This window comes from Pinus tabuliformis, chromosome Q (genome assembly GCF_031772625.1).
Source record: "Pinus tabuliformis cultivar Carrire ecotype Pingquan chromosome Q, CPIR1, whole genome shotgun sequence".
Taxonomy (NCBI): domain Eukaryota; kingdom Viridiplantae; phylum Streptophyta; class Pinopsida; order Pinales; family Pinaceae; genus Pinus; species Pinus tabuliformis.
In genome coordinates, this window is record NC_142296.1 from 597,920,406 (window position 1) to 597,992,494 (window position 72,089).

The following is a 72,089-nucleotide window of genomic DNA, read 5'->3' on the forward strand; positions in this document are numbered from 1 at the left end:
CCAATAGATGGGATCGCATGTGCATGCACAACAAGATCCATACTCTTGAATACCCATGAATGGGAAGCCTGAACGCTCGTGATGAGATGCGGGAGTTCTTCATAGTTCTAGATCTGACTTTGGATCCGTGCCTTCAGCGTAACCGCTTTGGGCTTCATCATCTTGGGAAAGTGTAATGGGGATCCCTTGTATCTCATTGTCCATGTTTGCATGTAGTCAACAACAGTATGCATGTTTGACAATATACATGCTCTCCTAACACATCGTTGCTGCCAACTGTTGAGATGGACAATTGCATTATGCACGGTACCAAATTTGGAATACAACACCCGCATGACTGTCTCAAGGGATGATACTTCATCCAGTATTGCCTTCTTCAATTCTGCTCAGGTGGATGTTGTGATCAATTCTCTTCCCTTCTTGGCCATTTGTAACTCCTTAGCCACTCACTCGTTCTTAGCTATCAAGAAGTGAATACTCGAGCTAGTGGCTTCAGCATATGCTCTGGTAGCATCGGCAAGGCTACCTGATGCTTACACATGTCAAACACGATCAATCGTTCTTCAAACTACGCAAGGTATGTGTTTTCATCCGGAGTAGGCACTATGCATGATTTCGTAATTGTATGCTATGACTCGTCAAATGCTATGTTGCGCATCTCTCCTTCTGAATTGTCTCCAAGGATCTCAGTATCTCCTTGGTCACTTAGGAATTGCTTTGCTTTCAGATCTGGTGAAGCTGGTGGGTTGAAATCTTGCTGGTAAGGCATGAGGTCAATGTCTTGCTCTAACTCTTGGTGCTCCATATCTATATCTATCTTCTCAAGTGCTTGTTCAATCTCTTGAGTGAAGTCCTTCTCCTTTGATTTCTCACCATGTCTGCTTTGTACCAGTTGTTCAGATGAGTCTACTACCTATATGGGTGTAGTTTCATCTATCTGTACATGTTGCGCCCCATGTTGTACCTATTCTTGCTGCACTTCCTTCTCTTGTATGCGCAACTCCTATTCCTTCCAGATTTTCTCCTTCAACTCATGTAACTCCTTCACTATTTCTTCCATCGTTTATTTTTCTCCCTACCTCTCTGTGGTCCTCTTGTCATGCTATTGCCTCTTTGCCTCTAATGCCAAAGCTTCTTTCTGCATAAGTGGGTCTTCTCTGAGCTTGCACCATTTTTCTGCCTCTGCGCTGTCGACAATCTTTCTCTTGCGTTTTTTATGCGCTGGTATGTTTACCTCTACTGTTGTTGTTGTTGGTGCTCTCCCAGATGCTACTTCACTAATCATTCCACTATGATGTCAACTGATTCATTGGGCCTGGAGAAGCTATGAAAATATCTCCATGGATCTTCCTCCGCCCAATGACATGCCCCATGGATCCAGGGAAACTGTACTCTCGCGCAGTGATCCTTCATAAAACAATGTGGGTCATACTAACTGAAGCTTCGGGTGTCGAAAGGATATTTATTGATCTCCTTTGTTTCAACATCCGCATGCTTGAGATTATGTATCTCGTATAACTTGATCCGCAATGGAAGAGTGGGCCAAGGTGCCTTCTTCATCTGGCGCAGCCTAGCTGACAATCCTACCGTGATGCCATATGACACTTCTTGCATGACTAGCTTGTCCATGGAAAGCTTCGGTAAAACATGCGGAGGCTTCTTTGCATTGTACATCTATATGAAGGTGGCAGATGGTGAGGCATACTAATCCGCTATGTTAACCAGTACCTCCATTGTTTCCTTCGACATGCAAGGTGGATCCTACTCAAATATCATCTCGTACACCGAGGTGATGAAATGATCTGAAAATTGTGTGATAACCCCTCTAAAAGTTGCATTCAGAAAACAATTTGCAATAAGTCTTGTCAAAGGTTTTGCTGATGTCCATGCCCAATTCATGCTCGGGAACTTCTGATGGGTACAGATTGCATCAAAGATGTAGGTGGACATGTAGATTTCTGCTTGCTGACCTTTGGGCAACTTCCAAGCTCCTATTACCTATTCCTTCGTACTTTGAGCCAACATGTTGGACTAGTTGCATGCTTTGCCTTCACTGGCTAGTTGGTGCAACACGATTACCCGACTATGCAGGAAGGTATCGATGCTCTCTTGGCCATACAAGAGACATGCAAAGATGATCATGTATTGATATGCCTTCCACAGTATCTTCGTATTGTAAATCTTGTTGGTGTCATCCTGAATTTGGCTGGCTCCTTCACCCAGTTCTTCAAGACATCACTGTAGTTTACATTGTTGTTGGGTATTCTGAAGGATGTCTCCATGGTGATCACTAGCTTCGATAAGTGGTACATCTGCTGATAATCCTTTGCCTTGAAGCTATCAATCTCTGTTCTGTTGACACTTATCAATGTCATCGTCTCGGGGTCAATGTGTGAGACGATCCAATGTATCATGTCCACGTATGGGAACTGAGGATACCTACATGCAATTTGGTATAAGCCGGACTTGTGAATGTTCACATAGACTTGGCAGTCTTCGAGATCTTCCCCAAATTTGCCTAAGAATGCATCATTGACCTCTTGCCATTTCAGCTTGATGTCTTTGTCTATGATCAACTTGGTGTCTTCATATATCGGCAAATGCATAGACACTCGCTCAACTACTGCTCTAGTTGCACTTCCATTGGCGTCCTTTGACCCTGCTCTCTTAGAGGCCATTGATCTTGAACTGTTGAGAGACGGATGAACACCTACTATATCTGGAGACATGGAAACATGCATGGAAAATAATTTGTCAGTTAAAAACAAAGCAAACTTGAGGGATCACATGCAACTTACCCGGGGAATTGTTGGTTAGGATTGCGCGATTTTCACTAGGAGGTCGGGATACTGACTACCAGAACTGCACAAAAGTCTATCTGGACAGTCAGGATGCTGGTTGATTGCTGGAATTACGTAATCCGAAATCTAGACTGGCCTGCTGAGTGCTGAGATTGCGCAATGCGCAATTTCAGCTAGCAAGTGATGCAGGCCTAGGGACTGTATTGCACAATTTTCTGGCCTAGTAGTCACTGCCTCTTAGAATTTCTCAAATTAATACTTTAGGGCAGTGATTAGATAGAATTGTGCATTTTCTGGGAGGAAAGTAGAGCCTTCCTTCTCAAAATTGCATAATGTTGTCCAAGTGAGGCAGAGTTCGAGCCAAGGTTTCCCAGACCCACCAAGATGCAACTGAAAGCAAATAAAAATATGAATACATGGCAATAATGAGTGTAAGAATGAGTTAATGATCATGCATGAAAACAGTGAATGAAATATTCATAAAATGGAACAACATGCATGTGTGTAAACGAGTCGCTGAAGTGACGAAAGTTCATGCAAAACAGTGTCTGTATGCGACAATAGTGAGAAGCTAACGAAAACTGAAATAGTGCTTGTACAAGCTAACATGCATGAAGAAGACAACAAGCATTCAAAAAAATCAAGCAGACAACACTCACACAAGCCAAAACACAAAAAGCGATATAAATGCTACAAAAGACAACTAAATTAGACTTACCTAGAAATAGCTGAGCTGGATGTGTCAAAGACTCCTGGATGTGTTGTGGGATGTTAGAGCTCCAAGATCGATGTGAAGAATGAGCTCTGAAGTGTCGAATAAATAAGTTTGAGGCTCATGACGTGCATGCCACAAATTTAGGAAAAAACGACATCTGGAGGAAAGTTTCTAAAATGATCTTTGCATGTAGCCTCCAGCTGCTAAAAATAGCTCCCTAAAATCTAGGGATTCTTTTGCATGTTTCTTTTTACTTTTAGGGAAAAAGAAACCCATGCATGCAAGTCAGGTTTTCTCGGTCTCGGAGGGAACTGGTCAACTTGAAGGCACATGCAATAACCTGCTTGATTGAGGGATATTTTTGCGTAATTTTTTGGAGGAAGCTGGTCTGGTTTTCGAGAGGGATTGCACAATTTCTGGCAGAAGCAACTGACTGCTACCTATTATTGCACAATTTCTTGGCTAAGCTGCACTGTTGGGCCAGATTCCACAACTTTCCAGAGGAAGGCTGCCTGGCAGGATTGCACAGTTTCTTAGCCTAGTAGACTGAAAGTCATATTTCTCGCAAATTATGGAGGGTAGGCTGGTTCCCCTCCAGAAGTATGCAATTTTCTGAGGGAGCTTCTCAGGCAATAGCTGGACCAAGTATGGAGTGGAAGCCTGTGAGGGGAGTGAAGCAAGCTATCATGCACAAGCTAACAAGTTGCTAAAAAACCAATGAAGCTCATGTACTTGATGGTGCAAGACATGCTTCTAGGATGGTTGGTAGGGAGTCTCTAAAACGAAGCTAAGGCAAAATTTTGGAGGGTGGTTGCAGCCACTACAACACAACGTTGGAACTTCAAGTTTTCTTCTCAATTGCCCAATTTCCCACAAGTCCCAGTCATTCAATTATCACTTATCGCCTCCACTCTATACCCCTTGGCTCCCATCCCCCGGGGTCTCCATAGAGATCCCCCACCTCTCTTGTAATCTAGCCTACTAGGAGTTAGATTTCTGACTATAGGGGAGATGGTTTTTTGCAGCCATTTCGTGACCGGGACAATCCCTCTTAGCTTGCTTCGCTTCACCCCCCGCCTCTTGGATTTTCAAGGTTGCGTCTTCCTTTGAAGACCATTCCTTAAAAGAATCATAGAGGTTTATTTTTCCTTCGTCCATGCAATGTCCATGAGGTCTAGAATTTTCCCCTCCCAAGCCCCATGGTCCTTTTTTCTACCACAGTAGTGTAAGTATCTCCCCTAAATCCAAACTATCCTAGTAGGGCCTATTTTCCAATTTCAGTTCCCTCCTTTCTCCCCCCACTATTTCTGGAGGCAACAGGGCCCTTGAAAGCTAACAGAGGCATCATAGCCTTTTCTCAGCTTAGGTCTGCAGCAATTCTTTGTGGAAATAGGCATTATCTTCCCCCCCAGGTTCTAACTACTCACCAACCCTTCACAGATTTCGAATTTTCCACCAGCCCTTCATGGAATACAGTCAATTCATACCCAGGCAATATCAATAGGAAATTATACATGAATTCAGCAAAATTTTTCATTTCTTTCCATAGTTACGAAACTAGACATTATCTTCATAAACCAGGACCAACAATTTCCTATTTCATTCAACACCTCTCTCCTTATTTGCTAAACTCTCCTCCAATTTCTTAGCATTGTTGCAAATCTACACGAGGGGAGCTTTGTTTCCATAATGGATGATGTAGACAAAGTCTAGATGCTGGTCGTCGCACCCTCTCCATCACTATGCTCGGCGATCACCTATTTCTCCCTTTGCTCGTTCTCCCTTTATCCTTTGCATGCATTCCCCCAACTGCCTTACCACCTTTCTTACTCAGTTACCAACCCACTTGCCTATTCTCATTACCGATGCATCCTCCACTTGCCACTTTTCCCTGTCCTCCTCCCCTTCCCTCATGTAAGGTCCTTGAATGAGGTGCCCACTTCCTCTCCATTCAATGCCTTCCATCATGACCATTTGATTTCCGGCTGCCTAACCATAACCCAACTTCCCTCTCTGTTCTCCCCATCTAGCTGTCCTGCCTGCTTTCCAGCTTCCCTTCCCATATTCCTTCTGGCGCCAATGGCCTTACACACCCCAATCGGGGGTCTCATCCACCTTAAGTTGAAATAGGAATCCTTTCGCAATTAGATGATGCACATATATATTTTTTTAATGTAATGTTATGTGATAACATCTCCCTCATGTACTAGGTTATAAGGCGCACAAATTAATAAACAAAATTAAACATCATTTGATAATTGACATCAAAACACTTACCTCAAGATACATCTCACAACACCACATTTTAAAAATATGATAAAAGTTAATTGAATTACAACTTTATTTTAAATTATTACTATCATTATTAATTACAAAAAAGATAAATATATAAGTTAAACAAATGTACACTTAAAAAAACAGCTAACAAGATTCATAATTTGGAGATTCACCCCAATTTACCATGGAAATTCTGAAAATGAAAACGTTTTTTTATTACAAATCATGACTTATCAATATCACATGCCCAAACAACCATTTCACACATAATTTTGATTTAATTTCATAACATTTTTAAAATTAAATTAAAAACAATAAAATGTATAACTAATTTTAAGTTAAGTCTGAACATGTTATTTTGACAACTAAAAATATACCATGGATATTTAGTATACATTAATTTCTACTATCCAACTATTACATATGGATTATTAAATTAAAATTTGATAAAACCTATTTCAAAATAAGCACACCCCTCTCTCTATATAATCATAAAAAAGTTAATAAATATTTAAAATTAATACAAATAATAAGTTAATTACATTTATTATTTTGTAATTTAGATTCTATTAGCAACATTTAAATATTTTATTGAAAGAAAAATGCATAATATGTATCTCACATTAACATAAATTTAAAGAAGCTTATCGGATAATATAGGTTCAAAACCAGAGGTGAGTTAACTATAAAGAAAACTGATGTTCATATTTATAAGTATGATATTTCATAATTTTATATTTAAAATTACTTAATAAATATCAAATGATACTACAATACATATGTATCTATATATATTGTCAAGAGCTTTAATAAAATTAAAAATAAGAATGTTTTCATATAAAAGATGTGAAATTTATATGATATGAATAATACTATTAAGAAGCAATGCAAATACATCTTACTCCATATACACCATTGGCTAAGAAGAATTATATATTTCAACGTGAGAATTTTTCCTCAAGTTTTCTACTAGAGATTTGGAGACATATCAGTCTACTAACTTTTGCTAGATCTGGAGTTAAGATGGATCTATGTTGACTCTACCAATTTGGTAGATCTCTAGTTAAGATAGGTCTATGTTGGTAACAATAATAATAATCAGATTTTAGGGTCATGGCCAAGCCACACATCAAAATTAGTATTTGTGATCCTCTTGTTTGTGGGACAAGAGACCTACCTCAACACACCTATTTACTTTCTAAAATCTTGGAATTGATAGTTCAAATGGTTGGTAACCTTGTTTATTCTTCCATCAATTTGAGTTCAATTCAAAAAAACATGTTTAACCCCTTTTAATAAGGTTCAAAGAATAAGTACCCCACCTAAATAACATGTTGAATATTCTTAAATAACAAATTATTGTTATATATTTTTAGTGTTACAGTGATAATCAAAATACATTAACAGTTTATTATGATTAAAAATAAATAAATATTATAATATTTATGAAATATAAAATAATTAATAATAAACCTGGAATATTTTTATATAAATATTGCGTATTATCTGTGCTATAAACCAAATATAAATATATTAAAGATTTGTGTTACACGGTCTGACTACCGGTCTGACTACCATAAACAGACACAATGTCATGGACAATTTTTATTTTTATTTTTTTTATGACCGGGAATATAGCAGCTTTGAACAATGCTTTTTCTTGGGACGCTAGATAGCAAGCTGGAAGAGCATGCAAGATCACAGCAAGAATCATGATTTTAGCTAACTTCTTTCTGGTCAACCTGGCTAGGTTTTATAAGGAGCATGAATCAAACAAGAATCATGATTTTAGGTAACTTCTTTCAGGTCAACCTGGCTAGGTTTTATAAGGTGATGCAGGAGCATCTGGTCGACAGGGCGAAGACCGAGAAGGGGCAGACAAAGTTTCTGAAGAAGATTGGGAAAGATGAATATTTCGACAAATGGACAGCAAGACTGTCAGAGTTCTTATTGTCTTTTTTATTTTGTTCTTCCAAGGTCAACTACAGCATTTGTTTCTAATAGCTTAAGTTTCTATGTAATCTGTTCTGTTTTTAAATTGTAGTAACAGGTCTTAAACTAGAGTTGTTAAGAATTAGATAAATGACAATAATCAATGTAAGCCGTAAACCCTTATGGAACAGGGGAAACAGATAAACAAACAAATAGTCAAGTCGCATAAACTGATAGTAACTGCCAAGCAACTGTAATGTAGTAACTACCAAGCAGTTATCTAACTGCTGGACTATTGTATAAAAAGACAGATGAAATAACCCAGACGGGTTCCGGAGCGAAGCATTGAAAAGAGAATAAGCAAAATACATTTTATTTCCTTCATAAATTGTTCAAGTGCACAATTAAATTCAAGATTGCAAGATTTATGTCCTCTAAGATAGAATACGCATGCATATACAGTCCTGTTCATTCCATTCGTTACAGACAAATGCAGTGACAGGGTTTCACGACCCTACGAATTCACATACATAAATATTTCTGTTCATTCCATACATTGCAGGCAAATACAGTAACCAAGTTTCATTACTCCAAAAGAAAGCACACATACATATATTTTTGTTCATTCCATACATTGCAGGTCGACACAGTAACAGAGTATCACAACTCCAAAAGTCTCATGACCAGCCGAGGCCGAGAGCGAGTATAAAGCGAAGAGAGTCAAGCAAAAAACGCAAGATACGACGGTCCACAATCAAACTGGTAAGCAACAGCACCGAGTTTCATATTTATTACATACCACTGTGTAAATATCTTGCCGGGTTATAAAATTCCCATGACCTGAAAGTACGGTGCAACGAGGACTCGTTGGTCCCAACCACCAAATAAACGAATACACAGAAACCCTCCTATCCACAGCTACAGAACGACCGAGCAACGAAGATACATTGGACCGAGCCATTAAACGAAAGTATTCATAGAAACCCTTCAAGCTACGACTATGGGTTGAAACATTACAAAGGCCAGACTCTATATCAAATACAGACCACCGAAGTAAGAAAATACAACAAAGACGAAGAACCACAGAAGAGATTAAGTTAAGAACAGGGCTACTCGGAGGATAGACAGTCGAAATCCCTGCAAAACCACGGGACTGGTCACCTGCACCACCACAGCAGAGCCATGTTAGGGTCATAATCAAATCCAAACCCACGCAACAGAAACAATACTAAGAAGCTGTAAAGGAGATAACAGAGAGTAAAACCCTTGTATGGCTGAAGGGGCAAAGCCATACCTGTAGTGAACCAACCCATAAGTTGCAGAAACAAAGGGACACCCTGACCGCAGAGGGGCTGCGAGGGTTAGCATCATTTCGAGCAGAGATTAAAGACATATAGCAAAGAACAAACCCTCACCTGGATATACAGTGCCGAATGTTGGACTAGAACCAGAGACGGAGCCGAACACCTGAGAAAACCACTGAGAGCAGAGCGACAGAGTAAAAATGACCAAATGGGCGTGAACCGGCAGTGAAAAGGTAAAAGCGTAAAGTTAGGGTTTGGTAAACTTCGAGACAGACAGGTGTCACTAGAGGAGGAAGAGTGAGTACCGTGGGTTGATTAACAATCACCTACCTCATAAATTGCAATCACACCATATCTTAAATCAAATAACAGTGCAGGTCCACATAGGACTGGGTTAGTGCGGGACACGTGGGCTGGGTCCCCATCAATTGGTATCAGAGCAGTTTTTTTTGTATATATATAGAGGAACATGGCAGAAGGGCAAGTGCCAAGACGAGGACGTGGAAGAGGTGCACGCAGAGGAGCAGATGAAGGATTGAGAGAACAGATTAGAATTTTGACAGCTCGCTTGGAAGCAGTGGAAGCGGGTAGACGAAGAGACCCGGAACTGGGAGATGATAGTGAGGACGAAGCGGTAGCTGCTACAGACGGTTCTGATGAAGAAGCTCCAGAATTGAGACTGCTGCGTTCAATTTTATTGGCCAGCAGCAAACCCAAAACAGAGATTTCAAATTACGATGGCAGTCTGTCTGCTGATATCCTATTGGATTGGATAAGCGAACTGGATAAGTATTTCGAAAATGAGGAAGTTAAGGAGGATAAGAGAGTCAAGTTCGCTGCTACTAAGTTGAAGGGACATGCCCTCTTGTGGTGGGATAATGTCCAAGCAGACAGAAAAAGACTGAACAAATTACCTATACGGAGTTGGTCAAGAATGGTAGCAAAATTGAAGGGCAGATTTCTGCCGAAAGATTACCAGGTTGAACTATGTCGGCGAGTACAGAATTTGAAACAGAGAGGTATGACTGTCAAAGAGTATACGGAAGAGTTCTACCGGGTAAATCTACGTGCTGGTTATACAGATGAAACTCCAAAAAAAACAGCGACATATGTCAATGGCTTGAGGATGGAAATTCTGGATGAAATTAGCATCCTTTCTCCCCGAAATATTGAAGAAGCCTTTCAGAGTGCTGTAAAGGCTGAGGAAAAGATTAACAGAAAACAAAATAGCAGAAGAGGGAGAGGAAATAGCAAAGGACGGGGACAATCCTACGGTAGAGGAAGGAGTGCTGCGAACAGCGAAGAAGGCGGCAGTTCAAAAACTTCAGGGACAACAGAAAAAGGGGATAGCACCAGAGGAGGTCGGTCATACCAAAGAGGACGAGGGAATGGCCGCGGAAGAGGGACTAATGTCCAGTGCTACAGGTGCCACAAATGGGGGCACAGAGCCTTTGAGTGTCCAGAAGTTGAACAGGCCGGTCAGAGGGGAACGCTGATGGCACAACCTGAAGAAGCTGAAGCACAACCCCGGGAGGTGGAAGACATGGCGGAGACGGGGGAAGCTTTGATTTTGAACAAAGTATTGTTAAAGCCAACCAAGGAAGTGGTTGAAACAACACAGCGGAAGGCACTGTTCCGGACAGTCTGTAAATCGCATGGAAAGTGCTGTAAGGTGATAATAGACAGCGGGAGTACAGATAACTTGGTTGCCACAGAGATGGTGGAAAAACTGGGGTTGAAGCGACTGAAGCACCCCACACCTTACAAGGTGTCGTGGCTGCAGAAAGGCCACCAGCTGTTGGTTGATGAACAATGTGAAGTAGAGTTTCGCATTGGCAAGTACCACGATACAGTGGTCTGCGATATTATGCCCATGGACGTGTGCCACATACTGCTCGGAAGACCATGGCAGTATGACAGGAAGGTGACACACGATGGGAAAACTAACTGTTATAAGTTCGTGAAGGATGGGGTCAAACACACACTTGTACCCATCAAAGAGGAAGATTCGGCAGAGTCAAGCGGAACAAAGGCGCTATTACTTGGAGGAAAACAGTTCATAAAGCAGATTGAAGAAGATGAGATTAATTTTGCAGTGGTGAGAAGGATGAAGCCAGTATTACTGAGCTTGGAGAAATCAGAATTGCCCAAAGAGGTACAAGAGCTGTTAGAAGAATTTCCAGATATTGCGGCTGATGAACTACCTGATAAGTTGCCTCCCAAGAGGAGCATCAGCCACCATATTGATTTTATACCAGGATCAAGTTTACCGAACAAGGCAGCGTACAGAATGAGTCCAAAGGACAATGAAGAAGTACGCAAACAAGTGCAGGAGCTGTTAGATAAGGGACTGATCAGAGAGAGTTTGAGCCCTTGTGCAGTACCTACAGTCCTTGCCCAAGAAGGGAGGAGAATGGCGAATGTGCACGGATTCGCGGGCTATAAACAAAATCACCATTCGATACAGGTTTCCCTTGCCTAGGATGGATGACATGATGGACTGTCTTAGTGGGGCAGCATATTTTACAAAAATAGATCTGAAAAGTGGGTATCATTAGATCAGAATCAGGGAAGGGGACGAATGGAAGACAACCTTCAAGACCAACGAAGGGCTGTACGAATGGCTGGTTATGCCATTTGGGTTGAGTAACGCTCCGAGTACTTTTATGAGACTCATGAACGAAATGTTAAAGGAATTTATTGGAAAATTCGTGATAGTCTATCTGGACGATATTCTAATTTTTAGCAGGACGAAAAGAGAGCACCTTCAACATATTCGAAGAGTATTCGAGAAGCTGCAGCAGAACAAACTGCTGATAAATTTGAAGAAATGCACTTTCTTGCAGAAGGAGTTGATTTATCTGGGATTTGTAGTGGCAGAGAATGAGCTAAAGATGGACCCGGAGAAGATTGAGGCGATCATGAGTTGGCCGTCACCTAAGAGTCTATTCGAGGTACGTAGCTTTCACGGTTTAGTGAGTTTTTACAGAAAGTTCATTAAGAATTTTAGTGAAATCTGCGCGCCCATGCTAGAAACCATCAAAAAGGCCAGCCAACCTTTTTGCTGGACTAAGGCAGCAGAAGACAGTTTCCAACTTCTGAAGCGGAAAATAACGGAGAGGCCAATCTTGAGACTGCCCGATTTTAGCAAACCTTTTCAGGTTCGGTGTGATGCCAGCGGGACAGCTATTGGCGCTGTACTCAGTCAAGAGGACAGACCAGTAGCATTCTTTAGTGAAAAGCTAAATGAAAGTCGGCAGAAGTATTCGTCATACGACAAAGAATTCTATGCAGTGGTTCAGGCCTTGAAGCATTGGAGGCACTATTTACTAGGTAATGAGTTCGTTTTGTTCTTTGATAATTCTGCGTTACAGTACATAACTCAGCAACATAAACTGAACCATAAACATGCCAAGTGGGTGGAGTACCTGCAAAGCTTCACTTTTGTGTTGAAACACATAAGTGGGCAACCCAACAAAGTGGCGGATGCTTTGAGCAGAAGAGCCTTGCTCTTACAGGAAAGTGGCATACAGGTGATGGGATTTGAGTATTTGAAGGATTTATACCAGATGGACGTGGATTTCAAAGAAGCCTTTGAGGCATGCCAAAATCCTGTCTTAAGGAATACAAGCCCATGGCTAGATTTTAATTTACAGGAAGGATTATTATTCTGAGGTGGACAGCTATGTATTCCGGATTGTTCAATGAGAGAAAATTTAGTGAAAGAGAAACATAGTGGCGGTTTAGCAGGACATTTTGGCGTTGATAAAACATTGGAACAGCTAAGACATTTTTATTACTGGCCGAAAATGAGTCGGGACGTACAGAGATATATAACCAGGTGTAAAATCTGCCAACTGGCGAAAGGACACAGCCAGAATACTAGATTATACACACCCTTACCAGTTCCAAGCAGACCGTGGGATTCAGTCAGCATTGACTTTGTCCTAGGACTGCCTAGAACGCAGCGAGGATATGATTCAGTGATGGTGGTGGTGGATCGGTTTTCAAAGATGGCTCATTTCATTCCGTGCCGGAAGACTAGCGACGCCACAAACGTGGCACATCTCTTCTTCACAGAAGTAGTTCGATTACATGGCTTACCAAAGACTATAGTTTCAGACAGGGATGTGAAGTTTACGGGGCATTTTTGGCGCACCCTGTGGAAAAAGCTGGGCACACAGTTAAATTTCAGTTCTGCATATCACCCGCAGACCGATGGGCAGACAGAGGTAGTGAACAGGAGTTTGGGCAACTTGTTACGAAGCTTAACAGGAGAAAACTCGCGCTTGTGGGATCGAGCTCTTGCCCAGGCAGAATTCGCTTATAACGATTCGCCTAACCGGAGCACCGGTCTTAGCCCATTCCAAATCTTGTATGGTATGCATCCGAGAGGAGTACATGAGTTACGGGATTTGGGACAGCTAGAGAGGAGAAGTGCAGACGGGGAAGATTTTGCTGAAGCGATGAGCGAACTGCATGAGAAAGTCAAACTGAGGTTACAGGACAGCACGCAGAAGTATAAGCAGCATGCAGACATAAGACGGCGTGAGGTACATTTTCAGATTGGAGACGAAGTCCTTGCACATTTGCGCCGGGAACGGTTTCCTAAGGGTACATATAACAAACTGAAGTTCAAAAAAATCGGCCCATGCAAAATTCTGCGCAAATTTTCAGCAAATGCATATGAAATTCAGCTGCCACCTGATATAGGTATATCACCCATATTCAACGTGGCAGACATGTTTTCATATCATGCCCAGACAGAAGATGGAAGAATGGTACAGCCACAACGGGACACCCAGTTCGAGGACAGTCTTTGGAAGAAACAGTTACTGTCGGTCAAGACCCATGAGATAGAAGGAATCATCAGCACACAGGTGGCCAAGAAGACACGCAGAAAGGAGTATCTGCGTTATCTCGTTAAGTGGAAGGACCGTCCAATGGAGGACAGTTCCTGGCTCGACGAGATACAGATTCGGAAGGCAGGCTACTCGGTGGAAGAACTCATGGAACGGAGCCATGAGATCTCTCTTTTACCTCGGCAGCCTGATGCAGGAGCATCTGGTCGACAGGGCGAAGACCGAGAAGGGGCAGACAAAGTTTCTGAAGAAGATTGGGAAAGATGAATATTTCGACAAATGGACAACAAGACTGTCAGAGTTCTTATTGTCTTTTTTATTTTGTTCTTCCAAGGTCAACTACAGCATTTGTTTCTAATAGCTTAAGTTTCTATGTAATCTGTTCTGGTTTTAAATTGTAGTAACAGGTCTTAAACTAGAGTTGTTAAGAATTAGATAAATGACAATAATCAATGTAAGCCGTAAACCCTTATGGAACAGGGGAAACAGATAAACAAACAAATAGTCAAGTCGCATAAACTGATAGTAACTGCCAAGCAACTGTAATGTAGTAACTACCAAGCAGTTATCTAACTGCTGGACTATTGTATAAAAAGACAGATGAAATAACCCAGACGGGTTCCGGAGCGAAGCATTGAAAAGAGAATAAACAAAATACATTTTATTTCCTTCATAAATTGTTCAAGTGCACAATTAAATTCAAGATTGCAAGATTTATGTCCTCTAAGATAGAATACGCATGCATATACAGTCCTGTTCATTCCATTCGTTACAGACAAATGCAGTGACAGGGTTTCACGACCCTACGAATTCACATACATAAATATTTCTGTTCATTCCATACATTGCAGGCAAATACAGTAACCAAGTTTCATTACTCCAAAAGAAAGCACACATACATATATTTCTGTTCATTCCATACATTGCAGGTCGACACAGTAACAGAGTATCACAACTCCAAAAGTCTCATGACCAGCCGAGGCCGAGAGCGAGTATAAAGTGAAGAGAGTCAAGCAAAAAACGCAAGATACGACGGTCCACAGTCAAACTGGTAAGCAACAGCACCGAGTTTCATATTTATTACATACCACTGTGTAAATATCTTGCCGGGTTATAAAATTTCCATGACCTGAAAGTACGGTGCAACGAGGACTCGTTGGTCCCAACCACCAAATAAACGAATACACAGAAACCCTCCTATCCACAGCTACAGAACGACCGAGCAACGAAGATACATTGGACCGAGCCATTAAACGAAAGTATTCATAGAAACCCTTCAAGCTACGGCTACGGGTTGAAACATTACAAAGGCCAGACTCTATATCAAATACAGACCACCGAAGCAAGCAAATACAGCAAAGACGAAGAACCACAGAAGAGATTAAGTTAAGAACAGGGCTACCCGGAGGATAGACAGTCAAAATCCCTGCAAAACCACGGGACCGGTCACCTGCAACCACCACAGCAGAGCCACGTTAGGGTCATAATCAAATCCAAACCCACGCAACAGAAACAATACTAAGAAGCTGTAAAGGAGATAACAGAGAGTAAAACCCTTGTATGGCTGAAGGGGCAAAGCCATACCTGTAGTGAACCGACCCATAAGTTGCAGAAACAAAGGGACACCCTGACCACAGAGGGGCTGCGAGGGTTAGCATCATTTCGAGCAGAGATTAAAGACATATAGCAAAGAACAAACCCTCACCTGGATATACAGTGCCGAATGTTGGACTAGAACCAGAGACGGAGCCGAACACCTGAGAAAACCACTGAGAGCAGAGCGACAGAGTAAAAATGACCAAATGGGCGCGAACCGGCAGTGAAAAGGTAAAAGCGTAAAGTTAGTGTTTGGTAAACTTCGAGACAGACAGGTGTCACTAGAGGAGGAAGAGTGAGTACCGTGGGTTGATTAACAATCACCTACCTCATAAATTGCAATCACACCATATCTTAAATCAAATAACAGTGCAGGTCCACATAGGACTGGGTTAGTGCGGGACACGTGGGCTGGGTCCCATCATAAGGAGCATGAATCATGCCAAATATTCGTAGCGTAAGCAACGGGTGAACCTATCACCATGCATCTCTATCAAGGTTCAAACGGACCCACACATGTGCCATCTTTTCTATATATATATATATTCGGTAGTCATTGCTCGTATCAATGACTCTCGTTTAATAATCAGATGATCTAAAAGTGGAATGTACGAGTGTCTCGTTTAATAATCCGATGATAGAAAGGTTGAATTTAATTACATGGCCGACTCTATAGTAATTTTAAAATCTAATAAATAAAAGTTGATTAAATATTTACACTAGAGCTGAGGAGCGTCTATATAGATTCGGTGGAAATTATACATTTTCAGCATCATATTGTTGCAGACTGTCGTTTATGGTGCTGGACTATGGCAACCCTCAGTGCTTTACATGTTATGTCAATCGCTGCAGCTGCATTGTACGCTTTATCATATCATGGAAATTGCCGAGACGAAAACACTTGCCACTGATCCGCATGGTCGCACATTAGGAGTGGATCTTGTACGTCAAGACTCCCACGTCTCTCCGCTACTGGATGGCCATAAGCTTTCAACGACTGCGCCGTGCTATTGAACGAAGTCATATAAGGCATCGCAGGTTGCAACATTTTACTTCCCATAATGCTGATAGTTACTACAGCTCCGTTAGCTCTGGATTTTTTGATGCAGATGGGATAGGACACGGGCAACGACAAGATGTGGACGCAGTGCGATTCATGTGTTTCTCATAATGATCCAATCTATAATCCCTTCCAATCGTCCTCTTAAACCAATATTTCTTGCTCTAACCAATTTTGTGTAGCCTCGGGTATATCCTCATGTAAAGCCCCGGATTTGCTCGCAAATTAAAGCTACGTCTATGGGTATGGAGGTGGTTCGTATACCAAAGGAGTCTTAGGTTACGAGAGGTTCAGTCTGGCAACAGCAGGTTCCCCATCAGGGACAGCCTCTCTGAAACCTTACGTGCGGTCGCGATCAAAGAGGCGATAATTCATCCGAACTTTTCAACTAGTCGCACTACTAGATAAAGAGTAGTTTTAAGATAGTATTTTAACCATATATATATATTTTATTTTTATTTTTATTTTTATTTTTTTATTTTTTTATTTTTGAGTAAATTGTCTATAAAGACGAGACAAAAAAAACTGTAAATTATCTTCAATATTGTGTTTAAGGGTCTTAAAAAATTGTCTCTATAAAGACAATATAGAACACAAGTATTATTGTCTATTAAGAGACAATTTATTTTTGTCTCTAGAGACAATATGTCTTTTATCCCAGTTATTGCCTCTATATAGACAATATGTCTTTAATTCCAGCTATTGTCTCTCTAAAGACAATAAAAAATTCTCTTTTTTAACAAAATATAGAATGTGATTTTTTTTGTTTCTTCAGTGATTAATTCATGTTAGGGCACGATGGAATCGAACCACCAATCAAGTAGGTACTCTTCCATTGAGCTAGCACCCTTTAAAAAATGTGTTATCTTGATCAGAAAATATAAAAATAAATGAACTAAAATGTACCATCATATTAGTGAAGAAAATTTATAATACGTGTTGTAGCTACAGGATGAATTTCACACAAAGAAAAATTGCATATTTCAGCACAGTTGATGTTGTAACACCCCTCCTTAACTTTGATAAATAGAAGTGGTTATTGAAAAGAGTCAATTCCCAATGCAACGTTTTGGGAATGGGATCTAAAGGTCTATTTTTTTACTTGCCAAAATTTCACACTCTCGCCCTACTTACTAGCAACATAAAGCTCAACTGATGCATCATCTGGTAAAGAATTCTTTTTGGTATCTGCTAGATTATTCTATTTCCTAGAAGGAAATTTGACTTTGTTGTTTTAGTTCTCATGTCATTAGAGTACATTATAACAAGCATCGAATTCGCGAGAGCATATGAGGCATAATGACATAAAAAAAATACTCACAACAAAATAAAATTTGCATTCAAGTTCAGAAATCTTATTCCAAATTTTGAAATCCCTCCCCATGCAATTCCAAAAATGAATTTCCTCAATTCCTTATTTTCCTCTAGTCTTCCACTGCAACTCTTAGATATTCCAAGGCCCAAAAAGTACCAAAGTTTCCGAGTGGAAGAAAATTACCACAACATAATAGAGAGATAAATAAGAAGCAATGAGAAAGACAATGAGATTTCTTGACGTCCACCCTTGCATGATATGACATATTATATTGTTAAATGGTTCCATGTAAAGTAGCAGACCTTTTTAGATTATATGTGAACGACCAATCTCTACAAATTTTTTTATTATGGATCAAAGTTTGATAAGATCACCCAACAAGTCTCCAACCCATATATTTAATTACAAGATTTAGATTAATCATATCCCATAGAAAATTCAAAAAGGGTTTATTTTTAGATTTATGTATCCTTATCATTTTCAAGAATATTTTATATAAGCATCTTGGCTAGGAGGATCCTACACACAAACTGTCATTTTCATACACTAAGGCACCATGCTTCAATACATTTGTTAGAGGCTTCAGTCATACTCAAACTCAAAAACTCAAAGGCAATCGCTGGCTAAGAATAGTCTTTTCCAAATTACTTGCAATAATACACTCCCTTAAAAGATGCGTACTCTAATTGCTAACAACCTGTTTTTAGCTAATCTTCCCAATCTAGCTTATATTTTTTTTTTATCTTATGAGCATAGTTAGATACCAAAATAACAACACGACTTGTAAGTTATTATGCTAAGTTTTTCCTTCATCCTTGATGTCTATGATCATAGATTTTCCTTCATATGCACCTTGAATTATGTAGTTCTCCTAATGTTCCATTACCACTCATGGTATTACATCATTTAAGTTCTTTTGTCTATTTTTTTCCCAACTATATGCCAAAATTCCCATATGAATTTAACTATCCCATGAGAAATGAATTTGGTAGCCTAACAAAACTATACCAGTGAAAAACTTGCATCCTAGTTTTGTAATAATATAGAAATTATACAAACACTCAAAAAATTAGCAATCAAAGAGCTCAATTGCCGAGGAGATATATAACAAACCAATTAAATTAGTACTAAGCATATCTAAGTGTAAAGTTGAGAAGCTCAAATTTGGAGCACAAATCCAAATTCCATAAAACATGATACTACATTGAACAATATAAAATTCCTTAATTATCAGGTTTGTAGAGATCTCAAAAATACGTACAAAAAATATAAAGAAAAATGGAATTACTTGATGTTGTCGATAAATCTAAACTAGAATAAAAACAAGAAAAAGTCTACAATTGATTGTAATTTCTTTAGAAACTACAAAGTAGTGACATGAATATCGATAGATGAAAAATGAGAAAATGTAATATATGCTAATCCAATATTGTCTCACAGACTTCAATCTACCTGTAAAATAGGATACATGTATTAATAAGATGGTTGAGGAAAATAATGCTTTCAGTGAAATGAGGAAATGAGGCTTGTGTGAAAGGTTGCAAAATCCTTTGACACTGACAAGTCCCATGTAGTTTTGTTAAGAACTATATACATCCAAAATGCTAGAGCAGAGTTTGTCATGATGAATTCATGATTTACTAAGGCATGTCATACTTCTTGATATGAATATATATATATATATATATATATAAATAATGTGAAGTCTATGTGACTAGAAAACTGAAGCATGCCACCTCATTCAACAAAACTATTATTAATAAAAGAAGAAACTTATGCCATGTTTTAAGGGTTCCATTGTAGTCTGCCGATGATCAGTTTCAAAAACTTCTCCAACTAGTTGAGTACCTCTTATATATGCAACAAAAGTTTCAAAAGCTTCTCCAACTAGTTGAGTACCTCTTATATATGCAACAAATTTATTCCCAAACAAACTAACGAGAAGCAACATTGCATAAACCACAATCTTTCATTCATATATCTCATTAATAAAAGAAGAAACTTATGCCATATTTTAAGGGTTCAATTTACCATGGAAATTCTGAAAATGAAAACGTTTTTAATTACAAATCATGACTTATCAATATCACATGCCCAAAAAACCATTACACACATAATTTTGATTTCATTTTATAACATTTTTTAAATTAAATTAAAAACTGTATAGCTAATTTTAAGTTAAGTTTGAACTCGTTATTTTGACAACTAAAAATATATCATGGATATTTAGTATACATTAATTTCTACCATCCAACTATTACATATGGATTATTAAATTAAAATCTGATAAAACCTATTTCAAAATAAGCACACCTCTCTCTACATATAATCATAAAAAGTTAATAAATATTTAAAATTAATACAAATAATAAGTTAATTCCATTTATTATTTTGTAATTTAGATTCTATTAACAACATTTAAATATTTTAAATATTTTATTTAAAGAAAAATGCATAATATGGATCTCACATTAACATAAATTTAAAGAAGCTTATAGGATAATATAGGTTCAAAACCACAAGTGAGTTAACTATAAAGAAAACTGATGTTCATATTTATAAGTATGGTATGTCATAATTTTATATTTAAAATTACTTAATAAACATCAAATGACACTACAATACATATGGATCTATATATATGTTGTCAAGAGTTTTAATAAAATTAGAAATAGGAATGTTTTCATATAAAAGATGTAAAATTTATATATGATATGAATAATATTATTAAGAAGCAATGTAAATACATCTTACTCCATATACACCATTTGCTATGAAGATATACCACTAGCTAAGAAGAATTATAGATTTTAGGGTGAGAATTTTTCGTCAAGTTTTCCACTCAAGAGATTTGCATTTTGAGACATATCAGTCTACCAACTTTTGCTAGATCTGGAGTTAAGATGGATCTATGTTGACTCTACCAATTTGGTAGATCTCTAGTTAGGATAGGTCTATGTTGGTAACAATGATAATAATCAGATTTTAGGGTCATGGCCAAGCCACGCATCAAAATTAGTATTTGAGATCCTCTTGTTTGTGGGACAAGGGACCTACCTCAACACACCTATTTACTTTCTAAAATCTTGGAATTGATAGTTTGAATGGTTGGTAACCTTGTTTATTCTTCCATCAAATTGTGTTCAATTCGAAAAGACCTGTTTAACCCCTTTTAATAAGGTTCAAAGAATAAGTACCCCACCTAAATAACATGTTGACTATTCTTAAATAACAATACCTAAATAACATGTTGACTATTCTTGAATAACAAATTATTGTTACATATTTTTAGTGTTAGCGTGATAATACATTACAAATTTATTATGATAAAAAATAAATAAATATTATAATATTTATGAAATATGAAATAGTTAATAATAAACCCGGAATATTTTTATATAAATATTGCCTATTATCTCTGCTATAAACCAAATATAAATATATTAAAGATTTGTGTTACACGGTCTGACTACCATAAACGGACACAATGTCATGGACAGTTCTTTTTATCTTTTTTTATAACCGGGAATATAGGAGCTTTGAGCAATGCTTTTTCTTGGGACGCTAGATAGCAAGCTGGAAAAGCATGCAAGATCGCAGCAAGAATCATGATTGTAGGTAACTTCTTTCAGGTCAACCTGGCTAGGTTTTATAAGGAGCATGAATCATGCCAAATATTCGTAGCGTAAGCAACGGGTGAACCTATCACCATGCATCTCTATCGAGGTTCAAACGGACCCACGCATGTGCCATCTTTTATATATATATATATATATATAAATATATTCGGTAGTCATTGCTCGTATCAATGACACTCGTTTAATAATCAGATGATCTAAAAGTGGAATGTATCCGATGATAGAAAGGTTGAATTTAATTACATTGCTGACTTCTATAGTAATTTTAAAATCTAACAAATAAAAGTTGATTAAATATTTACACTAGAGCTTTGTCCTTCCACTAGCTCTGAGGAGCGTCTATATAGATTCGGTGGAAATTGTACATTTTCAGCATCATCTTGTTGCAGACTGTCGTTTATGGTGCTGGACTATGGCAACCCTCATTGCTTTACATGTTATGTCAATCGCTGCAGTTGCATTGTACGCTTTATCATATCATGGAAATTGCGGAGACGAAAACACTTGCCGGTGGATGGCCATAAGCTTTCAACGACTGTGCCGTGCTATTGAACGAAGTCATATAAGGCATCGCAGGTTGCAACATTTTACTTCCCATAATGCTGATAGTTACTACAGCTCCGTTAGCTCTGGATTTTTTGATGCAGATGGAGATAGGATCTCCGGTTCCCTTGTATTTTCATTTCAGATGGGGATAGGATAGGACACGGGCAACGACAAGACGTGGACGCAGTGCGAACCTTGTGGCAATTCATGTGTTTCTCATAATGATCCAATATATAATCCCTTCCAATCGTCCTCTTAAACCAATATTTCTTGCTCTAACCAATTTTGTGTAGCCTCGGGTATATCCTCATGTAAAGCCCCGGATTTGCTCGCAAATTAAACCTACGTCTATGGTATGGAGGTGGTTCGTATACCAAAGGAGTCTTAGGTTGCGAGAGGTTCAGTCTGGCAACAGCAGGTTACCCAACAGGCCTCTCTGAAACCTTACGTGCGGTGAAACCTTACGTGCGGTCGCGATCAAAGAGGCGATAATTTATCTAGGCGCACTACTAGATAAAGAGTAGTTTTAAGATAGTATTTTAACCATTTTATTTTTTATTTTTTATTTATTTTTTTCCCTTGACTAAATTGTCTATAAAGACTAGACAAAAAAACTGTAAATTATTTTCAATATTGTGTTTAAGGGTCTTAAAAAATTGTCTCTATAAAGAGAACACAAGTATTATTGTCTATTAAGAGACAATTCATTTTTGTCTCTATAGAGACAATGTGTCTTTTATCCCAGTTATTGCTTCTATATAGACAATATGTCTCTAATTCCAGCTATTGTCTCTCTAAAGACAATAAAAAATTCTTTGTTTTAACAAAATATAGAATGTGATTTTTTTGTTTCTTAGTGATTAATTCATGTTAGGGCATGATGGAATCGAACCACCAACCAAGCATGTACTCTTCCATTGAGTTAGCACCCTTTAAAAAAAATGTGTTATCTTGATGAGAAAATATAAAAATAAATGAACTAAAATGTACCATCATATTAGTGAAGAAAATTTATAATACGTGTTGTAGCTACAAGATGAATTTCAGACAAAGAAAAATTGCATATTTCAGCAGAGTTGTTGTTGTAGCACCCCTCCTTAACTTTGATAAATAGAAGTGGTTATTGAAAAGAGTCAATTCCCAATGCAATTTTTTGGGAATGGGATCTAAAGGTCTATTTTTTTACTTGCCAAAATTTCACACTCTCGCCCTACTTACTAGCAACATAAAGCTCAACTGATGCACCATCTGGTAAAGAATTCATCTGGTAAAGAATTCTTTTTGGTATCTGCTAGACTGTTCTATTTCCTAGAAGGAAATTTGACTTTGTTGTTTTAGTTCTCATGTCATTAGAGTACATTATAACAAGCATCCAATTCGCGAGAGCATATGAGACATAATGACATAAAAACAATACTCACAACAAAATAAAAATTTGCATTCAAGTTCAGAAATCTTATTCCAAATTTTGAAATCCCTCCCCATGCAATTCCAAAAATGAATTTCCTCAATTCCTTATTTTCCTCTAGTCTTCCACTGCAACTCTTAGATATTCCAAGGCCCAAAAAGTACCAAAGTTTTTGAGTGGAAGAAAATTACCACAACATAATAAAGAGATAAATCAGAAGCAATGAGAAAGACAATGAGATTTCTTGACCTCCACCCTTGCATGATATGACATATTATATTGTTAAATGGTTCCATGTAAAGTGGCAGGGCTTTTTAGATTATATGTGAACTACCAATCTCTACAAAAAAAATTATTATGGATCAAAGTTTGATAAGATCACCCAACAAGTCTCCAACCCATATATTTAATTACTAGATTTAGATTAATCATATCCCATAGACAATTCCAAAAGGGTTTATTTTTAGATTTGAGTATCCTTATCATTTTCAAGAATATTTTATATAAGCCTCTTGACTAGGAGGATCCTACACACAAACTGTCATTTTCATACACTAAGGCACCATGCTTCAATACATCTGTTAGCGGCTTCAATCATACTCAAACTCAAAGGCAATCGCTGGCTAAGAATAGTCTTTTCCAAATTACTTGCCATAATACACTCCCTTAAAAGATGCGTACTCTAATTGCTAACAACCTGTTTTTAGCTAATCTTCCCAATCTAGCTTATATATATATATATATATATATTTTTTTTTTTTTTTATCTTATGACCATATTTAGATACCAAAATAACAACACGACTTGTAAGTTATTATGATAAGTTTTTCCTTCATCCTTGATGTCTATGATCATAGATTTTCCTTCATATGCACCTTGAATTATGTAGTTCTCCTAATGTTCCATTACCACTCATGGTATTACATCATTTAAGTTCTTCCGTCTATTTTTTTCCCAACTATACGCCAAAATTCCCATATGAATTTAACTATCCCATCAGAAATGAATTTGGTAGCCTAACAAAACTATACCAGTGAAATATTTGCATCCAAGTTTTGTAATAATATAGAAATTATACAAACACTCAAAAAATTAGCAATAAAAGAGCTCAATGTGCTGAGGAGATATATAGCAAACCAATTAAATTAGTACTAAGCATATCTGAGTGTAAAGTTGAGAAGTTAAAATTTGGAGCAAAAATCCAAATTCCATAAAACATGATACTACATTGAACAATATAAAATTCCTTAATTATCAGGTTTGTAGAGATCTCAAAAATACGTACAACAAATATAAAGAAAAATGGAATTACTTGATGTTGTCGATAAATCTAAACTAGAATAAAAACAAGAAAAAGTCTACAACTGATTGTAATTTCTTTAGAAACTACAAAGTAGTGACATGAATATCGATAAATGAAAAATGAGAAAATGTAATATATGCTAATCCAATATTGTCTCACGGACTTCAATCTGCCTATAAAATAGGATACATATATTAATAATATGGTTGAGGAAAATAATGTTTTCAGTGAAATGAGGAAATGAGGCTTGTGTGAAAGGTTGCAAAATCCTTTGACACTGACAAGTCCCATGTAGTTCTATTAAGAACTATATACATCCAAAATGCTAGAGCAGAGTTTGTCACGATGAATTCATGATTTACTAAGGCATGTCATACTTCTTGATTTGAATATATATATATAATGTGAAATTTGTGTGACTAGAATACTGAAGCATGCCACCTCATTCAACAAATATATTATTAATAAAAGAAGAAACTTATGCCATGTTTTAAGGGTTCCATTGTAGTATGCCGATGATCAGTTTCAAAAACTTCTCCAACTAGTTGAGTACCTCTTATATATGCAACAAATTTATTCCCAAACAAACTAACGAGAAGCAACATTGCATAAACCACAACCTTGCATTCATATACCTCACGCACAATCAACTTCTAGAGGGTATGCACAAAGACCCCTAACACAGATTTGTTATTCTGTTTGGCTACTATTTTGCACTACAATTAACCTAACTTTGGTTAGCTGGTATCAGAGGATCTACACACCTGAAATATTGGCTATGAACGCTCTCAATATACTGCAATATTTTGACCCCCATGAACCACTGGTTGCATATCTTTATGTCCAACATAGAACATGGATTACAAGAACATTGAATACTGAAGGGTGCATACTTTTGCACTTGGCACAGTACTCCAAATGCTAATAACACGCATGGTATCAAGAGAACGAAGTAGTTCAATCATACACTATACATCTATTCTTGCTTAACCACCTGAATATATGATATACACTTGAAGGAATAGATTAGAGTGGTTTTACCAGAATGATGAAGGACCAAACGATATTACTACTATGAATAACTCAACTGATTTGTATTGAGCTCATAATTCTACATTCTCAGTGAGGCACAATATCATTAAGCTACAGGTCTGTTGAGACTTGTGACAGGGCATGATAGTATTGCTAGTTCCCAACTAGACAAATAGGGGACACGTAGAAATGAATGAGAGACGTGAGCGTCCAAACAAAAATTATAATAGTGCAGAGCATAATTTGGTGGGAACCTTAAGGTAATTGAATGGTGTTAAAGGTGGAACAAGGAGCACAAGATTACACAGAAACCGTAGAGAAACATTCCTTAATATTTTCACCATCTTGACCACACTCTTTATATGCAGGAAAATCCCCTTAGGCTACAAAATAGTAAACATCTTGCCATCCAAACGACATAGACTCTGCAAACTCCAAGTATAATATATCAATTAATGGAGTGATTATTTTAGTTATGCTTAGCACTTCAAGTGATTTATGATGCACCGCCCCCACCCACATGCACATATAAAATTTAATCATAGGCATAAGATGGAGGAGAATCAAAGTTGTTAAAAATTGTCTCTGTCTATCTGGAGGTAGGAATACCTACAAAATTATGATTCAATGGATGAACATAAATGTACCTAAGAAGCCCGAATTCATTTGAATATTTAAAAGTTATTATGTGTGTTTAGTCACATAAGAAGCCAAAATTCATTTAAAGATTTTAAGAATGATTGTGTGTGTTTTGTCTCGCAAGAGCACCTTACTGGTAAATAAGTGATGGGAATGAGATTTTGGGAGTTAATCAAAATCCCTTTCCCTTAAATAAATTGATTCTGAGGCCTGTGGGTTATAGCCCACAAAGCCTATCAGAAGCGTATTGAGGCTATAAGCCTTTAAAACCATGGACTTACATTAGACCCCTTCAACCATTCCATTATCGGGTCCAATATAATTGTTATAGCCTAAATCTATCTTAGGCTAAGAAAGGTAGGTCTAGGGTAACATCAAACCATGCTTAACCTGGTAGCTAGCCCTACCAGGTCGAGAGAGGGCTCTCTCCTTGTCAAACTCAAAGAAAATATGGCAAGTAATGCTTGAGACGACTGATATGAAAACTAATTTTAGGCTAGGTATATGCTCAGAGGAATTTGATTGATTTTAATGGTTGTTTGTTGGATTAGATGAGGAAGGCAGCTTTGGGTCTGGGAAATCAACTCAGATTTGCAGAGGTTTCTGTGGGGCGAGGTAGGCAAGTGTTTTAGCACTTTGAATTGAATGTGATGGTGAGTCAAAAGATTGGTGAGGAGATGGAGAGGGCATGCAAGTTTTATGAGTCCTCTTCAAACAACAGAAAATATTTAGAACTAAATAAACCCCAAGGCAGAGCACTGAACATCAATGGATTCCACCCTTTTAAACTTGATTCATTTAGTTATGCATAAATTGAGAGATGATGGCACACATAAACATAAGATAAACTAAATAACAGAGGAGAAAACAATGCTAATTCACATTACCACAAGAATCCCACAAAATGCTGCAAAACCCTGGTTCATTTCCTTGTCAAATTGTAGAAGTGATTTACAATAGTGCTCAATGCATCCACAAGAGTCCAACCTTCACAAATGACTAAGAAAGTACAAGATATAGGCATCAAACCACCTATGCTAGCCATCAGGGGTCGAATCCATGAGTCAAGGAGTTGTTTCAACAAGATCTAAACTAGGAACTGAAAAATAGACAGTGGAACAACTTGCCTCTAAAACTATGGAAACCGATTCATTCAGCTCAAAACCACCTATAACTAATGTATCTACCTCCTTAAGTCATTTTTTATCATTTTTACATCATAGTATATCAAGTTACATCATATTACATCATGAATTTTACCATGAGAGAAGAAAAAGTCAAATTGGTAGAAAACTAGGCGAAATTCTGAGTTTTTGATCAAAATTGGCAAAATTTTGCCTGATGCGCAGTGCCCTAAGCCTGATGCGCAGTGCCCTGAGCCTGATGCCCAGTGCCACTTCAAGGCTGTTTGAAGGCCTTACCCTTCACCAAATTAGGTCCAAGATGGCTTGTTGGAAAGCTCTGCCTGTCTACTTTCTAGGACAACTGGAATTTTTGGATTTGGAGTCCATTTGCCCCTTCAAAAGTCACTTCTCCCAAGATTGCTTCCTGTGGGTCCAAAAAGTGGCAGAGAGGGCATTTTTTAGGTGTTTTTTGTCCTTTAGATGACCCAGAGCTCCTCCAAATTTCATGAAACTTTCCGAGTTTCAGTATTTTTCCATGAGGAATCCAAAAATGTAATCCATTTTGCAAAATTCCAAGCCAGCTCAATGTGTAGCGCCGGTGGCGCTGCGCATTAGAGGAAACTTCCTGTGTTTTGCATTTAAAAATTGTGAAATGACAAAAATTTCTCAAAATTGCTTCAAATTTGGCAAGAGGCAAGCTTACTAATTGCTTTGTGAGCCAAGGAAGCTTCAACCAAAATTTTAAGTTTATCTTGCTCCCTTTTGGCTTCTAAGGCTCTCTTTAACTTAGCTTTTTGGTTTCTTATCCTTGTCTTGCACATTTTATTCCGGGCCAAGTAGTGATAAGACATGTGGCACAACATTTTCTTCTCCTTATTAGCCTTATCGAGTAGCTTCTCAAGGTGGATATTCACTCTTTCCAACCATGATTCTCAGTCAGCCTCTATTTCTTGTTCTAGTGATGTCATCTTGATTTTCTTTCTTTTTGTCACTTGCCAGTTTTCCCTAATGGTTTGTAGCTCCATGATTGTTTGTTTGTCCTCCAATTGCTTGTTCTCTTGCTCAAGGAAGTTAATGATCCACTTAGCCCTCTCAATGTCAAGTGATAAGGCTTGGATCTCAGGTTCTTTCTCTTTGACAACCATATCCTTGAGTCTTGAGCTTTGGGAGCCCAAATTAGTGTCATCTTCCTCAATCAAAACAAAATCCCTATCTTGCCCTTCAGAAGGCCCTTCATCATGCAAAGGTTGCTTTCCTTTGTCCTGTACCTATTTTGCTGGAGAAGAAGGCAAAGCCCCTTTCACCCTAGGTGAAGATAGCATTTTCCTGTGATCCGGTGAAGGAAACGAGACCCCTTCTAACCTTGGTGGAGATAATAATCGTTTGGCAGCTGCAAAAAGTCTTCTTGTGCCTTTTTCATAAGTTATAAACACAGGAATGTGAGCCTCTTCAGTTTTGCTTTCAGGTTCTTTTTGTTGCCTGGAAGGTTCGCCTTCCTCTTGAGGATCTGCAAAAATTTGAGGCCCCTTGAAGATTTCATGGGATATGAAGGTTTCCCATGGCACAACAATAATCTTGATGACAAAAAAGTGATGAATGTTGTTGAGCTGCTGTGGGTATGGTTTTCTCTTTGCAATCACAATCATCCTCTCTATGTTTTTGCAAATGAAATATGGAATACTCATCATTCTAACCCTGGTGAAATGCATAAGTAATTTGATATGATATGCATAGAGTCTAGAGAACCTTTCCTCACATGTGAAGTATTTGATGATGAGTTTCATAAGTGGAACATACCGGTCCTCCAAGAACTTGAAAGGAAACACCCTGCTCAATTTAGCATGATATTTGAATTTTGGACTTAATATATGGTTCATAATGCCGCTTTCTGATATTCTGTCTTTTGTTCCACCTTTCCCCTACATCTGGCATTCTAGTTGCTTCTCCAATAATGGCCAGCAAGATGTACTATGTTATTCTCCATGTTTATGACAAATTGCCTTGCCAATTCATGATGATACTTAACCCTCTCAACCATCTCACAAAACTCAAAGCAAGATTGGTATTTGAAACAAGTGGTAGCAAGGGGGCAAGCAAGGAGTTCAAAAATGCTAATAGGTTCCTCTCTGATAATTTTCCCACCCTTGTGAGGTCTCCTAGGCTGTACATTTCTGTCTCTTGAACTGTCACTTAGTGTTTCTTCTTCATAGCTTGACTCACTATTTCTTGCCATGGTGCTTGGTGCTTGTCTTAAGGAAGGGATGTGATGATGATATGGTAGAAAATGGTAATGAGGGAGGACAAGGGAGATGAGTATGAAGAGATTTTACTAATAGGAAATGGAGTTTGGGAATGAAGGAATAAGTTTTGGGAAACTAGGGTTTAGTGAGGGATTTAGGGTTTGGTGAAGGGAATTAGTTGTTTTAGGGGAGTGGGATATGGAAAATGGGATAAATGGAGTGATTTAGGCAAATGGAAGAGGGAAAAGGGTTTAATGATGCTTTTTGGGATTATGGAGTGAAAATTGCACAATGGAATGGAAAATAATGAAGACAAGCTAGGGTTTAACTTTCAACATGCAAAACTCATGAAGAACACAAGTATGAGATCAAATTCAGCTCTAGGGAAATGATAACTTACTTGTAGAATAACAATGCAGTGTTTTTGAGGGTTATTGAATGATTTGGAATGATTTAGCAAGTTCTGGACTGATGCACAATGCACAGTGCACTGGGCCCAATACGCAACGCCTTCTTGATGCGCAGTGCCCGTGCAAATTAACACTGGCAGAAAGTCACTGATGCGCAGTGCCAGTCTGATGTGCAGTGCACTGCCTCTGATGTGCAGCGCCAGGCAAGTTTGCTTGGAAAACAAGGTTTTTAACCTCCTTAGCTCAATTTGCCTCCAAATCATGATTTTGTGCTCTCCAAGGGTATTTTGCACAATAAAATGATAAATGGCACTCCTTTCACTTTATATATGGATGGCTTTTAATTTTTACTTATTCCAAACCCACTTTTCTAATGTCAAAGTCACTTTTGGACATAAGCTCTATTTTTTCATTTGAATTGACTTTTCTTGATCATTTGGTAAACTGATGCATTGATGCTTTTACTTTTGTCTGCAGTGGCTGGAGTTGGCAAGGTGAACAAGGGCAACAACTGGAACTTATTACATATAGAAAATATTTCAAATTACATAAATTTTGTACATAGAAAATAAAAACTTTGTTTTCACCTCAAAACAGAGTTTTGAGGTAAAAATCACTTATTGAGCATATCATTAGTGAAATTTTGATCTTATGAACTTATTAGACCTCCTCATGTGCCTGCTGACCCTTTATTGGATTTTTGATGACCATGGTGACAAACCCTAGACCTAGTGATACCTAAAACCCTAGAACTAAGTTTGGTAAATGAAATGAAATGAAATGACAGTAAATGACTTGATCATGTGAAAACAGGCCATCAGGTAAATGCCATGAGGGAAATTTGACAATGAACCACTACCATCAGTTGATCCATGACCTAATGGAATGCAGTTGATTGGATGGGATACCTAATATGCATGCAAAAAGAGAAATTTGATCACGGATGGAGGGATGAAGATACCGACACTAACAATAACTATCGGGAGCTTTTTCCCCATTGGAGGCATTACACATATCGACATTAAGCCTTAAAACCCCACGGCCATATATTAATCGAATTACACAGGAATAATTGTGAAAACCCGCTCCGGCCCACATAACCAGACTTCAAATTATATAAGCCCGCGACTAGAATTGTCGGCAGGTCCACTCTCACCGTTTTCTTCTCTACCATGCCAACCTCTGATCTCCGATAGTGATTGCTCCAATCACTTATCATCGATATTACAATATTGGCCCATCGCATTATCAACGTCCCATTGTCATTTGCCTTTGAACTCTCTGACATGCGATCACCGATTGCATATAAACCGTCGATCTGGAGCCTCGATTCGACGGTTGTGATTTAATCAGCTATCGCAATCGCACCGATCCAACTGCGGTTTCCAATAATTCATAAAGAGTTACATGCAACAAAGGATCTGGGCCGTTGATCCATGGGATCAAACAGCTCCTATGTATTCTTTCCATTTTGATGGGATTTTTGCACTTTAAACACAATTTTATACCAAACTCTGGTTTCCACACACAGCATAACAATTATATATATGTCATTGGATCGCCATCGGCCCTACAGCAGTCGATGGTCGAACACATGCATGCAACCAGGATTTAAATCATTCAGACACACATATGAAACATAGAGACATTCTACATAGACACGTTGTGAACATACAACACATGTATTATCATTATGTTTATATACAGACTTCTATTATAGCCTAAGGCATTTCAGGCTTAGGAATAAATCACTCCTTCCACTACATTGGGAATACTCTCGGTTCCACTTTGTATCTATCAGTCCCTCTATCTACTACTTTGACACGCAGGTTAAATCACATATATATATATGGAACATTGTATTACTGGATCGGATCACTGAAAGGATCCGTTCATATCCTCTAACACAAATCCCTTAAAGCTCTCATTACATGCATGCATACAACACATGGCAGATTACATTTAGATCAATTCTTTGAGACTTATCGCTTCCATCGTTAAATCCATCTTTAAATCTTTAAATCTGTTTTAAAACAAATTTTTCCTTGTTTTGCTCCTTGGTCCACGCACCCCTCTTCGCTCTACTTTGGATTCCTCCCTTTGTCTAAGGGTGTTGGATGCTCCTGCATCAGACTCCCGAGTTACAAAAATTTATGACCTCCTAGTCATATGCTTCTCCTTGTCCTTAGCAATTCTACCCACTGTATTTCTTCAGTAGAAATACCTTCATGGTCTTCTGTGAGCTGCAACCAAACTTCTATAGTAACAGTCTCCTTCTACTACATGATACCTCACCAAGCTCTCCTCGCTCAGTCTTTTGGCATCTTTCAGGTTCTCTCTTCTGGAACCATAAGAGCACTCTATGCTCTAGGTTTGCTGAAATCTTCTCACCTTCCGTTGTCATTCTCTGTGCGACAGTAAGACCATAAAATCTCCAGCTTTAAACAACTGTACCTCCTGCTTCTTCTTCTTTCTCTCTGGAATCCTTCTCCTCGCAGGAAAAATTTCCCTGCTCTGATACCAAATGGGAATGAGATTTTGGGGGTTAATCAAAATCCCTTTCCCTTAAATAAATTGATTCTGAGGCCTGTAGGTTATGGCCCGCAAAGCCTATCAGAAGCGTATTGAGGCTATAAGCCTTTGAAACCATGGACTTACATTAGACCCTTTCAACCATTCCACTATCGGGTCCAATATAACTATTGGGAGTTTTTTCCCCATCGGAGGCATTACACATATCGACATTAAGCCTTAAAACCTCGCAGCCATATATTAATCAAATTACATAGGAATAATGGTGAAAACCCGCTCAATCCCACATAACCAAACTTGAAATTATATAAGCCCACGACTAGAATTATCGGCGGTTCCGCTGTCATTGTTTTCCTCTCTACCATGCCAACATCCAATATTCGATAGCGATCGCTCTGATTGCTTATCAGCGATATTACAATATCGGCCCATCACATTATCGGTGTCCCATTGCCGCCCGCCTTTGACTTCTCTGACGTGCGATTGTCGATCGCATATAAACTGTCGATTTGGAGCCTCGATCTGACGGTTGTGATTTAATCGGCTATCGCAATCACACTGATCCAACTGCGGTTTCCGATAACTCATAAAGAGTTCCATTGATGCGACAAAGGATCTAGGCCATTGATCCATGGGATCAAATGGCTCCTATGTATTCTTGCCATTTTGACTGGATTTATGCGCTTTAAACACAGTTTTCTGCTAAACTCTGGTTTCCACACATGACATAACAATTATATATATATATATATATATATATATATATATATATATATATATATATATATATATATATATATATATATATATATATATATATATATATATATATATATATATATATATATATATATCTCATTGGATTTCCATCGACCCTACAATGGTCGATGGTCGAACACATGCATGCAACCAGATTTAAATCATTCACGCACACATATGAAACAGAGAGACATTCTACACAGACACGCTGTAAACACACAACACATGTATTATCATTATATTTATATACAGACTTCTATTACAGCCTAAGGCATTTTAGGCTTAGGAATAAATCACTCCTTCCACTATATTGGGAATAATCTCAGTTCCACTTTCTATCTATCAGTCCCTCTGTTTACTACTTTGAACACGCAGGTTCAATCACACACACACACACACACACACATATATATATATATATATGGAACATTGGATTATTGGATCAGATCACTAAAAGGATTTGATCATATCCTCTAAAAAAATTCCCTTAAAGATCTCATTACATGCATGCATACAACACATGGCAGATTACATTTAGATAAAGCCTTTGAGACTTATCGCTTCCATCTTTAAATCCATCTTTAAATCTATTTTAAAACAGATTTTTCCCTATTTTGATTCCTGGTCCATGCACTCCTCTTCGCTCTGCTTTCGATTCCTCCCTTTGTCTAAGGGTGCTAGATGGTCCTGCATCAATAAGACACAAACATTTTCAGTAGATACATATATTTTCTATCTCTCAAACTTCAGTTCTCAAATGGAATGGGAAACTGAGTGAGGTGAACCATGAATGATATTATGTAGATCTAAGTATATCCACCCTTTGTATACCTTCCAAAGCTCAATTTAATCATGCTAGAGTACTAGGAGAAAAAGAAACAGAATCTAGGTAAGTAATTTAACATTCCCTTTCTAGAATCAGTAGCATGAATGAACCTCCTACATGTTGTCTATCAATTTTGATTTTCTAGTACTTCTTATAATCCTCTTGTGCTTGGCCACATTACTATCATGTATATTAATTGTTATTGCCTTGAGAAAGAATATATGATAGCAACCTCCTCTTCTTACTTGGTTAGGACATGAAGTCTTCAAACAATACGACATCTTCCTATATTTAGAACTGAGCTCCCCACTAAGTGGAAGCTAGATGGGGGTTGTGTCCCAGAATAACTTGTGATTAATTGTTCTCAAGGCACTTAATCCTCACTTACATTACACTCAGTTGCAGGCAATTTTTGGTCATATATGCAATATTTCCTTTATGTCATACTTTTGTCACTTTTATTTCTAGTCATTCAAATGAATTTTTTTTTTATAGGATAAAACATGAGTAGGGAATACTCCTAAATTCTTGATGATATCCTTAACCAAGCTTACTTTCTCTCATTAATTTTTTCTTTGAAACCTATAATTTTGGTATAGATTGTGTTTGTAGTAGATATATTGTTAGATTGCAAATTCTGATATGAATTCTATAGCATAACCCACTAAATTTCTTAGAAGGAAAGAAATTAGATGAATGTCCACCAATTAGGTCATTGAGTTCCATTTAAAAAAAGAGTAAACCCTAAAAAATAAAAAATAAAAATAGTAGAATGTGACAAGTATCATAGAAATAAAACGCTTGGTGTCAACTTAAAAATACATCACAATTTAACACGAGTCTTAAAGAACACAATCAATACAAATGATTAAAATTTAGATCCTAGCATTCATTATTACCTCCAAAAATGTTTTACGCTCCATCATGCCATCCTCAATGAAGAAAAATTCAAAATCTTAACATTTAGATCCTAGCATTCAGTATTACCTCCAGAATGTTGCACGCTCCATCTTGGCATCCTCAGTGAAGAAAAATTCAAATGGAATATTATCACTAAAATACCAAACACATTGTTGATTACTCGTTTGTTGATTATTTTTTACTTCCACCTGCAAAAGAGCGTTTGCCAGTCCAGGAGATATGTTTTGAAACAATACCATTGGCAGCAGTGTGTGTACTAAGCTCCCAGGCTGCAATGGTGGCACCTAATTTACCAGGAATGAAACTTATAAAAAGGACTCAAAATAGATGTTCATCTACATTTTATTAAACTAGAAATATTTACAGTAAATAGAACTATATTTCAACTATTTTCGCATTTTATGAAATGCACCTTTAGAGGTCCAGCAGCTGCAAGACCGAGAGAGTTATTCTAAAACTTCAAGCTCTAAATAATTTGACCATCGCACCATATAAGTTTCCAATTGATCTGAAGGCCTTGACCTAATGATGATGCAAGTAAAATAGGCAATGTAGGCCTTCACAAAGCATTAACCAAATATCACAAGTTGCTTTAATCAGGTTGACACTTATCATAGTAAATACAATTCACATCTAACAACAATAAAGCTAATTTTTTCCATTTGTTCTTTGCAAAATGAAATGGAATTGACTATCTAATACCCACCTAGAGCCTACTTCTCACTAATCTCTATGGACACGTTCATTGCCTAAACCTATCGAATAACCAAGAAGATCTAGGACAAGAGCTAGAGGTGGATTTGCTTCTATGGGTACTGCTTTTGATTGAACATTGGGACCTTTGGCAAGTGAAACATTGATTTCTATCTCAATGGCTGATAATGCTTCATATGGAAGGTAACAATTTAATTGCAAGTTTTGGAGGTAAAAAGGTACATATGAAACACATCTAGTACATACCCTAGTCCTCAAAATGGAGTCCCCATCTAGAACATGTTCCAAATGCTTAGGTACACATACTAATGTTACATTGGTTTTTCCCATTGTAATATGGGGATTTTGTTAGAGAATTTTATTTGTTTTCTCTTCTCAACCTAGATTCATCCCACCACAAGGGAAACAACAAACCTTTAATCAATTACATTTCACAGTTGTTGATAACGTAACTTAAAATGATATTTTGGCAACCAATAACTCTTTTAATAGATTTTGATTTGGAATAGTAAGGGATTTGTGAAGCTATAAAAAGAGTGCTTGATGCACAATGAAATTCTTCATATATATATGTCCACAAGAAACAGAAATAAGACATACGGGAAGGAATTAGATGAAAAACAATGCAAAATATATGACTTAAATGACACCATAGACTGATGTAGATAAGATTCAATAATAATAATGTTAAAAATAAAAAGGGGTGTGTTGAAATTTTTTCTTGAACAATATGCTAGGAACCATCCTCTTGAATTCGATAATGAGCCTAAACCCTCTCTATCTAGTTTAAATAATCCTCTAACAAACTAGGTCCCCAAATGTCAAAATTCTAATAAACTGTGGACTTGATGACTTTATCCAAAAGGTCCATCTTGGGGAAAATGTCATAAAAATGGTGCTAAAGCCAATAATGCTCAAAAATGGCAAGGGAACCATAACCCTTATTGATCCAAGGCTAGAGAACCAATCTCAATCCAAATTGAGTGCTTGAAAAATCAAACACCTAGGTAGGTGTAATATATGGTGATCGCAATCCCCACCTATGAGAAATGGAAAATCATAATCTAATACAATATTCTTCAAGCCATTAAAGATCATAAACCCTAATTTTCCCAAGGTTGATCCTTTGAGGACCACATCATCAATAAGAGGAGGACCAAGACATGTTGAAAGAAGAAAGGTTTGAATATGCTCCTGCAAAAAGGAATCCTGCTCATTGATATATATCCCGAACAACGTGGCTGAGAGAGGATGCCCGTGCTTCACCCCAATGGTCTTCTTGATAAAACTAGACAATCGATTCATTATTTGGAGGTACCCAAGAACAAACTAATAGACATATAATAGCAGTAAACAAAATCTTTGAAATTCCAATGTCATCCATGGAACAATGCCTCTCTCAAGATAACATCAAAAAACTTTGAAAAACCTACAAAGTAGAAGAATAATTTTGAAGAGAAATGTCTCCCCTCCTCCATGATGGCACAAAGCTTGAGGATATGGTTGATGGTTCAATATTGAAGTCAAAATCCTTCCTTAACCCTTGAGCCAAAGAGGTCTCTCCTCAAGTATCTCTAATAATATCCTATGAAGAGTCATATAATTTACCTTAGAAGGCATGACCGACCATGATCATCTAATAATTAATTGAAATATTAGTAGACCCCAATTTAGGTTGTAACAAACCCCTTTATCATTATTTATTTATTATATAAGTTTTTTTTTTTTTTTTTCAACCAGGATAACCCTTTACTTCCTAGTTAGAGCTATGGACCTAAAAGCATACTTTTGTGGATCTAAAATCATACCTTTCAGCTACTATTTTCATGATGAGAAAATTTATAGGATCTCCCCACAACTTGATCTGCAAATTATAGACACGTCATCATATCCATGTAGTCTCATCCATGCTAAATTTATTGTTGTCTAAGTAAATTGTTGTTGTTACATGTATCCCAGCCATGCTATAGGTCTAATCCCCATAGAAAATGCATGGCTTTTTTGCTGCAAAATATGGCTTATAAAGAGCTAAAAGATTATTCTAAAGCAATATAGTTACTATCTATGCCATTTTATGCTACCAAAGAGTCACAAAAACTAGAGTCCCCCCTGGTGGAAATAAGTATGCAATAGATGACACTACAAAAAAAGGAGATATGAATTGGATAAGGGTCAAATTCCTGCCACATGTGCTTACAGGAATGAGGGTTTACCGACTATGCCTCTACGCAAATTCCACGAGGAAATACTTGACAGTGTCATTGCAAACTTAGTCCTACCATAACGCTTCTAGAGCTAACACCTATTGATGCTTTCTGCTTACTTTATTATAGGATAAGGATGAGAAAATTAGCCACATATCATTAGATTCCACTGAAGTGCAATTGACACGGCCACCTTTTAAGAGTCTGGATCCATCACACATATATTTCATTTTTAGACTTGTTTCTAGCAATAGGGTATAATTCAAACCTCTCTAATGCTATACTTTTGCATAAGGTCAATTACAATACCATCTTACAGAGGTGTAAGTAAGCCATTAAAGGTTTATGAATATGAGGCAATGGAAGGAAGTACAAACACCAATTAGCATATATATATTCTCAAGCTTCAACCATCCTTTTGATCTGTGCACCATTGTTGTAATGGGTGTCCAAAAATTCTGTTGATTTGTGCTACTTGATTGCTTCTATATCCAAAATGCTTATCGGGCCTACAGACACAAATAGTATTACCTTACTATGTGATAACATCACTGGCAATATCTAGTGAAAACTAGCAGATCTACTTACACCATTAAGTGATGGAGTATATTGATGCAATTAAGACCATATCAACATATCCTACTCAATGAGGAAATTAAAAGAAATGGCTCATATTAAATCTAGCTTGTGGTGTGTTGATCGCCTTAAGCAACAATGTCCAAGCAGAAGTAAACACATGTTGCTTAGGGCTTAGAGGTACTACTACCCTTACATATTGCACTTACATACTCTTGGTTAAAATCAACACACAATGGTTAATCAAGTCATTCTACATGGCTGAAGAAATTACGGCACTATATTCTCAAGATCAAGCATACTAAATTTATGTAGACTCAATTTGAGACAATGCCTGTCAATTTCTCAAATAACTACACTCGAATCTGGACCATCCTACCTTGGTTATGTTAAATATTATTGAAATCTAAGCCTACAGAGATATAGTGTCTAGAATTATTCTCATTGATGAAATAAGATAGCTATATAGTAGCTCCAACGAGGTAACATGATCCATGCACAGGTCTTAATAGGTATGTTATGAAACCAACTCACAAAAAGATAGAAAATAGAGATAAATGCCTTAGAATTTAGGCTCTTCGAGGGAAAAACCTCCTTTACATTACAAAAATGAACAGTTCTTGGATGATACAAATGATAAGACCTCCTTTCTATATATAGGAGTCTAAGGGGTCATAATATAATCAGAGCCGACATAACAATAATAATGTAAGGGCACAATAATAACAATAGTGGGATTCTATGGGGCACAATAATAACAATATGGGGACTACATGGGCACAACAATATAATAAGGGGGTTGTACTAATAATAATAAGGGGTTACACTAGTAGTATAGGGACCTAAAATTTCCCTCTCCTTCAAAAAGTGTTTTCCTCAACGCTTGAGTAGTTCTTGATGCTTCTGTATAAAATTCTTGTCCTCCCATGTGGAATCTTCAGCAGGTAAGTTCTTCCACTTGATGAGATACTCTGAAATTGATTGATTTCATAGTTGTCGGGTTATTGTTTCTATGAATGCTCCAGGTTCCAATATGATTTTTCCCTCCTCATAAAGTTCTGGCAATATTGTTTGAACTGGGATCTTCTGCAACTTTTGAATGAGTGGCTAGACTTCTTCATTCTTCTTCCATTCATCCCTTGTTTCGTTTATACAATCTGGTTGGATAATATAAATAGCACAAAACAATGCTTCCACATCCTCATCCTTTCTTAAGAGTGCATCTGCAACAACATTTTTCTTTCCTTTTTTGTAGATGATTTCATAGTCATAACCCAACATATTTGTGACCCATTTTTTTTGTTCTTCCAAAGATAATATTTGTTCTAGAAAAGTATTTAAGACTATCATGATCCATTTTTACCTTGAAGTGTCTTCCCATTAAGTAAGGTCACCATTTCTTAAGTGCATGTAGTATTGCCAACATTTCCTTCTCATAAATAGCTTGCTTGAGATGTATCCCTAAAAATACCCAATTGCCTACATCAAAACTTCTTTCACTGCGATGTTGATCTACCTGTTGTTTCATTTGATTCTCCACCAAAGTGGGTTTATCCTTTAAAAGTTGGACAACTTGTTGTTGATGCTCGATGTGATCTTTCACTGCTTGAATCTTTTTCTTCTTGATATGTCCTTCTATCTTGAGAGTTTGAGGAGCGGTAATTTCTTCCAACGCATTACAAGATATGGTCGGATTCATTTCTTGATGCTCGATGTGATCTTTCACTTCTTGAACATTTTTCTTCTTGATATGTACTTCTATCTTGATAGTTTGAGGAGTGGTAGTTCCGACCAATGCATTACCAGATATGGTCGAATTCATTTCCTTTTTCTTGATGTGATCTTTCACTTCTTGAACCTTTTTCTTCTTGATATTTCCTTCTATCATGAGAGTTTGAGGAGTGGTAATTCTTGCCAATGATTTACAGGATATGGTCGGATTCATTTCTTCTTTCTCTGGGGTTGGTTCCAGTGTATATCCTCTTCTTTTTATGTTTCTTGATCATTTCCATCAAACTTCCTCATATCGATCTTTGGAATATGGTGGGTCTTCAATCCAATGTTAGATTTTATGAAATCATGATTAACATTTATTGTTTTCTCATCATGCGTTTCCTCTACTACCTTTTCGTCATTAGGAGGCCTTTCTTGAAGTAGCTTTGTCCCACCTTCCTTTAAACCTTCCATGTCTTTCTTTAAATCTTCCATGCCTTTCTTCCAATATGATTTCATACCATCAATATCAGCTTCCATGGCATAGATAAAACTATTTATCTTAGTTTCGATCGCATTCTTCAAGTCATCCATCCCATTTTGATTACTAGGTGTTTTTATTTTCTTGATTCGAGTCATTCTTTTTCTTTCTTTTAGGATCTCCATCTTGAATCTATTGTATCTCTGAAAGTTTAGCCCTCCAAGGTCTAGAATTGTGAACTACAGTAGCTCTTTGTGTCCTCTTTCCAACCTCACATGTCTAATCAAGATTTGATTCTCCAAGGAAGAGTTATTCCAAATCTCCCATGATGAATTGATTATATACTTTAGTAGAGTGAACTTGTACAAAGTTCCATGTGTCACTGTTTCGACCTTCAGACCTGAAACTGATACACATAAATCCACAGGTCGTCCTCTTTCTGTAACTTCTTATGAAACTTCAATCTGATGCTTAGAAGGAACGTTATGATGATTTTCCCAAGGTCACATGTTTGGGATGTAATTCAGGATATTGCGAAAACACCAAATGTCTTGGATCGTGTCTTCGAACATATAGCGAAGAAAAATCTGAAATTTGGGCTCGAGCTTCAAACTTTGTAGAAAAAAAATTATAGCGAAAATTCCATGATGTCTTATTTGAGATGGAATTATGGATCTTGCACAAACCCTAAATTCGTTAGATCATATCTCCAAAAATAGAGTGCGATAAGATTTGAAATTTAGATCCTAGGTTCAGACTGATTTCTTCTCAAATGGATTTGTTTTTTACCTTCTGAAACTTTGTAGCGAAAATTTTATAGAGAAAATTCCACAATGACCTGTTTGGAGCAACAAAACCCTAGAATCCAAACCTCTAATACCAAATGTTATTAAACTAGCTCACAAAAAGATAGTAAAGAGAGATAAACACCTTAGAATTCAGCCTCTTCGAGGGGGAAACCTCTTTTACATTACAAAAATGAACAATTCTTGGATGATACAAATGACAATACCTCCTTTCTATATATAGGAGTCTAAGGGGTCATAATATAATCAGAGCCGCCATAACAATAATAATGTAAGGGAACAATAATAATGATAGCGGGCTTCTATGGGGCACAATAATAACAATATGGGGACTACATGGGCACAACAATATAATAAAGGGGTTGTACTAATAACAATGAGGGGTTACACTAGTAGTATAGGGACCTAACAAGGTATTAGTAACAGTGTTGGGGCTTGGTTTTGCCCAATTTCGACACCCTTTTCCATACTTTACCTCTCCCATTTTGAACTATCTTTAACCCCTATTATGCCTATTTGGGTTATAATACCTAGGTTTTTCCGAAAAGGGTGTTGTATGCTGAATTTATGAAAATTAACATAAAAAATCATCTTTTACCTTAACTTTAAGTATTCCTTATAGCTAGATGTTCTTTATTTAATTACCATGCCAACTAATCTAGAGTTCTTGTGCATATTTATTTTGATTCAAAAACAGGCCTGCATTTCCTGTAGATAGTTGTGCGATCCTATTTCCTACAAACACTCCGGAATTCCTACAGTCGCGGATTTCCTGTAATTGCCCGAATTTCCTGCAGCAACATCGGCAGTTAGCTATGTTCCACGAATATCTAAGTCAAACGGGAACATGGGTTTTGTGGGGAATCTATCACATATGGATGTTGTCCTATTGGCCATTTCAGATCTACCAACGATACCGCCCAGATTCATAAACCTTCTCTCATTGGCCGTTTGGAGGAAAGCTACAGCCATGTAATGAATTTTGTCTAATCCATGATTTTAGTCATGGATTAGACCCAGTATGACTAAATTTGATATTTTGTAATAGGACTGTTAGCCGATGGCTTAGATTAGTAGTCTTCCTTACTTTGAGCCACATATGGGCTTTTGTAAATGTATAAATTATGTTCTAGCTTATATCATAGGAGTTTGTTGGGTTGGTTTTAGCTAAGACTGTATATCAGATTGTACTTGATTGTATCTTTTTGAGATTAATACAATATTATATGTTTTGTCTATTGCATTGAGCAAACTCTTCTAATTTGAAGGGGTTGTGAGTAAGGGAGGGCCCCCTTTGCTCACAACTCTCATAGTTTAGTGTTCATGCATTTTATTTCTGTTATGTAATAATATTTTTTCTTACAGCTAATGCACTCTTTCTGATATATCAGTAGCAATCGATTGAATGAAATAGTTTCATGTTAATATGTGGAATTCATTTAATTAAGATTTGATTTATAATGTTGAGTGAATTTCTGAGTTTTTTGTAAGTTGATTTTCGTATCTTTTCCTAATCATCATCAACAATATTAAGAGCAGTAGAGGGATGTTTCAATCCATTCCATATCCTTTACTGCTAAATGATTGGTGCAGGAAAGAGTCATTATTTTTGTATGATTGACTAGTTAGATTAATCAACACTTACAGTGTCAAGGCTGCATATCTTTTGTGCAGCACCTCACAAGCTTACCTGCCGTGGGTTGAAGATTTATGTTAATCAAATTATAAGGCTATAATTTGACTTAAATTTTTGGCATCACTGTCGGGGAGGTGTTAAGGGATAATATTGAAGTGTTTTTGTATTACATGCATTGTTTGGAATTTTCAGGACTGGGGAAGTCAAAGTGGTAAGACAAAGGGCAACGCCTACGCACTAGAGGAGGTCAAAAATTCACCAAAGTCATGCCCTGACTATTTCATAAGTAATTTTTTGAATTTGTTTGCATAGTAGATGATAGGGTCTAACATCTACAAATGTCTTTTGTGGTAGTGTGAGCACCACTTCATTTACTAATACATTGGAAAGGAAAAAGAAGTCAGCAAGATATAAGGTAGCAAGAGAAGAAGAGTCCAGACAAGAGGTCTGTGGTCCTAAAAAGAGCCCAAAACATATTCCTGCTTCTACAGTAGCTACTTCTCCAGGAAAATATTCTATTGCTGCTCATTTTGAATCTCCTCTCACAAGGAAAACAACATCTTTGCTCAATGGTCAGCCTAAAAAGGAATTCCTTGGCAATCCTATTCAAGGACTAAAATTTTAAACCCTTGATTCCGCAGAATCTGTAGTTTACAAATGCCCCACTTCCTTTTGTTCCATAATGGCTCATGAAGAGGGGACTAGTCACGCAAATGGATACGATGAGAAGGAAGAAAAGCTTGTCACATTCGAATTCCATATCAGGGAGGTTGGTGGAGCTACTCAAATGAAGAATATTCCTTCTTCAGCCTTGCCTAACGTTCGTGGGGTTCTCAGTGAAGATCATGGTGCATTCTTGTTCGGGTTGGATGTGTTATGCATGAGATATGACTATTCTTCCAATGATCAGAAGCTGACGTTGTTTCCTACAACATTGAAGGATGCATCTCTTTGGTGGTTTATGGGGTTGGCTTCAAACTCCACTACAACTTGGGGGAAATGAAAAAGGTATTCTTAAGGAAATATCAAGATTATTGCAAGACTAGGGACCTCAGAGAAGAATTTTTTGGCATGACTCAGAAGGAGGGGGAGAGTCTTGAGGACTTGGTGGAGAGATTTCAGTATAATCTACAGAGATCCAAAATGAATCAAATGAGCAAGGATACTAAAAGAACAATTTTTCTCAGAGCAATCAGATCAAAATCTTTGGAGATTTTGAAATTAATGGGAGGAGGTGACATATCAAAGTTGGGCTATGATGAGGTATGTGAGATATGTTAGTGATATTCAAGAGGAAATTCTAAAGTTGGAGGAGGAACATGAGATACTTCTTATAGGCTTGTTAAGTTAGTTGTTGGAGCTGGAGTAACAAGACTTGAAATGGGTAATTTATTTGCAAATTTTAAAACTGATATTCTTGGCACATTATCTTGTCAATTGGATGTTTTTTAGGTTAAGAAGAAACAGGAAAAGTAGGAGGAACTAGAGAAAGGCTTGGCAGTGTTCTGTTCGAAATGTAGGAAGAAGTATGCCTTGAGGGAATGTCCTGCAGGTAGTATAGAGGTATGCCGAATCTATGAATTAGAGCATTCCACTGATCAATATCCTTCACTTGCTAAAATAAAAGAAGAATATCTAGCAGATCAAGGAGTTGTCAATGCACTATATGCAATGGTACCTCAAATACCATGGCAACCACGTGTTGTGGGTATGGCTCAGTCGTATTATCAAGTTCCTTATACTCAAAATCAGATGTTGAATATTCCAATGCCCTGGCAACCTTGGCCTCCACAACAACCTTGGCAGGGGAACTTTTCTTACCCTATCACTCAGAATTTTCCTACTCAAAACTTCTATCCATCACCGCCCACACAACAACAAATGATTTAACCTGAACAACAACAACTTCAATTGCCTACCCCACTAAATCAACCTCATCCTATGCAATTTCCTGCCTAGTGAGTGTTTAACCCTAATAATAAAACCATCCAATCCGCTCGCAACATTGGATTAGTCACTTCTCCAACTTTTCCTACCTACTGTATTGCACCACAATCGTTGCAGGAAATTTATGTTCCTCTGTTATAGGAATTTCTTATGTCGCTGCAGGAAATCCAGCTTAGGTCCAGAAAAGTGGTGACTCAGCCCGAAAGAATTGAAGAGATTGTAGAGAAATATACTGTAGAAATTCTTGAAGTTGAAACCACACCTGAACCAGCAGAACAACCTACTTCAAGGCGACAAGAACCTTCCTCATCCCATACGATCCAACCTCCTTTTCCAGAGAGGTTGGAAATGAAATTAAAACAACCCGAGTTTAATCTTGTGTCTGAATTGAGAAATGCTTGCATTAAGATCCTGTTGCTACAAGCAATTAAAGATATCCCGATCTATGCAAAAATAGTAAGGGAGCTATGTACCAAGAGACCAGGAAGACAAAGGAGAGAACTCTCTACAATTCAAGTTGGTGGAAATCTTGCAAGTTTAATGTCTACTCGATTTGTTACTGAAAAATATGAAGACCCTAGGATCCCTATGGTTACCACCTTTATCTATGGAAAACATATAAAAAACACTTTAATTGATTTGGGGGCAGCCATTAATGTGATGACCATAGAGATCTTATCTAGAATAGGAACGTTTGACTTATTACCTAGTCCCACCATGTTAGAGCTAGAAGACATGTCTAAGATAAATCTAGAGGGGGAATTAGATGACATTGTAATCTCATTGGATTCTTGGAAGTATCCTACAAATTTTTATTTTCTTCAACCAAAAACTAACTTATGAGGGCATCCTTTGATCTTTGGGAGACTATGGCTAGCCATGACAGATCCTTACATAGGGTGTAGGTCCTGAAACATGACCATCACTCATGGGACTGAAATAAAGCACATTAATTTGTATGTTGCTGCTCAACCTCTCTTAAGATCAAAAAATACACATTGACTTGAAGAAGAAGAGCATGATTCAGAATGTACCTAACTAGTTTTGACAATCGCCCAAGCCATGAGCGTTAAAGAAAATTCAGAAGAAAAATTGATAAATTGTTGTTTTTCTAATCCTGTTTTTTTGTAGCAAGAAGAAGGGCAGTCTAATCATAATTTAGATTTCATTACTAATTTGCAGGACTTTCATGAGCATAGTACAACAAGTAAACTACATTCAACATTATTGTCTACATTTCTCGGATATTCCATGACTCAATGGGGGAGTAAGCTAGTTGACATTTTTCCTAAAAAAGATTTGAATATTAATTATGCCTTAACCCCTAAACAGGAAAAAACGTTACTTCAAGCACTGAAAAAATTTTCAGACACCTTTTCTTGGGAATACATAGATATGAGAGGCATTCACCCAGACACATGAATTCATCATATTTATATAGAAGAGAAAGCTAGGCCTGTGAGACAACCACAAAGGAGGACGAACCCCGCTTTAAGGGAAATTGTGAAAGATGAATTGCAGAAATTGTTAAATGTAGTGTTCATCTATCCTATCTCGGATAGCTAGTGGGTATCTCCATTGGTTATTATCCCCAAGAAGAATGGTAAATGGAGAGTGTGTGTGGATTACAGGGAACTAAATAAGGCTACCTTGAAATATCACTTTCCCTTGCCTTTTATAGACCAAGTGCTGGACACTTTAGCAGGGAAAAAATATTTTTCCTTCCTAGATGGGTTCAATGGGTACAGTCATATTAGGATAGCTCTAGAAGACCAGGAAAATAATACATTCACATGTCCCTAGGGCACCTATGCATATAGGGTATTACCATTTGGTCTATGCAACGCACCAGCCACATTCCAGCGGGTAGTCCTTGGTATTTTCTCTGATCTTTTGCATGATTGTGTAGAGGTTTATATGGATGAATTTACAATCATGGGTGATACTTTTGAAGAAGCTTTACATAATATTGAGAAATTTTTGCAGAGATGTAGAGAAACTAATCTCTCATTAAGTAATGAAAATGTTTTATGATTATGAATGAAGGTATTGTTTTGGGTCATCACGTTTCTGCTGCAGGAATTAAAGTTGATCGGGAAAAGATTGAAGCCATTGCAAAGTTACCCCCATCAACCAATCAGAAGGGAGTTCAAAGTTTCCTTAGACATGCAAGCTACTATAGAAGGTTCATTGAAAATTTTACAAAGGTAACCTCTCCATTAGTTAAATTATTAACTAAAGAAGTTGAATTTCATTGGGATGATGAGTGTCAAGCTGCATTTGATACAGTCAAGGAAAAACTTTCTTCAGCACCGGCCTTGAGAGGCCCAGATTGGAAATTGCCTTTTCACATTTCCACTTATGCCTCTGATTTAGCCATAGGAGCATTACTGGGACAAAAGGAGGATCCTGTAACCCACATTATTTATTATGTTAGTAAAAATTTAACTCTGGCACAACTAAATTACATGGTATCTAAAAAAGAATTCCTTGTTGTGATTTAAGCCATTAATAAGTTTCGACATCACATCATGGGCTATGAAGTTTTTGTACACACCAATCACTCTGCCATTCAATATCTCATGAATAAACATGATACTATTGGCAGAATTACTAGGTCGCTTTTTTTGTTTCACGAATTTGACATCACAGTATTGGATAGGCCTGGAAAGGAAAATCAGGTAGCTGATTTCTTATCTTGACTCACCCATGCAGGTGAGGATGTTCCTGCTAATGATAACTTTCCTGATGATTTTTTTTTTTTTTTTTCTATTTCTGTTAAAACACCTTGGTTTGCAGACATGGCCAATTACCTTGCTACAAGAAAGTTTCCTCCTTACTTTTCATCAGAAAAAGAGAATTATTACGAAAAGTTTTGATTACTCTTGGATTAGGGGAGATCTTTTCTTCATTGAACCCGATTTGATTATCCGCAGGTGTGTCAAGGAAAATGAGATCTATGATATTTTGAGAGCCGATCATGATGAACCATGTGGAGGACACTTTGCAGACAAGCAAACAACTTACAAGATCCTTCGCTCAGGTTACTATTGGCCAAGTTTTTTCAAAGATGCAAGAGAATATGTCTGGAAGTGTGATAACTTGCAGATAATGGGGCGGCCTGCACAATCAGAAGAGATGCCTTTGTAGCCATAGGTTCTCATAGAACCTTTTGAAAGGTGGGCTCTTGATTTTGTAGGTCCCATCAACCCTATGTCCAAAGGTAAAAAATATATTTTAGTTTGTACTGATTATGTTACAAAGTGGGTGGAGGCAAGAGCACTACCTAGAGAAACAAAGAAAACAGTGGCAAATTTTATTTTTTCTGATATTTTTGTTAGATTTGGGGTACCTAGGGAAATAGTCACTGATCAAGATACTTAGTTTGTGTCAAATCTTATGCAGGGAATTGTGTAGAAATATAAGATTACTCATCGTAAGTCCACCCCTTATCATCCAAAGGTCAATGGGCAGGTGGAATCAACAAATAAGGTGTTGGAGACAATCCTTACCAAGACAGTGCAATTACATAAGAAGGATTGGTCTGACCAACTTCTTGAAGCATTGTGGGCCTACAAGATCACATGGAGAAATACCACTGTATTTTCTCTATATGAATTGGTGTATGGAAAGAAAGTTTTATTTCCCATTGAATTTTAGATCAAAAATTTTAAAATGGCAGCAGATTTGGGTATAGACCTTGACAAAGCTCAGCAGTAAAGAATCCTGCAACTCAATGAGTTGGATGAAATTAGGCAAGATACTTTTCAGCATAATGACTTGATTCAGAAATAATGAGCTAAATGGCACGACAGATACATTAAAAAGAAGTAATTCAAAGAGGGAGATTGGACATTGTTGTATGATTCAAAATTTAATAACTTTAAAGGGAAATTTAACACACATTGGCTCGGCCCCTATGAAATTGAGAATGTTTTTAATAATGGATCTGTTTGGGTTAAAACCATTGATGATGGGAATGTTACCTTCTTAGTGAATGGGCATAGACTCAAGTTATATCAAAAACCCCAATCCAAGTAGGAATTTGTGGAAGAAATTATGAAGAAAAGAGAGCTGGACATGGTGAGGGAGGGGACCATTCCTTCCACCATCTCTTCCTGATTTCCTGTTGACACAATGAGCTCACTCTGCTCCTCCTTGTGCTCAGTAAAACATGAGAGGAATGTCTATTGGGTATAGGTTTATTCCTTTTTTCGAGCCCAATGGACTAGTTACAGAAAAGGAGCCCCCTCAAAGTCTTCTTTTCCAAGTGTTTGAGACTCTAAAATTGAAATCCGAAAAGCGTGGACTGCCCTGGGCTCGTTAAAATTACAGGTCAGTAGGTTCTTTAGGATCCTATCAATAAATTTTATTTTTAGTCAAATCTAGATTGCTCGTGCTCGACTGATGTGGGATTTTTTTAAGGCCCTCCTTCCAACAATCTTGGCCCATCAACATCAACAAGTTATCTTGGTGCAAGATCAGAGTCTTATGATGCCCTGAAGATTGTATGCCCTAATGATAGGATATCTCGCCAGCAACAATGGGGAATCACTATGGCTCCTTGACTACTGGATCCTATAGGGGGTTTTGACAACAACTCATTAATTCACACCCGATAGGATGCATCAGGGTACCTTGGTCCTTGCTATCATTAAAGATGATGGGCCTTGCATTGGTTAACAACTAACCTCAATGGCTTGTAATCCAATGCGCTCATTGCACATTCGACATCAACACCTTTATTCATGTGTAGTGAACTATACAAAAATGAGGGAGAAGTGTTGATTGATGGTCTGATTTCCTATAGAAGCTCTGCAAGTCATGGTCTGATTTCCTACAGAAGCTCCGCAAGCGATGGTTTGATTTCCTAAAGAAGTTCCACAAATCATGGTTCGATTTCCTATAGAAGGCTCAAAAATCATGGTTCCATTTCCTGCAGAAGGCTCGGTAGTCATGGTTCCATTTCCTGCAGTGACACCCTGATTTTTTGAAAAACAAAAACCATAGGAAAAGCATTAATTTAAATTATTTAAAGTACTGACATATTTTAATTACTAGTCAAGGTCATGAATTATGAAGTCATATATTTGATTTAACTATTAAGTGGGTTATCATCTCAAGGACAGGCACACATCATCCAAAGAACTAGACTGTTGGGAGGTAAGAATGGTAAAGTACAGCTGGCGACAGGACACTTGAGGTAAAGGGTAATTAACTCTTTAATTTTTAACATTTGTATGATTTTTAGGCTATGGTCACCCTTGCGGAAAAACACAGTCGTAATCCAGTGCATTATAACTCTAGCTCCATGCCCGATCGCCATGATACTGACCCGACCAGTAGATGTAATCCCCATATCTTCCTGCAAGTTGGATGATGATGAAAATCATGATCATGACTTGTCTCTCGAAAATCCCTTTCTTTTTGATAAATTTCTATAATAAGCCCTCCCTTGTCATGTGAATCCATTGCAAAAGCTTAAACCCGTTATTTTCAAAGAAGTGCATACACCTTGTCTTCCAGTTTTTCACCATGTTGAAATTGCATGCCCCTGTTCACTTCGAGCCACAAGGGCCTGAGTTGCTAGAGGCTGACCCTCGCAGTAAGGCGAGATTGGAAAATGTAGGGTTGCTTCCATTTTTCCAATGATTTAGCGGCCACAAGTCAGAAGTAACAAAATCTTTCTCCTTGAATCTAAATGGTGATAAGGCTCAAGTTGGGGATGTCCAATTCAGGTTGAATGATGGTTTGGTAGCACGAGCATGCAAAATTCCACAACTGGGAGAACGTTGGTTTAAAAGCTAGCATTTCAACAAGGGATTGTGTGTGTCTTTCCTCTGTAAAGAGCATCAGACCCCGACTAGAGTAGGGGAATTTCGTAAGATTTCTTGAAAACTAAGTACCATAACTTATTAGTTTTCCTGCAGAAATACATAACGTGTGAAGGTCACTTTCGGCTTGCATTCTTGTTTCACATTCGGCTCCTTGCCCATTTTCATGAAAAGCTGTTAAGTTTGCCATATTACTTGAGAATGTCTGTGATGAAGTTGTTGACGACCGCCAAGGAGAGGGGGTCAATTTAGAGGAAAATATCTATCAGCATGGGCTGGTGAAATTCATCCTGGTGGAGGTATTGAAAGATAAGAAGTAGACATGGGAGGAGTTCCTGGCCAAAAATTACTTTATAGAAAATGAGGATTCTGACTCCTCAGATTCCATGGAGGAAGCTCCAGCTAAAAACCAAAGAAAAAGCTACGGACACGTGGCCTATAGATAAAGGAAAAAGAGGAAGATAAAAACTCTAACCCTTTAGAGTCTACAGAGGAAAAACCAGTAGAAAAATCGAAGAAGAAGCCACGGAATCATGGGCCACTAGTAAAGAAGGAACGAAGGACGACCTCAACTCTTCGAAGCCCACTGAGAAGAAGCCTATAGAAAAACCAAGGAAGAAGAAGTCAGGGACCCTTGGGCTCCAAACGAAGGAAGAAGAAAGGGATGAAGAAGTGGTGGTGACAGGGGAGACTGTGGGCAAAACACCTAAGTCAAAGAATGGTACTTCCACCTCTATGAAAAGATTTACTAGAAGTCAGGCTGTTTAGATGGCTATAAAGGATACCACGGATGCAGAAGTGTCGCTTGAGACACCAAATAAGAAGAAGGAGAAACATCACAGTCCATCCAAAGGTTAAGAAAAGATAGAGTTAGTTGAGTTCATTGGTGAAGAAGCAATGTCCTTTCAGGACTCCCTGCTACATGGAAGCGGGAATAACACAACAGGAGAACAACAAGAAGAGGAGGACCTTGGGTCCCTTCAATCCCTCCAATGACATTAGGAAGGGGAAGTAACACCCCAGAAGAGACGTCTATACAGGAATTGGAAGAAATTATTACCAAGCTCACCATTTCGGAAAGAGCCTTGAGAAAGGAAAAAGAGACCCTGAAAGAGAATAGCCTGCGTATACAAAAAGAACATGAGGAGTGGGCTCAAAAAGTGTCCCGCATTATGAAAAAGAAGAAGGCTAGGATCAATCATCTGAAAAAGAAGAATGAATTATCCAAGGTTCAAATTCCTATAGAATCCAGTGGTAACCAGTTGGACCAGTTGGCAGAGGTAGCAGATCAGTTCACTGCAGTAGTTGTAGCTCAGGATAAGGAATGATTTCCTTTTGCTTTTTATTTTTGGGGAAGATGCAACATTTTTTCTTGCATAAGGGGCATGCAAGAAGCTAGTTGTGGGGGAGATGTTTGGGATTGGTTTATCCCAATTTTGACACCCTTTTCCATACTTTACCTCTCCCATTCTGAACTATCTTTAATCCCTATTCCCTATTATGCCTATTTGGGTTATAATACTTAGGTTTTTTCCAAAAGGGTGCCATATGCTGAAGGTATGTAAATTAACATGAAAAAACGTCTTTTACCTTAACTTTAAGTATTCATTACAACTAGTTGTTATTTATTTAATTACCATGCCATCTAATATATAGTTGTTGTGCATATTTGTTTTGATTTGAAAACAGGCCTGCATTTCTTGCAGACAGTTGTGCGATCCTATTTCCTGCAAACACTCCGAAATTCCTGCAGCCACAACTTTCCTGTAAGTGCCCAGATTTCCTACAGCAACATCGGTGATTAGCTATGTTCCATGAATTTCTAAGTCAAACAGGAACATGGGTTTTGTGGGGAATCTATCACATATGGATGTTGTCCTATTGGTCATTTTAGATCTGCCAACGATAATCCGCAGATTCATACACCTTCCCTCGTTGGCCGTTTGGAGGAAAGCTGTAGCCATGTAACGAATTTCATCTAATCCATGCTTTTAGTCATGGATTAGATCTAGTATGGCTCAATTTGATATTTTGTAATAGCACTGTTAGCCGATATATGGGCTTTTGTAAATGTATAAATTATGTTCTAGCTTTTATGATAGGGGGTTGTTGGGTTGGTTTAAGCTAAGACTATATATCAGATTGTACTCGACTGTATCTTTTTTAGATTAATACAATATTATATGTTTTGTCTATTGCATTGAGCAAGCTCTTCTAATTTGAAGGGGTTGTGAGTAAAGGAGGGCCCCCTTTGCTCACAACTCCCGTATTTTAGTGTTCATGCATTTTATTTCTGTTATGTAATAATAATTATTCTTACATCTAATGCACTCTTTCTGATATATCAGCAACAATCAATTGAATGAACTAGTTTCATGTTAATGTGTGGAATTCATTTAATCAAGATTTGACTTATAATGTTGAGTGAATTCTGAGTTTGCTGTAAGTTGATTTTTGTATATTTTCCTAATCATCATCAGCAATCTTAAGATTTGTAGAGGGATGTTTCAATCCACTCCATAACCTTTGTTGCTAAATGATTGATACAAGAAAGAGTCATTAGTTTTGTATGATTGACTAGTTAGATTAATCAACACTTACATTGTTAAGCCTGCATATATTTTATGTAGCATCTCACAAGCTTACCTTTCCTGGGTTCACGATTTATGTTAATCAAATTATAAGGTTATAATTTGACTCAACAAACAAAAAGTAACTTACTGTATACCAATAATAGCATTGTACTCACAAAGGTCCACAATTAGATACTGGGTTCATCACAGTGATCTATTCTGCGTGCAGGCCTTAATAATTACTAATGAAAGCAAAGTTCGTTAATAGCTGTGTAGAACTTGATGAGGCATAGAATATATATTGTAGCATTGACGCTAATAGAAAGAATCTCAGGAGTATATTTGTATTCAGCCTTGGTTATTACATATGTTAGTAGAAGTGTTATAGGCCACATTATTTGTTCTAAGTTTGCTTTGTGCATAAAATATATAATTCATTTTTGATGGTTTCAGATCACTAGGCATGCTTAATACAAGGGTAGATTCACATCCTGGCTTCACAAGATCCTTCAAGTATCAGATTCTAGCATCTCATGATCCAGGCTTCAGGAGATCTAAACTTTAATTCATGTAACTATTCCCTTAAGAGTGCATAATAACCATACCTGCATTAAGATTTAAGGAGGTACCTTTGGCCTGTAAGTTAATAACAATACTTAAGGTATTGGGCCACTCCTACCGCGATTCATAGCCTTGATATATGGATTGTTTAGACAATTCAATAAGATTCTGATATATGGATTGTTTTGATTCATGGTCTTGAATAAATAAATTCACTGACGAGCTTATATTATGTTCACTGTAAAAAAGACTCCATGCACAAAAGCTAAATCCTGAAAATTAGCAGAAGTTGTATTTTTATACAAAATATTGAAAATCAGAAAATTGTATTACTTCACCTGACTGCTAAACTGTACAATTCCTTTTAAATGGTTAATCTTCAACCATACAAATTTGTACTTCATATCATTTGCACTAAGCCTCTTTATAACAAAAAAATAAAAAAATGGTATCATCCATGACAGGATCGTGATTTTGATTGTTTGATACACTTGTGATATCCGGAGACATGCAAGGGTTAACTTTAGAAAACCTCAAGAATTCTACTTTTAGAAGACACAAGAGAATGTGTACACTTTAACACCAAAGTGTAAGAAATATACCAAATCCAAGATTGTCACACCATATGGCATAAAATAGTAGAGACAAATGAATTGAACAAAGTAATAATTAAATTCCCCATCATATTTTGTAAGTTGTGTAACTATAAAATTATGTCACAATTACAAATCACAAGAAGTCACACCAAAAAATAATAGAAAGCATGAACGAAAGTAGGAATTAAATCCCATCACCTGTTATAACACTCTCAAAGTAGTTAGCCTTTCTCAAGAAGGAACGTGTTGCTCTATTGCACTTATGCGATCAGAGAAGATGAAGAAAATTTGTCACTAAGCTTAAAGAGCCTACCTAGCAGTGATTGACTCTATCATCAATACCTAAAGGGTGGAAATCATTTTCCAATAGATGATACACATTTTTCACTTCTTGTAGAACACATGTCATGACACCTTTGGAAACCTAAAAAATAATAAAGACACAAGTTACCCACACAAGTAGATGTTGTCATTTTCTTTTCATGAACCCAAAGAGCCTTTAAAGTTGGTACAATTAATTTATATTCACATATCCTCAAATGTTAACTTATATTTGAAGGTAAGAGTTAACATAAACCATGTTTTTATAAATAATAATGGAGATACGTAGAACCAAATAGTTTGAAGTGAAGACACTTTTGAATTATTAAAAAATTGAAGCCCATTGTGATTATATGGTACAAAACTTTAGTATAAGCTATAAATATAATTAGATATAGTAAAATTTGTACTAATATTGCACCACATTATATCCAGTTATAATTGAAACCATGTAGCTTACTAAGACAAAAACCTGTACAAGAATAAAAAGTTCTTAGAAGAATATATGTGTGCTCTGACTTCTCAGCAATGTCAAGGAAAGACTTAATTTCATCAATAAATGCTTTAATGAGCTCTATACCTATTACTTACCACTTCATATAGAAGTGTTGAGCATGACAACTTCCAAAAAAACATATTATTATTAGACATATTGGAAGAAAACTCCTTGAACTAAGCATAAAATATAATACTTATACTAGAAAAACCTATACAAATGCAAACATCTCAAATAGCGCCAGATGAACTTAAGCCTTTTCATTGAAATAACTTACCACTTCTCTGGTATCCATTTTAGAATCCAAAGTAAATACCAAAACTTAAAAGACGAGTCATTCTTGAACTTCTTTCCTTCTCATTCTCTAGCTCAAAATGGTGAGCCCCATGCTTGTGATCATCGGGCATAATAAAAATGGAAGCCAACAATCCAGATGATGCCATCAACTATAAATCCTTCTATGCTAAGTATTTATTGTAGCTTTCCTGGAGGATATAGAGCTTGCACCTGTGCATAAGCATGATACAAATGACTTTCTAAGATCCAAAATATCTTTGTTAACTTTGAATAACAAATTGTCGTAATTTGATGTTTAGGAATCTTCTTGACCATACACAAGGCCATGAATATCTTCTATAGAGTGAAAAGATTCCTACATATCATATGCCATCCATCATAAGAAATAGTATAAGGCAAAAATATATTAAAAATAAAAAATTTAGCTCACCAACTTGCCAGAGCTCAAGCTTAGTTGCAGCCTTCAGTTGCTCAAACCTTGTATCAAGGTAAAGCTACAAACTCTCACGGAGATTCAGGTTAGTCTTGTCTCTTTGATCCTTATTGTTATTGAAATTCACAAGATGTCTGTGTATTATTTCAATAAGCCAACAGAACTATGTTGTCCATTTATATTACAAACAAAACTGAAAGGCTCAATGTGCATTCATCTGTCAATCCAATTAGGATTGTAGTTAGCCATACTAGAATAAAGACCTTATTCAAAACACTCTTTAACGGGCAACTAAAAAACAACACAATATTTTTCCTTTATGTAATCATTAGATGTTATATTTACTGCACATGCTAGAACAAGTGCAACATGTGTCTCTGTCATTGAAAAAATATATATATACTCTCTCATTGAAACATAATTTATAGAACAAACTCTACCATACTTGCCATAGACAAATATTTAAATCTCCTAAAACAAGATAGCTCAGGATCAATCAATGTTAGTGCATCCACTATTGGGATTGGGGCATGGTGTTTGTATTTGTTAGTGAAAGAATTAAGTGGAATACATGTTAACAACCATTACTATAAAATTATCCAAATTAAGCAATTGTTCCATCTATTCCAACACTAGTTAATATGCACTCACCACATATGATGCTTCTAGTTTTGAATTGTTACGATTCATGAAGTATTTATGTATGGTCCTATAGGTTTCCCAAAGAAACTTAAACCATGGGGTTACTAGTTCCCGACCAGACTTGTATTTCCTTTTCTCTCGACTCACATAACTGAGCATAAAGTCATTTGGCGTCTTCTTTGCTTCTAAGTCCTCAACATCAAGAGCAATGTTAGATGCCCATGCTTGAGCTTGAGCATCTTTAGACTTCTCAGTAGAGAGATGGAGGAAATACTTAATAACCTCCTCCCAGGAATTGACATTCATTTGCAGGTATACAATGTGATATTGAATAAGTCCATCCTTTGCAAACCTACCATGCCTCATATCTTCACAAAGTTCCACATATTTGAACATTATCTTTTCCAGTGTCTTTTCTCATTCTCTGTACCATTTTGATGTTATCAAGTTGTGAAGTGCTTGTAATGTTTCCTGCTTCTGGCCAACATTCATCAACACTGCAAACAATTTACAATAAATAGTTAGGGACATATTTCTACTTTTGAAAATAGATTACCATGGTTTCATGTGTTCACATCTAAGCACTAAGCACATGCCATTTATTTTTTATAATTATTTCTCTAAAGTATTTCAACTCAGACCTGAGATAATGAGACAAGCTCTTCTTATGTATTGTTCCTTATGTCAAAGCACAAAAGTGTCAACATTTATAATTTATTATTATTCTCCATAATTGCTGAAATAATACAAGATAAAAAATATTCAGGCACTCTCGAGACATAAATAATCATGAAAAATCACCTAAGAATTCTTAATTTTCTATGTGGAATAATAAAATTTCAAATACTCTCTCATCAGTTAATGTGAGAGGAACAATAAGAGTACATCCTTGACAGGAATTGTATCCTTGCCCTAAGTCACAGACTTCAAGTTGAAATTCAGGCTCAACAATGATTAGATTCAATTCCAGTTCAATTTTTTCGATGAGGTTTAGATGAGGTTTCCCATTAGGTTCATTTATATAGTATATACATTTTCTATATATATGATACTATGGACTTGGAAACTGCCAGGATAGACTACAAGCTTGAGCTGTGACATGATGTTATTTATGAGCTTGAGCTATGGACTTGGTGAATGACCATAAGGTTCGTAGAACCTCAATTTTTTTTAAGGTCTCCAAATTTAAAATCTTAATGTTGAAGTTCAGAAAAACCTTGTAACATAGTCCTTGCCTAAGTGGTTTTGAAGTGAAAATACAAAACAATTGTAAAGCAATAAAGAGAAAATGTACTAGACTTGTTATAATTCTGTTGTAACAATCAAAACTATAACCAAACAATGATGAAATATCCCTATCTTATTTCTATAATAAAAAATACCATGGATCAAAATAGTCATATCAACCATTAAAAACAACATAAATTAAAATTTATTTTCCACAATCCAGCATAAAAAGGAGAAAACCATTTTAAACAATGGGAACATTAGACACACAAATAAAGAAGTGGAGAGTATCGGTAGAAACAAGTAAAATGATTCACTTTCATGCCAACAACACTAAATTTGATTCAAAAGCTCATTGTTTTAGTATAAAAGGGAAAAATAAACTAGATATGTCCTTCACATCCTAAATACACAAGATTTTTAGTATGTCGAAATTGACATGACCTAAAAAAGTGGCCTCAAAGATATAGACAAGGCTACAGAAAATGAATGCCTATACATACTACCCTAAAATGGTCCTTACAAAAATTCAAGGTACAAAAAATCTGGCAACAAGGGTTTGCTACAAATATGAAGGGTTTAAAGCAACTTCTATAGTGAAAACTTTAAAATACCAAAAAGACAAGATCAAGTATAAAGACAAAAATGAAAACAATATATTACATCCACATCTTAAACATGGATTAAATGTGTCATTTTTCGAGAAAATAATCATAATTTCAGAAATAAAGATAGTTAATTTCAAAACCTAACCCTAGGACTTGAGAAACCCAGCTAGTACAAATAAGCACAAAACCTCATTAATCTCAAGGCCCTGTCTAGATGCAAATTTCCTATAATTTCAACACTACAAGAAAATTCATGTACATGATTTCATCAGACCAACTGCTGAAGCTTATAAAATAATACAAATTTAATAAATGTTTGCAAAAATTTTTCCATGTAATGAGAAATCTCTGTGAATGATACATACCTTCGACACAATTGAGAGCATTTTCCAACCTGGAAAAGGTTGCCATGATGATGAAACCCTGTAGAATTAAAAACATCATGAACCCACCAACGTTATAGGTAATTGTTGGGCTATTAGAAACATATAGTGAATTTCTACAAACCCTACATCCCATAGCACGAAAAAGGCACTAGCATAAACTAGATAATGCATCTTGAGACAATCTAGGGCCCTCACCAATGAAAACACCTGTGATTTATTTTTTTAGTTTCTGTGCCATTTGGAACTTAAAAAAATTTGTGACGATTCAGGAGCACAACTCAAACCTAGTGCCTTGCCTTTGTGAAGCTCGAGCTTTTATCAAATACCTCTTACTTTGGGGTTGAATGGGAGAGATACTTTTGCATTGGATAGTAGAACTGAAGAAGTACACTCATGAATATATTTGTCTGTATTTGGTAGCTTATTAGAAGGAAATCTACACTTTGATTTTTATCAAATCTTACCTATATGCTTGTCATTTTGGCATTGATGGAGGGATAGAAAATGGAGAGTTCCAAATTTCATTGGAAACTGAATCTTAAATTGTGTTGTGTTATTATGTTGTTTTATTTTAATATTTATTTTAAATACATAAATTATACTTTTATTAATAAAAACAATACACGGTACAACTTTTCAAAATGAATATTTAATCTCTAATTACCAATTTGGCTATTTATTTTATTATGCATTAATATTATTCATATACTTATATGAAAATATCAATGTTAAATTGAAGAGCTTGTAGACTTAGGGTTTGGCTTAAGTTGAGATCTCATGGAACTATTTTTTGAAAAAGTTTGATGATATAAATTTATATGATATTGAACTCACTAATTAAAAATTTATTTAGAAGAACAAGAGGGTGTATGAAGAGAAAATATCAAAAGGATTGGATAGATTTATAGTAGATATCATTTTTTGGGATTCAATTGCGTTAAGTAAGTCATTCATCTATGACCATTTCCATGAGAGGTAGTCGTAACTGACTAGTTTCTCATGATTTTTTAATAGTTCGCTTAGCACTTAACGTAGTTGAATCCCAAAAAGAATGATATATAATATAATGCACTGCAGAAACCCCTTAATACTTAGATTTATAGTTTCAAATGCTTGGCTTGATGATCCTATCAAAATTAGACAATGGGTAAGCGCTTAAGGGGAATTCAAACACTTTTCAATTTTAATTGAAGTAGCTTCTACTAGGACGAAAAATCCTAGTCCATATAAATTTAACTTCGGTGGATAGTAAAGGAGGACTGTGACATATTGATAAAATATTTTAGGATTCCCTTGGATCCACTAGAGAACAAGCTAGAAAAAGCAAAGCAAGATTATATTACTTTGCAACATGCTAAGAAGATTAAAGATGAGAAATTATATGTCATGTGGAAGTAAATTAGAGGATTTTGTAGACTTAGGGTTTGGCTTAAGTTGAGATCCCATGGAACTAATTTTTGAAAAAGTTTGATGATAAAAATTTATATGATATTGAACTCACCAATTAAAAATTCATTTAGAAGAACAAGAGGGTGTATGAAGAGAAAATATCAAAAGGATTGGATAGATTTATAGTAGATATCATTTTTTGGGATTCAATTGCGTTAAGTAAGTCATTCATCTATGACCATTTCCATGAGAGGTAGTCGTAACTGACTAGTTTCTCATGATTTTTTAATAGTTCACTTAGCACTTAACGTAGTTGAATCCCAAAAAGAATGATATATAATATAATGCACTGCAGAAACCCCTTAATACTTAGATTTATAGTTTCAAATGCTTGGCTTGATGATCCTATCAAATTTAGACAATGGGTAAGCGCTTAAGAGAAATTCAAACACTTTTCAATTTTAATTGAAGTAGCTTCTACTAGGACGAAAAATCCTAGTCCATATAAATTTAACTTCGGTGGATAGTAAAGGAAGACTGTGACATATTGATATATTATTTTAGGATTCCCTTGGATCCACTAGAGAACAAGCTAGAAAAAGCAAAGCAAGATTATATTACTTTGCAACATGCTAAGAAGATTAAAGATGAGAAATTATATGTCATGTGGAAGTAAATTAGAGGATTTTTATAATAAATAAGTGGTTTCTTAACTTTTTGAAAAACTATAAGCTAAAGGTGTCATTTTTAAAGAAAATACAAGAAAGTTTTTCTTGGAAAAGGAAGTACCTAATAAACTTGAGAGTAGGGTTGTTTGGCTATTAAGTTGGGATGAAAATACTAAAATTTTCCATTGTTATGCAAGCCAGAAGAGAAACATCATTACTATTTGGAGGGTGGTGAGAAGAGATGGGCCAGTGTCTTCTAATTTTGAGAATATTTCTTATAGATGGGGATATACTATTTTACAAACATCTATAATGTTGAGATAAAAGCTATTATAGAAAAGGTAATCAAGAAAAATTATTTTTCCCTAGCTTCATAAGTGCAGTAAAAATGACTTATCTAATGGAAGAGGTGTCCAAGGAAAATTTTCATTTTGTGCTACAAAGTTACCAAAAAGACATAGGTCTGAATCTAGATGGGTAGACAATGGAGAATTACATTGGAGAATTACTGAATAGGTTTGGCATGGTTGAATGTAACCCTCATTCTACTCTAATGGAAATAATTTGAAGTTCACATCAAAAAAAGGAAATGAATTTAAGGATGCAACCAAGTACATACAACTTCTTAGAAGTCTTATCTGCCTTAGCACCACCAAATTATACATTTCATTTGTTGTTGGGATTATTTCTAGGTTTATGAAAAACCCTTGTGAATGACATTGGTTTGTTGCAAAAAAAGTTTTGAAATTCTTAAAGGATCTCAATATTTTGGACTAAAGTATACCAAGATCCACTCTAAAAGCATCAATATGGATGAAAAAGAAGATAATGATCCAATCCAGATCATTTCATTTGTGAAATACATGGAAAAATTATCTACAATTATGCATAATCTTTAGAGCAACCAAACACATGTAGATTTTGTGTGGTCACAATCGTAGCCCTAGATCCTTATAGGTTGGTGATAAGGTATGGATATATCCTTAGAAACAACACTTTCATTGTGCTAAACATCATAGTTTCATCCAATCCCATGGGGCCTTCATCTAATGAACTTGTGACATAGCACCTGTGTTAATGGAATATTAAATAATACCTCTAATTTCACTAGGTGTTGATAAATACCTTCAAATAGCATTTTATTAAACCTCCCTCCCAATACATATTTCTAATAAAAAATCCTTATTTTTATTGGATATCCTTTAATGCCCCTTAGTACCTATAAACCCTATGGTACACTATACCTCCCCAAAATACCTATAATACATTGACTTTATTCTTTTCAATTTTGAAAGTCCCTTTATGAATGGACATGGTAAGATATTGGTCAACAAGGAAAAGTCCCTTTGTCCACTCCATTATTGTAAATATTACATTCTACAATAGGTTCATGAAATTTCATTCAACCCAAAGCTTCCTCTGCAATAGGGTATTCTCCAATAATCAATTCCTACAATCTCAAACTATATCAACCTTCCCATCTAGAAAAACATAATCCTATATCTAATTCAATGGATACCATTTTAGATTTCTAGTCCCCATTCGATAATGATACCTTCTTAAAGGTGTGCCAAAAATCTACTCAACATGAAATTATAACTATTTACATCATGGGAAATATGGGTAAATTCCCAACCGAAGATAAGTGGTTTCTAGAATATGATTTTGCTACACATTTTCCTCATCCAATTTCACAAGTAGGGACACTTGCATCTTCAAATAAGGAGGAAATAACATGGATTTCAAGAGAGGAAGAAATTGGAGGATATAATAATATTTATATGGCACTAGCATGGATCCACATTAACTTTGAAGATAAAGATGTCATTTGTCATCTCTATGTTTAACAAGTAATTATAGTTCAATGCCTATAAGATTCTCATTGCATTTGTGAAACATATGGCCCATATCATCTACAATTATGCTCTTTAGTGTAACCTAACACATATACATATGTTTTGTGATCACTATCGTAGCCCTAAATCCTTATAGGTTAGTGATAAAGTATGACTATATCCTTAGAAACAACATTTTCATTGCGTTAAACATCATAAGCTTCATCCACTCCCATGGGGCCTTCACCTAATGAATTGTGGCATAGCTCCTGCATTGTGAAATATTAAAGAATAACTTTATTTTCGCTAGTTATTGATAAATACCTCCAAAAATCCCTTTTTCAAACCCCCCTCCCAATGCATATTGGCAATAAAGCAAGCCTTTATTTTTACTAGATATCCTTTAAATTCCCCTCAATACCTATAAACCATTTGGTACATTACAACTATCCATAGTACTTATAATGCATTGAATTTATTATTTACAATTTTAAAAGTCCCTTTATGAATCAACATGGTAAGATATTGGTCAACAAGGTGAAGCCCCTATACCCACTCCTTTATTGCAAATATTAGATTCTATAGTAGATTTGTGAGAATTCCTTCAAATTAGAGCTTCCTCTACATTAGGGTACTCTCCAATAATTAATGACTACAAGCTCAAGTTATATAAACCATCCCATCTAGACAAATATAATCCTATATATCATTCAAATGATAACTTTTTAGATTTCTAGCCCTCATTTGATAATGATACCTTCTTAAAGGTGTGCCCTAGATCAACTCATCATGGAATTATCACTATTTACATAATGGAAAACAAGGGTAAAATCCCCACCCAAGATAATAGGTTTCTAGAAGATGAATTTTCTACTCATTTCCCTCATCTCATTTCAAAAGTGGGGACACATGCATCTTTAAATGAGGAAATAATATGAATTTCAAGAGAGGAAGTCATTGGAGGATATAGTACTGCTATGGCACTAGCACACATCCATCTTAACTCTAAATATATAGATGTCCCACTCCATTCCATCATTATATCACATGATGGATATAATTTGAAGTACGACTTAGTAGCTTAAGTTTTGTAGGTAGTCAAGATGGAGACTCTCAACCTTGCTTGGTTGCATGGCTCTTGGCCATTTCCCAGTATGTATCCCATGGCCTTTGGTATGATATATTCAGAATTTTCATGTGCTCTTTTTTCTTTGTTCAAAAAATGTTAGTTATGGCTCAACATCCCCTGGACCCCAAACCCCAAACTCTAGCATCATCTTTTATCCATCTCCAATCATTGCTTGACTTGTTCAACAATATTTGGCTGAATTTAATTTATATTTATGAAGAATTCAAGATATATAAGCTCTGATATTTCCATAATATGGGTTTGTAATCATAGAATACACAAATTTCATTGTGTTGTAGATATAGGAATTGGAGTTTTAATAATGTTTTTGAGGTGCATAAATGCAGTTCATGGCACCAAGGAGGATTAGGTTCACCATCCACTACATCTGCACATGATGTTTACTATTTTGGAAAAGTCCTACAACAGATCATTTCAGAGAACATTACTAAAATTGAATGCAATGACATGTGAGTTGGTGACTCTTCGTGGCTAAACCATGCCTTGCCATTGATTGAAATTTATGACAAGGATAATATTCCCCGAATCATTGATTCTTATCTCATTTTAGATGAGGATCTGCTAGAGGAAGTTTGGGTTGTGGCTGTAATAGCCAAGGTTTGTCTCAATCCTCGACCATCCAAGAGGCCAACCATGCGCCATGTCTTGAAATCTCTTGAAAATCCCTGCAAGATTGTCCATGTTGATATGCTAAATGAAAATGTTGCATTGAGAACATCATCACATAGCTCATGGAATGAGGCTTTTGGCAGTTGGAGAAGTTCCAACACATCCTAGCAGCAACAATATCTAGGGATAATTCTAGGAACTTTGAGGAAAAAGTACTTGTCTAGTGGCAATTCCAGGGGCAGAAGTTGTAGAAGAAGTAAAGTCAAACATGGTTCCAGTGACATTGTTTCTGACCATACACAGGAAGGGGCTCCCTGAAATAGCAATTGCAGAGTAATGAATTGGACAACATTTGTAGGAGAAACACCTTCTTGCACTTTAATGTGCCATGTCATTCAATTAAGGGAGAAGCCCATGCAAGAAGCATGTATTTGGCCATTGTCTATAAAAGTGAATCAATGCTTGCAATTCAGGCTACAATTTGAGGGGTCAGCCTAAGGACTATCTACTAGAATGTCAACTAAAATTTTGATTAGTTAGAATATTGTCATGACTCATTGTTGTCTCTAGAACTGAATCTAATTGCTATATCTAATCACTCAGTATATCAATTTATAACCTCTAATACCTTAAAGGTCATTGTCTATACCTATGGCCAAGTTGCATCTTCTCTAAAATTCACTGAGATCTCTCATGTCATTTATTTAGCAATCCAGTTGACCATTGTACAAACTTAAAAACATTGTGAGTAGGAACTATTCCAAAATCTTCAACATGTTCCTAATATGCATACCCCCACACTGAAAAAAACACAGACAGACTCTCATAGATATGCTACCAATTAATGGCTTGTCACCATATGTGCTAGAAAACAAGACAACCCAACCTTGAAATTTCATTGAATAGCATATAAGTGATTCAACTCAACTGAGATCCCTCTCAAATAAAGCTTTCTCATTAAGATGATATGCTAATGTTACGTAGGACATATCATCAATGGTGGTTCAAGTCCAGGACAACCTAGCCTCGACAGGGAAAATAATAGGAAGAAAATGTAGAAGCAACTTGGATTCAAAATATATTTGCTCACACCTCTAACAAAATTGGAGCTTTTCAGGTTATTGTTGTTTGCAGGAGTCTAGGATTGGGAAACCAAGGAAACAATTCAGATCTAGCTCAGAATGACTTTGTGCTAAATTTGGGTGGATCTCTCTAGGAATTGAATTGGTGCCCTAAAGGAAATCAAGGTGATGGAAACCAAATTCACTGTGAGTACCTTGCAGCTGAAGCACATCAACCCGACTTTTCATATCACATGGTTTACCTATAGCTGAGAAAGGAAATTTTCCAATATGGTCCATTTTCAACGCTAATGTGAATGTAAGAGATCCACCTTACAAATGATAGAAGGTAGGTAGATACTCTATTCTAGAACAGGTAAAATTTCTAGAAAAAATAATATTTTTCATGAGGGATCTAGTTCGATAAAATGGGTTGAAAAGATAGAGGAAAAGGGGAAACTAATAAATATTCCCACCGCATTATAAATTGATCCCTTAACTGCTCAACCCTAGAAATCTCATGGGCTTGTATATATTAATTTAATCAATTGTAAGAACAAGAAAGAAACTAATTTTTCTCACCTTGTTTTGTTGTTCAGGCCTTGAATGAAGAAAGCACCTCCAGGTCCTCATATGTTTTTCGGATCTCACTCTCACCACTCGTAAACCATGACCTATTCCTTTCAAGTACATTGACTATTGTTGGGGTGAAGAAGAAACCAAATGCGCTCCATTTAAGTTGCTGATCAAATGTCATGATTAAAGAAAACCAAAAATTGGGCCCTTAAGGTCTGAACCAGAGGGGAAGTCATGATATTTGATGCTCTATACCCCCATCCCCACACTCTGTGGCATTGGTATTGGGGCAGGTTCTCTAGTAGATATATTAGGAGGTGTGCACCAAAACATCTATTCTCCTCTCATGCGAGTCATTACTTGTCACCTCAGTATCTGACATCCTCTTTGGTTGCTTCTGGTTATATGTATAGTATTAAAGCAACAACTTCTACCATACTCATCAAGCAACCATTGAAACACTTTCAATAAAGTAGTATATTTCTCATGCACCACTTGAACATTTCTACCATGTAGATGCTTTCTCCTACCGCATCACTTTGACTAGCTTAGTTTCATTATGGGTAAAAGTGAACTGATACACCATAGATCGACTCCTCGCACCCTCAATGACAGCCCTTGATTCATGGGAATGCAAAAAATTTGGATGGAAAATGCCTTGTCTGTGCACCCATTGATGGCATGGAGGAAATTATACAAAGGGAAATGCCCAGCTATTTTCCCATTGCTGGCACTGATGCACTCGAGGAAACTGTAAATGCCCTGACTGCGTACCCATCAAGAGCATCTAAGGAACCTGTGGAATGGGAAATGGAAATGCCTTAGCAAAAAACTGCATTTCATTTCATCTTGTGGAATGGGAAATGGAAATGCCTTAGCAGAAAAATAGATTTCATTTCATCCTGTGGAATGGGAAATGGAACCTGTGGAATGGGAAATGGAAATTCCCTAGCGGAAAAATGCATTGCATTTCATCACTAAGAAAAGGAAAAGCATGGAATGGGCAATGGAAATCCCCTAAGCGTAAACTGCATTTCAGTGGTAAGACAAATGAAAAGCGTCACTATAGAGACCAAAGAGAACAAATAAAGGTTTATGTCGCTAGAGAGACCAAAGAAAATAAATATTTATTAATTAGAATAAATCATAATTGAAAAGGGGAAAAACCCTTGTGTGAAAATAAATATTTATTAATTAGAATAAATAAGAATTGAAAAAGGATCTAGCTCTCAGTATATGGCATTTATCGGGCTTTGCTCATCAGCTTTGAACACTGTTATTCTCTAGTCATGGGTTTAAGCACATAACTATTGAAGGTAGTTGGTAAAATTTCTTTAGAGAATTTTCGCATCAACTGAAGGTAGTTGGTAAAATTGCTTTAGTGAACTGTCACATCAATAGCATGGAAAATAGTTGTTTGGGGTTTTGCGCAGTGATTCTAGCTGGAAAAATAGCTTTTCAAGGTTCTGCATGGTGAGTTCACTGCAAGGGTTCCTCCGATGTGGAGAAGGTAAGGCCATGGCTCTTTGTCAAATCTCTAATAAATCGAGAGACTCCCAAAAATTCACTGTTGCATAAACCTTGGTTGAATAAATATGGAACCAACAATGCCTATTTCTATAAACCATCCTTACCCAACAATAAGATGCCCAACAACAACTGAAACTATGGATTTTTTTAGCATTATTGTGCATCAATTCATATTTACTTTCATGGCAAGTCTTAAACGTTAATTGTGGAAAGAGCTACAGATTAGGATGGATCAACTACTTGAGAGTTGATATCAAGTGAGGTAGTTTTAGTACAAATGAATTAAATCTTATCATTCATTTGTGTATCATTGTTGGAAACATGTTGGTTTAAGTTTCATAATTTTATTAGTTCGTGGTGGTGTGTAAGAGGATTGACATTAAGATATAATTTAATGGATTAAATATGTGCAAGTGGGAATACATAGCATTCCATCCACCTAGAAGAATAGATAACTATATTTAAAATTACTAGAACTCTTGGATAAAGAAAGAGCATGTTAAGGGTGAGATAATCTCAAAGAATATAGAGGCTTTTGAAGTACATATTAATTTTCCAGAATTCATGTTCAAAGAATTTTCAAGTCTCAGCAATGAGAGTAAGCTTCTAAAAATTCAAGAATTTTAACCATCTCTAGCAAGAAAAAATGTAAGAACATTAATTTGCAATATGCAATACAATGGACCAATGGTTTGCAGGTTCAAGGAATCCCAAGTTCAAATACAATGCATGACTGTAATATCTTGATCCCAATTGAAGGTTCCTTCTGTTATAATCCAAATTTAGAGAAATGTAATGGACTTATATTACATCATCCATGAATAAGAGTGACTACATGACATAGCTGAATATGGAGTCGTTAAATTATTCTCATTGTGAAACATTGGATCTTGTTGATCATGCTAATGTAGCTAGATTGTTGGAATCTGATTACAACTATAATGGGGTTGATTTAGGATATTTCAAGTGCTTATACAACTATGAACAGTGTAGTAATGGCATTGAAAATAATTGTAGCTATTTTCCTCCACTTTATGATGCCATAGAATAATCTGTAACCGTTGATTTAAAAGATAGTGACAACAATTCACTAAGATATCTAGAGCAAGACAAAATAATGAGATCAATACAACCCAATAAGCAAGAGCATAAGATGCGAAAAAAGTGATTTAAGATGCAAGAAATGGAAGCAATGATATAACCAATAAATTGAAGATAATAAGCTAAAGATTAGGAACAGAGCATTTGTCAACATACAACTTTTTGAACTACCTCATTGTCCACTCCGTTATAGACATTTTTGTGCCTTACAGCTCTAAGCATGAAATGTCCATAAACCAAGGGATCCTAAGTCCCTAAAAGTTTTGTTTCGACCCCTAAAGGAACAAGGTCAACAAATTACAGCTTCTCCCAGAAGTTCTCCACCAGAAACTGCTCAGAATTAGTCAAATCAGGATCATTTCAGCTGCTCCACTAGCTAGCTGCGTTGCATAGAACCCAAGTACACTAGCTAGGTGCGTTGCAATGCACCTAAATGCACTACCAGGGTGCATTGAGCGGGAAATGACAAATGGCAGTGCCATTCCGCGAGGTGGAAAGACAATGGAAGCTTCCAGAATCTTCTCCAATGACACTTGCCTCACTGAGTTCGACCAAGGATGAGTAAGAGGCTCTCAGTCTCCAAGTGGAAGCAAGAACTGACAGAGAGAAGCCACTAGTCAAATCATAAGCTGACTCATATTCCTTGCATACATCTATATATGGATCCCTCATCCCAGAGATCCAGAGGCTGGAATTTTGTACATTGCAGAGAATTGCTGTTGGTTTTGAGATAGATATCAGAGTATTGGGTGATTTATGCTTTGTTGGAGGTGAAGAGGGGATTCTTTGCTGGGAGGTTGATGCTGGATCAGGAATCATCGGTTGTAACTCCTCCTGGATCTTCTTGTTATATCAATAAAACTATTTGAGTTTCTCCTACATGCTTGTGTATCATTGATGTTTGTTACATTTGTATGTTTAGCTTAAATCTGATCCTAAGCTATTTATGAATATAAATCCATGTCTTTGTGTAGTTTTCTTCTTCTGTGATCTTACAGGAACTTGGTGAAGCTGGGCAAGTAAGGAAGCAGGTAGTTGGAAGCTGTCAAAGAGGAGAGAGATTGGATCAAAGGACTAGCGCAAGACACAGGTTGTTTCATCCTATTCCTCTTCGTTTATAGTTCATAAAGAAGAATACGAAAGTAGTTTTCTCTGTTTGTTTCTAAGGTCACTGTCACACCTTAGTGGGATAGGGTCGTTCTGAATAGACACTTTTCCCGTTAACAAAATGGCGACTCCGCTGGGGATCGTGTCTAATTAGTTTGTTTGTGTTTCTCTTGTTGTTTGTTTCATAAACTTAGAAATAGCAATCGAACTGCATTTGCCATTAACAAATGCAAAGTAGACATTTGCTACTTCAATCCATTCACTGGATCTGTTTATGATTTGAACAGCTGATTCACAAATGATCTGATTTCCCTTTGTGATAGCTCTTAGACCTCCTTTAAATCTACCCTCTGATTGTGCATTATTGATTGCTTTTACTCGGCCAAAAACCATAGATTAAATTGCGAACCGTGACCCAGAACCCGGATAGAATTCTCGTTTCTACCCCAGCGCAGGCTCTGTGAAGAGGTTCTGCATTTCAATGCAGTTCCCGAGAAGGCTACCTGCGCTGCAATCCAGTTTCTCTGTGTAACAAGTGCGCTAATCAGCCTAGCCCTGTGCAGCTGAGGTTCTTTGCTTCATTTTTTCAGTTTTGTCTCTGATTTTTGCAGCCTGTGATCAGTATATGCGTCTGTTTCAAAACCCCTTTTCTTTGCCTTAATTCCGCCTCCTTTGTACAAAAAGACTGTAGATGTTTTTGTGTGTTTGTTACATCATTTACAGTTTTCCATTGCAAAAGTAGAATAGTCATACTGTCGTCCTTTGATTTAGATCTGTCGTAACTGTCGATTTTGGTCTTAGGAGAAAGTTTATTTGCTGTTGATAGTCGATTATGCTTTTACTTTTGCCTTTGGTTTGAATTAAGTTCCTAAGGAGAAGAAGGAAAAGAAGAAGAAAGAGAAGAAAAAGAAGGAGCCAAAGGCGAATGGGGGAAAACGAGTGTCGTCTAACGAAAATCCACACACTGCACCGACTAGGCCTAAATCGCCATGTGTCATTTGCAAAGGAGACCACTTTCATAGAGATTGTCCTTGCATCCCTCAGATACTAAGGGACTGGTCTCCTCGTTTGCACAATCCGGTGTCATCAACCTCTGGTGATCATGTTGAAAGCACATCGTCAACTAGTGAAAGTGAAGCCCCAGGACAAAAAGGGAAAGCTAAAATTTCTTGTAAACTGTGCGAAGGCGGTCATGCCGTCCACCGTTGTCCCTTCTTAGACGAAGCTAAAAGAGTTTTGGATGATCGTCCGGTTTCACCGTTACGACTTCCTCCTGGATATAAAAAACTCTTGCCGAGTCCGTCGCTAGTTGAGAATCCAGCTGGCCCGCTCAAGTGGTCGGCTGAAGCGCTTATCATTGAAGATAAACCAGCTGAATCCATACCAGACTAAAGTCAAAAGGTCGAGGCGGCAGTTGACCCGGTCTTGCCTTCAGAGGTTTTATCTTCGGATGATACAGTCACTGAAGAGAACAAAGATGACACCGTTCAAATTCTCTTCATCAGCATAGACTTCGACGAACATGGGGGCAATCTACCCATTCCCTTACCGCAGGAGGGAAGTTCATCAGAGCTGTACCCGGTCGTCTACTCGGTCCCACCTCCAAGAAACCTAGTTGTCTCCTTTGACTGGAATCAACTAGGCAGACCCCGTTTACCAGCAAGTGTACCATTCCGAATTATCGTTCAAATATATAGAATGGTCATGGCTGGTACCATCATAGATGAGGGGGCTTCTGTGAGTATCCTTTCCTCTATTGCTTGGAAAGCGCT

General features: G+C 36.8%; 1 pseudogene; it reads right to left on the reverse strand.

Annotated features, from left to right (window-relative positions):
- Positions 1-14,281: 14,281 nt before the first annotated feature.
- LOC149220872 (eukaryotic translation initiation factor 3 subunit A-like) lies at positions 14,282-59,316 on the reverse strand (annotated as a pseudogene).
- Between the last annotated feature and the right edge of the window lie 12,773 nt (positions 59,317-72,089).